At 39.2% G+C, this 72,089-nt stretch overlaps 1 protein-coding gene across 2 annotated transcripts; it reads left to right on the top strand.

Annotated features, from left to right (window-relative positions):
- Positions 1–17,194: 17,194 nt before the first annotated feature.
- CRISPLD1 (cysteine rich secretory protein LCCL domain containing 1) lies at positions 17,195–48,605 on the top strand. Of its 2 annotated transcripts, XM_044424385.1 has the most exons (15): positions 17,195–17,511; positions 19,008–19,329; positions 31,382–31,500; positions 31,630–31,762; positions 32,635–32,750; positions 34,856–34,956; positions 36,387–36,542; positions 36,633–36,693; positions 36,803–36,869; positions 38,076–38,206; positions 39,891–39,934; positions 40,025–40,097; positions 40,666–40,741; positions 44,747–44,877; positions 46,891–48,605. In XM_044424385.1, the coding sequence occupies exons 2-15, from the start codon at positions 19,072–19,074 to the stop codon at positions 46,940–46,942; spliced, it is 1,518 nt and encodes a 505-aa protein (XP_044280320.1). In that variant the 5' UTR covers positions 17,195–17,511; positions 19,008–19,071; the 3' UTR covers positions 46,943–48,605. The 2 variants fall into 2 exon arrangements, 1 of the variants encoding a protein (XP_044280320.1); XR_006414122.1 differs by lacking the exon at positions 40,666–40,741.
- Positions 48,606–72,089: the final 23,484 nt, after the last annotated feature.

Genomic DNA, 72,089 nt, shown 5'->3' with positions numbered 1-72,089 from the left:
TAGACCCAGACTTGAACCACCAGGCACACCCCTGAATATTCTGAGTCAAGGTCTTTCAACAGGAAGTGTCCACATCTAGATCAGAATTGAATTCCCCCATGCAGAGTTTCTAGTATCCAAAGCTTTCTACCTTGGAATCTTGATATCACATGACTACAGACACAGGAATATCCAAAGTCCGGAATTAGCCTCAAGCCAGCTGTGCTCTGGAGCACCAATGATGAAAACATATATCCATAGGAAACTACAAAGCATGCACAGTCTATGAAATATTACTTTTCATGGCAGGTTCTTAAAAATAAACGTCTAAAGAAAAAACTCAAAACTGGATACAGTCCATGTGCAAAGTGTCTCATTTGGTGCAGATAGTGCTAAATCCAAACTACAAAGATGCAGACAAAGAAGACAAAATGTTCCTCGCAAAGGCCTTAGAATCTATGAACTGATTTAAGATGTGTACTAACCCTCCTAAATCACTCTTTGACAAGGAAGGTAACCCATCCATTAGGCCCCTATCCCTTCTGGGTGTTTCCATAGAAAAACATGGGAAAAACATAGAAACAGAGTGAGTCAGAAGGGCATTCCCGGGCCATCTAGTCTGACCTCCAGCTCTGCTCATGACATGCCTACCATGTACCTTTTAGGGTGAAGCTTTAACCTGAGTGAAGCCTCTGCAAACCATCCCTCCCCAAAGAAAGCTGCCAGTTTGCCTCTCTGCAAAATCAATGCTGCAGCTTGATGGGGCAAACAGTTTAACTTCCTCCTACTTCCCACTCAGGCAGAGATCACCCCACACTGGTCAGGCTGACTAGGTTCCAAAGCTTTCCATGCTAGTGCTGACCAGATTCTAGCTATGGAATAGTAATGTAATTCTCACACTGAATCCCAACACATTGAATCCCTGTCTTCTCTACATAGGGTCAGGCAGTTATTACCTAGGGATGTGTGAGGAATCATTTTGGGGGTGGGAATCTATCAGATTTACTGGGCTTGGCTCCCTGGAATTACCAGTGATTTATTTATTTATTTAAAACTTTTCTATACCATTCCTTACCGTGGATAGAGCTTCATGCATCATCATTCCCTTTCTGTGCCAGTGTGGCAGCATTTTCTTTGTGCAGCTGCACCTGATGAGTAAGAAGGTTGTTTGCAGGGGCTTGTCCAGGAATGGAGCGCCATATGACCACTGCACAATCAACATCCCTCTGCTGCTGTATGTGCTGCAGCACTTGAAGAAGGTTGCTACTTGCATAACCTTCATTCTGTGAGTATTCATCATGGACTTCCTCTCAGCTGGACTTACTTTCTAAAACTTGGCCAAACAGAAAGGAAATCCATGAATGCTAGAGGGATGGATTCTATTCGGTTTAGTCCCAACCCTAAGCATCATCTTATCTTCTTAATCTTGCTCGCTCTTCACAACCATGTCTGCTCCAATGTCTAGTATACCTAAAAGATAGTTAGGATACAATATTTGAGTCATTAAGCAAACTGAGCTACCCCTCTTCAAAAATTTGATGTGGGACATTTGAGTTGGTCAGCTTTGGAGAATTTAAACTGCCTTTTGTCACCTGTGTTCATCTTAAATATCTGTAAATAAGCTCATAATAAGAACATGCAACCAGCCTTCAGTGAGTTTCATCCAGAGGAAACCTATTCATGATAAGCTCAGACCTTTATCTAGACTCTAGACATTCTTAATGACCAGGGCACATGAAGCCCTCTGGGCTAGGAAGAAACCAAGCTAAGTCACTGTTTAAAATGGCATTGGAATTCAGTTTACCAGGAAGTATCTTCCTAGCCCAGAGGGCATCATGTGCCCTGGTCATTCAAAATGTCTAGAGTCTAGATAAGGGTCTGAGCTTATCATGAATAGTTTCTCAGAGGCTTGAATTTACATGTCTGAGCAGACCTGGAGATGTGTTCAAGTTACTCAACTAAAGTGTCAATACACTGCAATTAGAAATACTGTAATCTCATTGTTACTGTATGATTGACTGACATTCCTTTATCTGTTCTGTATGTGATGACCTCAGAACCTTATTGTGATGTCTGCATTCTGTCATCAATTGCCCTGTACCTGTGACGTGACTGGGAGTGTATAAAAACTCTGTAGTTGTGTTGAAGCTTTGCAGCAGAGTTCACCTCTGCCTGCCCGGTAATGCATTATCGTGAGTACAGACCCGCAAGGAACCTGGGTAATACAATAAGCCTAGATGGTCTGGACACTTGATCTTTCCTACAAACCTGAGTTTTATTTCCTCTTCTCAAATTGAGATTCCGGGATTCTGACACCTAGGCCTCCTCTGACCCATTACAGCCTTAAGAATTTCATCCTCATCTGGGCTGAGGCCCTCACAGTGATGAATATTCTGTCTTAGGCCACCATCCCTTCTGGTCAGCAAACTTGGGTTAGCCTGCTTTGCAAGAGGGGGGCAATGTGAGATGAGGCAATGGCCTGATGTCCAGTTCAGTCATTGTCTTGCCCTTTTAGGCAATTCTTCGAGATTTCGTTGTCTAGGCTTCACTCAAGTTTCTTAGCTGTAGAACTTGCCTCTCACAGTTTGCCTGGTTAGTTCTTTCCTTGTGGATGATGCAATGGAGCAAGGCAGAACACAGGAATGGTTTCCCATCACAGTCACTGCAGTTCCTGGAGCCAGGGCATAGCATGGGACATGGAGGGCTTTTCCTTCCAAGGCTGTAGAGAAAAGGAGTCTTTTTTTCTTTACTGGGGTAGCAGCATGGGTGTTTGGTTCCTGGAAAGGTGCAGCTCAAAAAAAGGTTAATTAGGAGGAAAAAAAAGCTTTAACATTTCTTCACAGAAGCTGGTTGTAGGCAGTGGCAGAGAGATCCACATGAGTTTGGAGAGAAAGCTCAAGATGTAAAGTCTATGTCCTTTTTGAGTCTCTTTAGCACAGTCTCAAGAAGAAAATTCCAGCTAATGCCAAAATGCACACAAAAGAAATCCTTTGTTGAACTTGTGTTGCACAAACCTGTTGCTTGCCTAGGCTAAAGAGAAATGTGCTTTCTGCTGGACTTTGGACAATGAGAACAGTTTCACAATTTCTTATTACAGAGATGGTACTCTCCCACATAGATACAAAATGCACCAATCCATTGTTAACACAAACAAACCTTAACTAGCACACATTTCAACTAACAATCAATGCTTGCGCATTTAGATGAGTGCTTATGTTCATGGAAAGTTTTGAGAACTTGCCATTTTAGCTGCCCACATCCTTGGGCTGGCAAATGGGCTCAGTCCCCAACATACATTAGGCTACCGTAAGGAAAATTTTCTTTTAGCACCATCATTAACAACAGTAACAATCGTTCACTATCACTATCATTAATATTTGGCAACATTGCAAAAGGGAAAAAAGGAAACAAACTTTTTGTTGAACTCAAAATGGAAAAGTAGCCTCATAGATTTGCAAAGAAATTCTTCCCACTGCATGTGTGTGCACGCACACACATACACAGCCCCAGAGTTTCATCCATTCCCTTCCAATCATTCAGTTGTAACATAGCAATAACAAGATGGTATACTCAGAACTTACACACACACACACAAGACCAAGATCCATGTTGCATAGGAAAATGGAAGTTATTGGAAAGTGAAAACTCTTGATGGCTGACACAAATCATTGCTCACAACATTGCTTTGTGGAAGGATTCCCTTCCTTAAAAAAAAAAAAAAAAATCCCCTAGCTCCTCATTGAGAGTGCTTAAGGATCTTTGTTCTAACCCAAACCTTCCCAGGAAGAATTTTTCCTGAGGCAATATAAGCTTTGAACACTCAAAGAACCTCAAATGCCTTGCCTCAGTTACACAACTTTTTTATTATTATTTTTATTTTAAGACACCAAGATTTCTTTTGAAAGTTTTCTATATACTCAAAGACTTTCTTTTGAGAATTAGTGCAAGCCCACCTCCAATCTGTGGCTGGAAGCAGAGCCGCTCAAACTTCCCAAAGTACTTTGAACTCTGCACAGGCTTTGTATGTGCTGCTTCTGCAGTACTCACAAAGTTGTGGTACCTTCCTGCCAGAGCATCCCCCCTTTTCTTGACTCTGTGGAATAGCCAAGCCCACAGAGTCAAGAAATCCAAATTTTCCAGCACAAATTTCCCTGAATTCAGTTGGCCAGACCAAACCCAGAGAAAAGGCTGCAGTTACTGTCTCTTTAAATAATGGGAGTGCTCTTAGCAAGGTAGACTATTCCTCTTTTTTTTCATTTGTTTTTCTTTGTCTTTACTCCAAAAGTTACACATTTCTTCCATTTTTTTCCAGTAGAAAAAGTACCAAATCACCATTTACCAAAACTCTTAAAATTCTCTCTCACACCACATACCATGTACCCCTTGAATCAAGGAATTCCTGTCAAATACACTCTCATTCTCACATGGCATACACACAACTTCCAGAAAAATAAAAATCTGTTTGCCTTTTTCAAACCTCACATTCCAAACAGTTGCAAGTTCAACAGGGGGAGAAAAACAGCCAATTTCCACTATTTCTCCAAAAACCTCAACACATAAAAGAAAAACCCTTCCCTTCTGCATCTTTGCTTCACTTCTCCTTCCTTTTTTTTCTTCCTTCTTTCTCTTTGGGATGAGCAGGATTCCCCCCCACCCACCTTTTCTTTCATTTCCACAACCCATCTGCTCACTTGACTTTACTTTCCACTTATAACATGTACTACGAAATTCCAATCCAAACCATGAAATTACAACCACACCACAGTGCTTTCCTTTTGCACGTGTTTCCTTCTGAACAAATCCTCTTCCTTTCCTACCATGCCTTCCTTCACAAACATACTCCAAAGCACAACCCAAAAGCTATCCCAGAACTGTAAAATCCTCCCCAGGAACTTGCAAAGAAAGCATTTTTTTTCATCTTTCATCTGCCCATCAACATCCCCTCCTGGAATTTCAAATGCAATTATTTAATCTAACAAGAAAATCTTCCTACCTAGGAGGGCTGTAAGGCAGATGGAAGAGGCAGAAAAACTTGCATTAAAGACATTAAAACAGTGTTCCTGGTTTCTGACAAGGACCTGCATAAAAATGTTTCTATATAACTCCTCTTTCATACAGGGATTTCACACAGGATAAGCTTATTGAGGATGTCCAGAAAATTGGGTAGGACCTGTGTTTGCAAGTCCAATTCAAGGGCCACACATTTCCTTACTTCCCAGTTCTAGCTCCTATAGAAGGAATGGGGGAAGGAAAAAATCTCTCTCACACATGCCCTAATCATCACCTTTTGCCCAGCCGGATTCAGCCATGCTTGGGCTCAGGCAAATGACCTCATGAATCTGTATCTCAATCAAAGCCAGGTTCACACATTCTCATCTCAGGGGCAAGAACACCCATCCATACCCTTGCTTTCAACCATGCCCTGAAGAGGACAGATTGGTGCGGCTGCGTGGGGAGCTTCTATTTCCTGAGAAAACCCCAAAACCCACTCGGCTATGCCTACCTCATATTTTAAAGTAATATGAACAGACAAGACAGAAAACACAGACAGCAACAATGAACACAAGACTTTCAAAAACAGTGAACATAAAACTCTGCACAAACCCCAGTGCAAACATATACTCACACGTGTAGAGCTTTCCTGGTGCACCAATGCCATATTAGCTAGCTCTTTTTTTTTCTCTTCTCCTCCACCACCAATGCAACCTTATTCCATCTCCTTAGGATGTATTTCTGCCAAATGCTTTTTCAAGAGGTGTAGCCAATTCTAATCAAATGAGCCCACTGGGGCCAATTTAGATTGGAATCTCTGAGTTAGGTTTGACCATGCTGTTTTAAATCAAAATACCAAGCGCTTGCTTCTGCGACAACCCTGCAGGTGCCACCCATACCACCCTGCAGTTTGATGCAGAGGTGTCCATGGGGTAGTAAGCCTAGATTCTGAGACCCCCATGCTTCCTGGGTGTCCACAATCAAAGCCAACGTGCAATGAGGTTCAAAACCAGATCTAATTACATTGACCCACCTGCGAAATGGAAGAGATGGCCAGTATCTGTGCTCCCACAATGGAGAGAACTTCGGCTGTACTTACCACCTCTCCCGCCCAGGATAAAGGGCAAAAATCCCACGATCCCACCTTCGTCGCCAAATTGTCAGAATCCTGGAATCTCAATTTGAGAAGAGGAAATAAAACTTGTGTTCATGGGAAAGATCAAGCATCCAGACCATCTGTGGCTTTATTGCATTACCCAGGTTCCCCATGGGTCTGTATTCACGATAATGCATTACCGGGCAGGCAGAGGTAAACTCTGCTGTCAAGCTTCAACACAACTACAGAGTTTTTATACAGGGCAATTGATGACAGAATGCAGATTACAATAAAGTTCTGAGGTCATCACATACAGAACAGATAAAGGAATGTCAGTCAATCATACAGTAACAATGAGATTACAATATTTCTAATTGCAGTGTATTGACATTTTAGTTGAGTAACTTGAACCCATCTCCAGGTCTGCTCAGACATGTAAATTCAAGGTACTGAGAAACTATTCATGATAAGCTCAGACCCTTATCTAGACTCTAGACATTTTGAATGACCAGGGCACATGATGCCCTCTGGGCTAGGAAGATACTTCCTGGTAAACTGAATTCCAATGCCATTTTAAACAGTGACTTAGCTTGGTTTTGAGAAGGAGTACAGGATTTGATCCCACAATGCAAAAGTACACAGAAGTAATGCTTTTCAGACAGGATTCATCCAAATTTTCCCAACACAGGTCAGGCCAGAACTATGTGTGGACAGCAAAAGGATCTGCTGTTGGTCCTTACTGGCCACCTTACATTTTTGCCTTTAATAATTTTTCAGCTCTTTGCCCCTGCTCAGGCATACTGGAACTTGTTATGACAGATGGTTTAATCATCCTGGTTCTGATGACTCTATTACCTCTCACATTGTCCAGTGTCATAGGAATATTCAGAGACCCAGCTCCAAAAGCCTGTGATCTCAGAGATGGCACTCCAAAGCGGAGGCTCCAGCTCTCCTCTCTCACACCCAGCATGGAAAGAACCATGCCAGCTGTCTTCACTGATGTTACAATGTGCATTGTGTGGAGAAAAAGGATTGTCCCAGATGCAGGAAGAGGAAGAGGCTGAAGCACTTTTGCCAATTTCTTTTAAGTCCCAGCCTCCTCCAGTTCCTCTCTCTGGAACTTTATTTAGAACAGGCAAAATAGCTATCCAGATAAAATCAGGGTGCAAGGCATGGCAGCAGCAGTCATTATGACTGCCCACCTCCTTTGGTACATAGGATGTATGTCAGCCATAGAGTTTGGAGGCTCATGTGCATTCTCATGTGCATTGAGACTGGTGCAATAGGAGTGCTCCCTTAATTAATATTGCTTATATTATGCATGCCTATCGTGGCTCTTTGAAGTAAACATTGGAAAAATGCTTTTATGGAATTTTATAATGAAATGGGAAAATGATGAAACATCTGGAATTAATGCATTCTGTTGCATTTTACTAGACCCCCTCCACATATTTGGGAACAGAAAAAAATGTCAGATTCTTTCATTCAGATTGCTAAAATATATATTACATCCTGCTGACAGGGCATTTTTTGAGAGCGTTATCATCCTAGGGCAGCAGGTGGGTGGTCCCTTTAGGATTTGAAGAGAGAAAGCACACAGCATTCACGGATTTGTACAATATGAAGTGGGTTACCACATAGTTCCTGCGGGTATATGGCATGTTAGCTTTTACTGTATATGTAACATTTAATAATCCACTCAACTTGAGCTACATGGAGAAATCTGCAAGACATTAGTAATTCATCATCTGCTTTTCTCTGTTTTCATATGACACTTCTGTGTAGCTGGCAGCTTTATCACAGATGGCAGTAGTGGTCTGTTCGGCAGGATAAAATAGGAGCTTGTTGACTTATCCTGCAATTCAGACAGAAAACGTTGCAAGGAAAAGTCAATATGATTCCAAAAGTGTTGTAATGGACTACTATCATGGAAAAGGGGGAAAAGAAAGATCTTTTGGCCTGGAATAATTTAAATGAGGGAGAAAAAGTCCTTTTTTAAAAAAATTGTGAGAGAGGTTTATGGGGCAAATGAGGGGTAGGGTAGATCAAGAGATTTAAAACAGAGAGCTCAAAAGCAAGGTTTTTTTTTTTTTGCAGTCAGGAATGGGCAGGAATATTAGTGAAAAGAGAAGAAAAGAGAATGACTGGAGTATAGAACAACTACAAGAAAATATTTACATATTTAAGGAAAATATTTACATCTCTGTATCCACTTATTTTTGATGTGATAGGAAGCTCTTGAAAGAAAGAAGGAAGGAAGGAAGGAAGGAAGGAAGGAAATAGTTATGACCAGTGAAAGAATTCACTAGTTAGGGAGAACTAACCCTTACTGGTTTATTTCAGGTTAGTAATAAAAATAAATAAAGCATGTTAAAAGTTCATTGGGTGTCTGAAACTGATTTTTAGTATTGGCTGTTGAGAGAAGAAAAAGGCATTGTGGTATGGTGCTTAGAGTGTTGGATTGGAGATCCAGGAGATCTGGGTTCTAGTCCCCATTCCGCCATGAAGTTTGTTGGGTGACTATGGGCCAGTCACAGACTTTCAGCCCAATCTACGTCATACGGTTGTTGTGAAGATAACAATGAGAGGAGAATCATGTAAACTGCCTCAAATTCCTTGAAAGGGGGTAAAGTGAGATATAAATATTATAAACAAACAACTGTCCTTGTATGATATGAGGAAACAGGGGCAGGGAGAGTTGATTAATCTTTTTCCATTAATATCTAAAACAGATCTAACAAGATGGGTTAGTGTTTGTCAATTGCCTTACAGAAGATCCTTGTGGGTTTCAGTGTCCTACAGCTTTAAAAGGCATTGACTACTAATCTGAAAGGTTAAAAATTAGCATAAAATATTTCATAGTGGGAACTTCTGTGAGCAAGATCTGAAATTTGCAGGTGTAATAGAATTAAGCCAATAAGGGCACAATTCTTAGCAAGAACATTGTTTGCAGAAAGTTTGTCTCACTTTACATATGCAACACAGGATTGCCCTAATGGAACTAGTTATTTTGTTTTTCTGCAAGACAAGAGGAAGGAAGCCAGTGCTCTTCCAGGTTCAGGTGCCTTCTTCTCTCAAAAGCAGAATATACAGTATCCTATAATTGTATGCTCCTCAGGCACCTTGGTTATTATCTCTTAGGTGTCCAACAAAGTCTTTCCTTTTGGCTTTCTGCTCACCAGCACTCCTGTCAGCCTACCAAGCATTTCTTGGATGAGCTGAAAAGGAATGTATTTGTGCTGGGGAGCAGGGCTGGCCCTGCAATTAGTCTGAGTTAGGAGTTGCATCAGGTTGCAGTTCTTCACAGAAAGGGAATGGCAGCAGATGGTTGGAAGTGCCTGTCCCCAGACCATGAAAATATTCAGACTAGTGGTTTGGACTGGCATCTTTTATTTACAACAAACTGTGGATACAAGATGCTTAATGCTAAGCAGATACAAATCCTGCTGATTTCAGTGGGGAGATTTAAGCACCTTTTTATAACTGCTTATTTTTGGTTGAAACTTGCACATTAATAGCAATACTGCACTGAATTTACTAATTTACTAATTACTTTCTCCTAAGCATGGTACTTGATTGAATTGTGCCAGTTAGCCTTTGATCTACTGTGGGCTAGTTTGGTACAATATTGAGTTTGGATCAGATTTGATTTGTTCGTCTTCCACAAGGTTTTACCTAGATGGCCATATCTTACATTTGTTTTACCTAGATGGCCATATCATTTGGGGAATGATTGTGCTGTTTCAGACTTGAGTTATCATTTAGATAAAGTTTGCCTAGTACCATTGAATGAGGAGCTCAACCCTGTTTCAATACAAGTCCTAGTTCATTGCCTAGTTCGGTGCACCCTATTCATGACTTGTGTCGTCAGCACTGGAAATTACCAAAAATCCATCTTGTTGAACCCAGTGTAAGAAGGCAGGACCATCCATTTCCTAGTTCACCACAGATCCAAAGCCATATGTGGACAGCAAGTATCTTGCAAAGTAAATGCATTTTTGCTGCTGGTGCTAGATGTAACTCAATACTTGCTTTAATATTAATGTAATTACTCATTAAGGCATCTTTAAAAAAAACAAAATGAGCCACACAAATGCACACAGCCCTGGTCTGACATGTATAAAGCAATTTGCCCAGTACAAGGAAGCACTGTTTAGCCAGGCTAATGCTCCAGCCCATAAGCTGAATTGTAAATGACTAGCAAATAAGCTATTAATTAAAATGGAAATTGAATCCATCTTATGGGATTTACAGGAGAATTCTGGTTTTCATGAGGTCTCTTTTGAGTGCTCCTTGAGTATAGCTGTAAGCAGCACTTTAATTTTTGTATAATCCAAGTCAATAATATATATATATATATATATATATATATATATATATATATATATATATATAATTTTAAAATATTAATAGAATCTGAACAAGTCTAGCCAAACTACTACTGGGTAATACTAAAAAGCTGTTAATTATCTTTTCTTTGGGTGGGTGTGGGGAGATGCATTTTTAGTTCAATGTCAATTGCACTTCTAAAATTCAGAAAGATTCACATTACTGAAATTAACGATAATCAGACAATTAATGGTCAAAGGCATTTTCTCTTGTTTTCTTATATGTAATCTATTAGGCATGGCAATTTAAGTCAGACTCTTGTGGTCAGTCAAATCTTATGCAAATAGGTATGGGTCTGTTTGCCTCCCCAAAGGGTAAAATAAGAAACTGCTTAGGGCACAAAAATCCCAGGGCTGCTGATTAATAAAATGGAAACACAGTCTCCTTGGGGAAACAATGCATGACTACTATCTTTACAGCATTCTGTACTAGTGAATGAAGGACAGAATTATCTCCCCCCTTTCATCATTTTTATAAGACAATGAAAAGAGGATTCAATAAAAAGGGGAAACCACTGAGAACCTCATTCCACCCCATGTTTTATATTATCCTTAGCTGCAAAATAAGTGGCATCAGTAATGGTCCTAGATATAGACCGCTGTCTTGTGTCATGATAGGCTGCCATCAAGTTACTGTATGTCTGCTTAATGACTTGGAGCTTTAAAAAAGAGCTGTAATAGCCTGTTCTCTGGTTGGATCAAGGATCTGGCTTCTGCAAGTGAAAGCGATCTTTCATGAACAAACAGCCCTGTTTTTCAACTGTCTTGCCACCTGAATTATGTGGATCTCCTCTCCTCACTCCACAGTTCACTTCATTCAGTTAGATCTCCTGATTCTGTGTAGCATTTTCTTTTTCAGATAGAGAGAGGGTCTGCCATGGGGAGGAGGCAGGGAATGCCACTTCTTTCAGCACAGTTGATCTTGTGTAAATCTTGATCTAACTCCATTATTTGAATATTTCATTATTTACAGTTTTGCAGATTGTCACATGCATCAATAGTTTGTTTTTCTCAATTCTGGAAGAATCTGTATAACCTGTAGACTGTCTTCTCTCTCAGAAGCTGGAGTGTGACCCATATAGTGCTAGCACAAACTGTATTGGCCTCAACACATGTTGTACAAATAATATTTGTTCAGCTGTTAACATATACGTGTTCTCCTTCTTTGTAAGAACTAATATACAATTCAAAAGTATCAGTACAAAATCTAGTAGTGTAACTTATCTGAAGATTCTAGTTCATAGTTTGATGATCTTACTCATTTTTCTTTTGCATACATACATGTGCATAACATGTAAACAAGAGTGCCCATTTTCTTTTTTTCATCTCTAGTAGGTTTTTAAAAAAATTATTGCACCAATTAATCTGGACTCAATACATGTTCATTCCTGGGGCCAGTGCTCGTGAACACTACTATTAATGATTTGGATGAAGAGGTGTAGAGAATGGTCATCAAACTTGGTGGGATATGGGAGACAGAAACAAGATCAAAGTGATCTCGATAGGTTGGGGACACTGGACTGAAAACAACACAGTGAAATTTAAAAGAGACAAATGCCAAGTCCTGCTTCTAGGGAAAAATATGAAATGTGTAGTTATGAAATGGGTCTCAACAATACTACAAGCAAGAAGAATCTTAGAATTGTTGTAGTCTACAAGCTGTATATGAACCAACCATGTGATGTACCTGCAAAAAACAGGCAAATTATATTTTGGGCTGCATTTATAGAAGTATCATTTCCAAAGTGATAGTTCCCCTCTACTCAGCATTGTTTGGGGCTCATCTTGAATACTGTGTTCAGTTCTGGGCACCACCTTGAAGAAAGAAGCAGACAAACTGAAAAAGGGAGGGCAACAAATGATCTGGATCCTGGAAACAAAGCCTTGTGAAGAAAGAATGAATGAACTGGATGTTTACCTAAGAGAAGAGAAGAGAAGAGAAGAGAAGAGAAGAGAAGAGAAGAGAAGAGAAGAGGCATTGTGGTATCCAATGCAGAATACAAGTCCACAAGTGTTTGCTGAAGAAGATGTAAGCTGAGGTCCACTGGTACTTCAGATATAGATTTCAAAGAAGCAATCAATGGCATCCCAAGTCTCTATTCCATTCTTCCATTGGATCTGATGTACAAGAAAAAAGGTCCATAGTATTGGTATATGTGTATGTGTATCACTTATGATAGTCTAGAACAGAACACACTATTGTTATTAAAAATAATTATGTATGTACTTTGACAAAGGGAATTAAAACATTCATATATGTATCCATTTGCAGATCATGCCTAAAGGTCACCTGTTCAAAAACTGGAAGTTTCATTACATTCACCCATTGCATTATTACAGGTGGCCATTTATTCATCTAATGTTGTAATAGTAGCCTTTTAGTTCTCAACAGGATAGGAAAAATCCATTTATGTTGACCTTGCATTAGATTCCAAGAAATGGGCAGGAAATTCAAACGAATATATGGCTATGATTTATCTAAATTATTATCTTCTCCCAAAAGAAAGCTGTAATTAGGCATTGGCAAAACATATGGAGAAGAAAGCATTAAATCTCCAATAATTTGCCAATTAAATGAACCCTTAGTATAGAGTTGTTGTGGTGCACAGTATACTCAAAACATCAGTTTTTGATGAATTAAACATAACCTGAGATCCGTACTCCCTGATGAAATGCATAATATTGAAGCACTCCATTGGCTGGACAACATCAGTGTTCTGGTACATCATTGCAGTTATGCTTTATACCCTGTATATCGCATTTATTAATCCATATTAAGAATCTATAAACATAAATTGTAGGCCAGTGTAGTTTTTCAATCACAATCAACACTTCCATAACACAGGCAATTCTGTAGCTGTAAAAACCAAGAGGCAGAATCAAACCTAGATACTAACAAATGTTTCAGCTAAATGTATCCACCTGCAACTGTAGCTCACAATTTATATTTAGCCTGCAAAGCAGAAAATGGCAAAACATAATCAGGACTGGCAAGCTAATCCAAGTAAAAATTAGCTTGTCCATCCACCAAATATATTATTGCTAATTTTAAAATTTGGTTTTCCCCATCAAGTTAATTTTGTATGTGAAACTATGTTAAATTTTACTTAATGTAAAAGTATATTCTACAGCTGTCTAGCTGCCACAGCAGGAGGTGACACATTATGTACTTTGGTATGGCAAGAGTCCAATGCAATCTACCTGGGAAGGACATCAAAAAATGTAGATTACAAAATGGACCAGGGAAAGAAATCTAATATAAGTGGAAAAAATCACAATATAGTACAAATCAACAAATACCCTGATAATATAAAGACAAGAGTCTAATTTCACCTTCTATGATCAATCCTTTTCTATGACATTCATGGTTTGGCAGAGCACCATAAAAAGATATGAAACAAAACATTAAACTTCTGAAAACACTGGACATAAATAAAGTAATGCCACATAAAACAAACATTTTGAACTATTATATTCATTTTAAGTGTATTTACCTTACCCTATAAGCTTGATTTTACTGATACACATCTGCCAATTTCCCTTGAGATCCCATTAACCAACTTATTCCAAATGAACTTAATCATTTGTGATATGCCTCCTGGGACAAGAATTCCCAGATAAGTGTTTAATTGAGTACAGAGTCTAAATGACCCATTAGATAACACATTATGGGGTGCAATATATCCAGTAGGCATGCATTTTGATTTTGACAAGTTAAAAAAATAAACAGATAAAGGTCCAAAATCATTAATCATTTCCATATGTGTCACAGATAAATTTCCAATAAATGTTATCAAAGTCCTTCTCTGCATCTATCCTGTGTCTGTTCTGCCTTATTGAACCAAATTGGATTAACAACCAATCTAAGGTTATCAACCTCTTGACTATATTTAATTAACTCACCTGGTCCACTTGGTCAAACCTTGTAGTTTCTTTTCTTTTTTTCTCATTGCTTCTGTTCTTATGATATGGTTTGGTTGATTTTGTGTGTGTGAATCTATCTATCTATAGAGAAAGAGAGATAATGTATCACATTTATTCACTAATTGGCATTTATAGACATGTATCAGGGTCAATCTAGCAGATCAGCCTCAATAAGAAGAAAATAAAACTTTAGCAAATGTTTAGATCACAAGTAAATAATATTTTGTTTTGTTTTTTTACTGATTTTAAGTCTGGAGTTTATTGTAAGCCTCTTACAATAAACTTGAGCCTCTTCTGCAAATGGCTCAACCTGTAATTGAGGGAATACTAATGGTAGGAGGAATCCTAACAGTTTTAATATGCAAGGAGCATCTAGGGAGCCATAGGATTGCTTGGTTTCTCACTTCTGAATTCAGAAACTTGATCCAGCCTTGGGGATGGGAACCTGTGCCTGAATCTGCTCCCTACCTTACCCCAGCAGCCAACTCAGAAAGAACTGCACTGGTTGCTTCTCTGAGCTACCTTGGAGGAGGAATTCAGTGCAAGTTCTAGGGGTGGGGAGAAGACTGGTGTCACAAAGGTATAATATATCCTGGCAGCATCTCAGTCTCCTTCCTGTGCTTCCAAAATGGCATGGTTAGATAGATGAAATTTAATACACTTGTTTCTGGAAAGCCCCAAAATTTGTTGGAGAGGATATCTAAACAAACAACATCATGAAGACCAAGGACCTGTCAAAACAATTCCAGGATAAAATTGTACAGAAGGCTATATGAACACCCTCCAGAACATGTTAAATCCATTATTACAAAATGGAAAGAATATGATTCAACTGTGACTCTGCCTAGGGAAGGTCATCCAGCAAAACTCAATGAGCAGGTAAGAAGGGCATTAGTATGACAAGCAACCAAGGGGCCAGGGCTAACTCTGAAGGGATGATTTTCCTCAGCAGGAACTGGAATTTGGTCAGGACTGAAGACAAGATGGGTGAAGCCAAATGCAGGATAATTCTAGATGAAACATTGTTACAGGCTGCCCTGGAGCTGGAACTGGGGCTGAGGTTCACTGTCTAGCAGGAGAATGACCGTAAACCATGGGTCCTCAAACTGCAGCCCGCGGGCCGGATTCGGCCTGCCCTGCCCTTTTATCTGGCCTGCCATAGAGGTTTTGGACTAGCTGCACATGAGTGGCGAGGCACCAGCTTGCTTACAAGGAGATCGTTTCGGACTCACTTGGAGAAAATGATCTCTGCGCATGCCCACCCGTCTCATTGCCTGTGCGTGCCCTCCGCCCGCACCGCCTTGGTGACCCACACCATCGCCGGCACCTTTCAACTGGCCTTCTGTTCAAAAAGTTTGAGGACCCCTGTCCTAAACATACAGCCAAAGTAACACTCAAGTGGTTTCAAACAGGAACCTCTATGTCTTTGAATGCCCCAGTCAAAGCCCAGACCTGAGTCTGATTGTGAATCTGTGACAAGACTTGAAAGTAGCTCTTCTCCAGTGGTCTCCATTCAACCTGATAGAGTTGGAGCATTTTCACCCTGAGAAATACATAATCCAGATTCCCAAAACTGATAAAGACTTACCCAAGAAGACTCACAACTATAGTTACTGCCAAAGGTGCTTCTATCAAGTGTTGACCTGGGGGTGGGGTGGGGTGGGGTGGGGTGGGGTGGGGGCTAATACTTATGCTATTTCCAGGCTGTAACACAACAAAATGTGAAAAAATAAAAGGTGATGAGGGAGTGAATACTTTTGCAACCTGTATGTTTCATACTAAACCTGAGAATGATTTCAGAAATAGATGAGTATTGGACTTGGAGTCAAGAGATCCTGGTTCTATAAACCTTTATCAGCCGTAAAGCTCACTTGGTAACTAGGCCATTCACTGTCTCCCAACCTAACCTACCAAAAAGGATTAAGGATAAAATGGAGAGGAGGACCATGTCAGCTGGCTTGGGTTCTTCATAAGACAGAAGAAAGTGAAATACTGCTTTAGGTAGTTTTTTAAATTAATAATATATAATTGTAATATGTTACTGTATTCCATACCTTTGCATTGCTGCTAGATTTTATGTGGGTTTTACTTCTTTTCTACACTGTAGTTTTAAACTTTTAAAGCATATCTTAGGTTATGGTTTTAATTGTAGCAAACTACTCAGGAAGTTTTGTCTGTTGGGTGGTACAGAAATCTAATAAATAAATCTAAGGAGGTAAGAAGAATAACAAGAAGCATGGCAAGAGTCCTGTGCTTTTAATAGTTGCCATACAGGTAAACTTCACCCTCACTGGGCCACTTCACCCTCACTGCGTCTCCATGCCAGAAGGTTTCTGGCTGATACCCGTTGAATGCCTGCCTGTCTTTCGCTCAGGGTGTGCCATGGCACCAAACGAGCGAGCCAAAGCATCCCCCTTCCGCGACCGGCTGAGAGGGCCGGCCGGGGACCGGCCGCCCGCCAGGTAAATCCAGATTTCCCTTCTTTCCCACACCAGCCGGAGTAATTGCCCACTGACCCTCCCTGGCGCAGGGCTCCGAGTGACATCACGGCCGGCGTCTCGCCCGCGCCCCTGACGTGGGCTGCTGCGGCAGCCGGTCACCCAGGCGGGTCAGGGGGCGGGCGGGCCGGCCGGTGGGCGGGCCGGCGGGGAGGGGAGGGCAGCCCGGGTGCGTCACGGCCGGGTGTGGGCACCCTCCGCGGCCCGGATAAAGGGCCGGTGGCAAAGGGGGCAAAAGGAGAACCGTTCAGCAGCTCCTCGGGCTAGCAGCCGGCGGCCACTTGGAGGCGGGAGGCACCGTCGGTAGCAGCGGAGGGCGAGCGAAGGCTCATCCACGGAGCCCGGCGCGGGAAAGCGACTGTGCTGAGCGGGGCTGCCGCAGGGACTCAGACTGGGAGGCGCAAAAGTTTGCAACAGCGCCTTTTGCCTCCTCGACGGGCCGGAGCAGCCTTTCCTTTCCCAGCGAGGCGGCTGCAAACTTCCTTTGCTGGGAGAACTTTGGCAGGAGGCGCGCTGGGTTTCTTTCTGCAGAGTTGAGCGCGTGTAGCTCGCTCGCTCGCTCGCTCGCACTCGCACACACACGTGTACGCACGCACGCACGCACCCCGCGATTTGCTCCCAAAAGAGGCCCGAGGTAAGAGTTTCTCTTCGCCTTGGAAACCGGTTGCTCTTGGGCTCTCTGCTTATCCCGGCAGTCCTTCTCTCCCAGTTTGGCGTCCCTGGCTAGCAGGAAAAGAAAAGAAGCTCGTTTGAACCGCAGGACTTGCGAAGCTCGCCTGACGGACGCCTTCGGGGACCTGCCAGCCTGCGGCTCTCTCATTTCAAGAGCATCCTTCTCCATCGAGGGAGCTTTGAGGGCCAAACGTGGAACTGATTCAGTCCACGAAGAGTTGAATATTTGAGAAATAAAGAACAAAACAGTTGTGCATATCTTGCAATATATGGAGCTCTGATGTTTTTAGAATAAGGGAAAACGCTCTTTACATTTTATATCTGATATTCCTTCAAAATAGAAAGATGGCAGGAATCAGGCGAGCAGTTTTAAGCATACGAAGGGCCGAAAATCTCAATCCATTGAAATACTAGCAATGGGATGATCGGTAGCCATGTGCAGATGACCCTGAAGTTTTCTTCAATCATATTCTTTATCTGCCTGTCTCCAAATAACTTGGGCCATAGTTTTACCATGTAATTCTTGAAAACAGAGATATACTTGTGACTGCTTTGCAAACTAAGCATTTGTGTGTTAATAGCAATGATATGCATGCAAGTTTCATTGAGTTATCTCTGCACCTAAGCTCAGACTAACTATTCAGGATATGTATTGAAGTCATTTTTGAGATGCCCCTTACCATTTGAGTTATGCATTTAAAATACCCTGAAGTAACTTGTTATTTGTAAGGTACCATGAACTTAATTTGTGGATTGAGAGGTTTCAATAGGAAATTAATTTCAGTGGGAAAATTAAGCATATGCTTAAATCTGTTCCAGTTGAGATCAGCAAGATATGCAGCATGGTCTGATGGAGGTTTCTTCACAAGTTCAGCTGTGTTTAATGAGATTTACTTCTTAGAAATGGTGTTTAGGATTGCAGCCTTAAGGTGTTCACATTTGGCTACTTTAAGGCTGCAGTCCTAAAAATTCTCATGGAAATATCATAGCTCATCCTCTTGGATGTTTTCTTATTCCTTCTTTTAAGTTCACTGTGTATCTTCATGTTAAAAAAAAACATTTACAAAATCTTGATTCTAAGAGGACAGAATTAATCAGTTAATTATATGACTGCCATTTTTAGATACCTTCATGAGAAGAATGATTTTCATTCTTAGGTGTACATTCAGATAGTTTTGTACAGCATACCTCTTCAGCCTTCAGTTCATGAAATCTTCAGTATCTTCCTTGGTTTGCTATTAGTTCATCTGCCTTAAAAACACATGCTTCCATAGTCCTCTTTCAAGTAAAGATTTACTTTTGTTATTCAATAAATTAAGGCATAAAAGTTTGCTTTATGGTAAGACTGTCCCAAGACCATCTGGTAGTGGATAGTATACAAAAATTCTAAATAAATAATATAATAAATAAATACATTTCTTAACCTCAGAATCTCTTTGCCCCTTTTTACTGTTTCAGCCAATAGACCTAGAAGAAGGCTTTGCCTTGGGGTTAACACAGAAGAGTTTTGTGATCCTTCATCATGAAGAGTGTAGCAGAAGAATGGTTCAGAGTAACTGCTTTGCTATTTATAGTTCAAGCAGTTGCTGCTATGGTACTTCCCAATGCAACATTGTTTGAAGAGCTGCTGGACAAATACATGGATGAAGATGGTGAATGGTGGGTCGCCAAGCAAAGAGGAAAAAGAGCTATCACTGACAGTGATATGCAAAGCATCTTGGATCTTCATAATAAATTACGGGGTCAGGTGTATCCACAAGCATCCAATATGGAATATATGGTAAGGATGAACTACTTGTAGTTTCTACAAATGGGAAAAAGAACAGCTGAACAACATAGAAGTATTACCTACTTGACATCTGTCTATTTTAGATCAGTTATTTCCTGTTTCTCTTTTCATAAAGTCATGATTTCAACTAAGTACTATGTCTTTTTGTAGCGGGGGGAGGTAGTGTTCAACAGTTCATTCCAGAAGTACTGAAAAGTTCTATCAATTCCATATTTTAATGATGATGATGATGATGATGATGATGATGATGATGTAATGGTAAGGACACGTACATCATTAAGCAAAATGCTGTAATGATTATCAAAGCTTGGTGTGACCAGAACTTAAATTCTTAACTTATATTGTCTGGAAATGACTATAGCATGTATTTAGTTTTCTTCCTGAAAACTTGTGAACTTAAAACTGCTTAATTTTGGCAGCATTATTGTATAGTATAATGGTATGTTGGACGGTTTCTAAAAATAACTGTATGAACTAAGTTTATAATCTCCAAGATCAATTTGCAACATCAGTGCAGGAAATTGCAAACCTTTACTTTCCAGAATGGTCATACACTTAAGAGTAAGTATCATTGTGTTCAATGGGGCTTATCTATGCTGGATTGCAGCCCTAGGCTACTTGATGGACAAGCTTTCCTCTGCAGCTTCATAATGACCTTACTTCTTTCTGAAAAAGCTTAACCACACATTTATTCTTACCAGTCATCTGCCAAGGAAACTTACTCTTGCAGAGTGCAGAGAATTAGTGGCTGAGAAACAGAGCATAATGGTGTACATAGGAGTTGTTTTCCATGTGCCTCCCCATCTTATACATGATACTGGGAGCCCTATAAAACTGCAGTTACCTTGCACTCATCAAGAGATGCTGCTGCTGACCATACTCAAAAAAGTCTAATCCGTAAGGATATTGCCCAGTCATCTTCCTTCTCTTGCTTTGCTAGTTTGCTGGGGCGCATTAAACACATTATGAACTGTGCCTGAACTTTGAAGCATTTGGACTTAGCTCATAATGGGGCATATACTTTTTGTAGTACATATTCAAAGTCCACAAGTCAAAATTTGCTGTCACATTCTCTGGAAATACTTGAAGGTGAGAGAAGGGACAGTTCTGGGTGCTTCAAACTTCCCTAGCCTTTTGCTACAGTGTTCCCATAATTTATGTAGTTTATAATGCCTAATATTTATATAGCACTTCAAACACTGAAAACAAATGCTTACAACAGTCATGTACTATTAATTTTGAGGAGTTTGAAATGCCTTGACTTGTGTACGGCCATCAAATAAGACCCTGGCTCAGGTTAAACTGAAACTATGGATTTACTGGCTCTGAAAATGAAGCCTTAGTTGTTCCAGCAGACTAAATCTGAATTATTTAGAATAATATGCAATGTTTCATGGGAAGCAGATTTACACATTACTCTTTAGGAGTAGATTATGCATTGCTTTCTGCTGAAACCAGTTTTCACAAGCCATCTTGTCATTTGAAATCTATTTAACACATTGGTGGTGAATTTCCTTTATGGCTCCAGATCCCTATTGAGCTATTTTTATCCCACCAAGCTAACATTAGGGAAAGGCACTGGGAAAGATGGTGGATCTACCTGAGAATGCAGGAGATTAATCTCTTTGTAACATATTTAACAAAAGTTCTTACTCTGAGAACACACCAACAGTTTTTTTTTAATGAGGCATGGCCCATACTCATGATAAAATAACACTTGTAAACATAACCCCTATTAAATAACAATTATGATCTCTCCATGTGTATCTATTTAAATACATGAGAGTGCATGTGCATGTGTGCGTGCACACACACACACACACACACACACAGTCTATGCAGAAAGTCATTTGCATAGGGAAAATGTTCTGATGCCCTAGAATAGTGGTAACAAATGTTTTGGCCTGCAGCTCTTATCAGTCTTCACCATTGGCAGAACTAGTTTAAAGCTGATAAAACCATAGACCAGAACATCCAGAGGGCCATAAGTTGCCTACCACTGCCCTTGAGAGATCTAATTTAGTATTTTTATTTCACTTGTATTAGGTAAGCAACAAAGCTAAAAAGAAAGAAAAATAACCCATGCTTTTTTGTTTTGTTTTTGTTTTTTTTACTAATATACTACTAGTATATGACCTGAAATACTCAAGGAAAATTTTAAAACAAACTTAGTGGGATATAAGGTACAATCCTATGCAAGTTTTGACAGGAAGTTATCCTACAGCTCCAGTATTAGCCAGCCAGCTATGCTTTCTGTCTAAACATGCAAAAAAATTTATTCTTAGATATTATATTAGTTTCAACAGTATTGCAATATTCTAAACTTTTAAGGACAATAAGATGTACTTCTTAGTCCCTAGACAGCATTTGAGGCGCCATATGATAGTCTGTATTCCCCAATCTGAGGCTGGTGACAGCACCTGGACACCAACCTTGAATTGGAGAATTACCTTGAAGGGGAGAACTCTCCCTCACCTTCTTGTTGCTGGTTCAGAAGGAAATGTGCCTTCTGGCCTCCAAAATCAAGAGGGTCAAAGGGAATGTGGTGGGCAGGGATGGGAGAAGACTGGAGAGATCAGGATACAAGCTATGCAAAAGCCTTTCCAGTCTTTCCTTCCCCATCAGGCTAAAAAAATGCAGGGTATGAAGATGGGAAGCCACTTAACCATCCGCTTCTTCTCCCAGTCTTCATAGGATTGCATTCTAAATTGAGCAGCCTGAAGAACTGTTCCTTGATAGGCTGATAACCACTTATCCAAGTCAACTTTCTTCGACTAACATTGTTTGTGCACCTTCCATTTCACTCTGAGACATTTTCAGTGACATGCAGTATAAGTATGCTAAAGATGATCACCTGAGAATAATCAATTACATATTTGAACCTGCAGGATTGCTTAGTACGTGTGTAGTTGCCATGCATTAAGTTTTATTAATGAACTTACAAAATCATTTTTTCTATAGAAAAATAAAGCACTGGAAGTTTTCCACCTCACATCATGCCCTATGCATGTGGTTTGGTTGAACAGAACATAGTGAGCAGCTTTTATTTAGCCCAGTTTTGTCTAGTTTGATTGACAGGAAAGGGCTCTCTAACATTTTTTTTTAACTTTACTTTTTTTTGATGAGCTGCCCAGAGAACCCTCGGCCTATGGAGTAGCATAAAAAAACAATAAACAAACAAATAAATAAACATCTTGGCAGAGGCCTTCCAAATCACCTTGTACTTGATCCTTTCTAACTTGACCAGTCAGGGATCAAACCTGGGAATTTATGCAAGTAAACTATCAGCCTACTGCTATCCCAACAATAGCAATTTTGAATTTTTCCATGACAACTTACCTTTCCACTGCAGGATCTTCTATCAGTTCTTGTTTCTCCAGCATTGTGAGAATTACATTTTAGGGATAGTAAATGTACTGATGTAGGAATACCTTGACTAAAGTTAAGGAAGAGGCGGCTGTTGCTGTTCGTCCAGTTATTGTTGTGGTTGTTGTGATGTGCCATCCACTTGTCTCTGGCTTATGGTTGACCCTATGGATAAGTGCCCCCCAAATGATCATGTCCTTGACAGGCCTGTGCAGCTCCTATAAACTCAGGCCTGTAGCTTAATTTATGAAATCTATCCATCTTGTAGCTGGTCTCCCTCTTCTTCTGTCTTCAACTCACCTAGCATTATTGGCTTCTCCAGTGACTCTTGCTTTTGCATAATGTACCTGAAGAATGACAGTTTCAGTTTCATCATTTTTTGCTGCACATATTTCACATGCATCAACTTTCTTCACTGTCCAACTTTCAAACCCATACTTAATGACAGGAATACAATAGTGTGGATGATCTTGGTCTTGAAAGCAATATTGCCTGTTATTGTTGAGTTAGAGACTGTGACCATGAGAGCTATCCCTTGAATAAATAAATATAGTGGTAAATGTACTATTGCTGCATCAAATAAACAGCAGGAGCATGTTAAATTGAAGAAGACAGTGCTTCCAGACTGAGTTTCTTTTCTCCAGTGATCCTAGTGCTTTGGCAGGTGAATAGAATACTGATATACTAGCTTGCTGTGTACTCTTAATCTATATGTCAAAAGTGCCCCAAGACATGCTGTTCATCGCTGTTCCAAATATAATAGCAGACACCATGGAAAACAGCAATTGCCATGCAAAATTGTGTCACCTCTGTGAGGTACTTCCTGCTTTGTTTCTTTGTGACTACCATCACTGAGAGGGCTGACACCTGAGGATGCTGTTGTATTCAAGCAAGGATAGTTACATCTGCCCCACTTGTTAATAGTTAATTGGGATTTCTATCATGATGTTAAAGGTAGGGATCATAAAAAACAAGCCCCCTGTTTAATTACTTGTAAAGAAGAGTAGGTTAAATGGACAGAAGAATGAGGAAGACTTCTAGCTTCCTAGGAAAGCTTTCTTTCCTGCAGCAGAGAGCACATCTCTCCTTCTCTGTAGTGGGAAATTAACACTATTCATATCAGTATATGCTGATAGAGGCTACAATGGTGGCCACTGATAGAAATAGCATCAATATGCAGCCAGGAATGTGTAGTCTCAGTGCACTCTTCTGTAGGAAAGGAGACTGCTAGAGAGTTCTGCTGCCCCTTCCTGAGATTCCAGGTAAGCTGGGATAAGAATACTTTGGATTCCTTGGATTATTTGCAAAGATCATGCCTCTCTGACATAAATGTAGGGACACTGTTTCTGTCATCATTTCAGGATTATCTGGACTACAAAAGTCTGCCCAAGATGTTTGGATGAATAAGAAAATAATTGCTACTCATTGCAACTGAAGCGCTCCTGCAGTGATAATTTGTTAGCTTTAAGAACAACAGCCCTACATATGTAAACAGACTCACACATACAACTTGATTGTTACAAGATATGGCAGGAAAATGCTCTGCTTCCTAACTGATTGTTTTAATACAATCACAACTAGGTGTAGTGTCATTGCTCTATACAGAAAACCTCTTGAAGTTCTGTATTTGCCTTTTGTTGTTGATTGTACACAAACTTAATTTGATAAATTGTTGCTGAGCCTTGTTGCTGATAAATTGTTGCTGAGTCTTTCTAAGTTTGCTCTTTCCAGGGAAGTGGGTGGAGCATGGAGTTGTTACAATGGAGAGGCTTTACAGCACTGAACTTATGAACTTTTCTCTAAGCTTGTTCCTTTCATGCATTTTCCAATTTGCAGCAAGCAGACATATTTCCAAAGAATAAACAGAACAAGTAGATTAATTACTATTTCTTCAAGACCCTTATTTCATTTATTTGCCACAGTTGTATTTGTACTAAGTTTGTTGGTCTAAATGCTTACTTGATACAACTTGGAAATTTCCTGGCATCCAGCCATGTGCTACTGGATATACTGTTTCACAATTACTATAACCAGTTATTGTAACTTAATCAGTAATTAGTTTTCTTTCCTCCAAATTTTCTCTTAATTCCTGAAACAAATCCCCCAAAGGTCCTTCATTTCAGCTTTAAATGGACTGGAAAAATGGGAGCAGACACTGGCAACCCATATTCTATACTGTTGTTATGTGCCATCAAGTCATCTCTGACTTATGGCAACTGTCCAAATGTCCTGTCCAAGAAAGTTCTCAGCTTTTTAAGGCTGTCACTTCCCTTATGGAGTCAACCTATTTCATATTTGCATATTCTATACAATTCTCTTGTAACTTGTTATACATACCTATTTTTATTTCTTTTGAAGAAATTCAGTTTGATGTCTTCTCTGCTGCCTGTCACTTGGGTAATGGCCCACTCAGTTTTTATATATGGGAAAAACTTTAAAAGCAAAGGATACTTTAGCGTCCATTCAATCATGTTTAGCTATTCAATAATTTATTCCAAGTGCCTTCAAATATTAAGTTTATGTAACTTTGGCTACCATAGTTTATGTAATCCATTGGTACACAATGCTGTTCCACTAATAACAGGTAAGAAATTCATTTTAATGCAGATAGCAAGTCCTTATGGTTATTTAGATCTGACATACCTTCTGTTCATGCTTCAAGGTAAGCATATGTACCAAAAGATAGACTTTTGCTTTACTTTGATATTCTTTAGAAAACTCTTTCTCATAAATTATAGGATTAGGGTTAGAGGGAAGAGGCCCAGAGATAATAAGTTTAAGAAACAGCAATTGGTAGATTAAAAAACCCCAGAGAAAGAAGGAACAAGTAGCTAATCAACGAAAGCATGAAAATTGGGGTGTGACCAGTTGTGAAGCTAGCAGAAAAAGGAGAAGACAGGGAAAGAATGTCTTGGAAGCTACAAAGTCCTAAAGAGTCATATGTAACTGTGGACAGAGATAAGGGAGCTAGGACTTAAGAACGGAATACTTGGAAAGCAGGGGCCATGGGAAACTGGGAGCAAGTACAAGGAAGTGTATCTTTCTGTACCTATTCATATTATTTGAAGGCTATAATTAAGATTTATAGCTAAATGGAACTGAAAAGAAGAGAGGAAGTTCAAATGCCTTCCCACTGATTCAAAATCCTTGCTCTGCATATTTTTTCTGATCCGCTTTCTTTTCTCCCTATCCACTACTTGCCAGTGGTTTTCAAGGACACCTAATGAACACAATTCCCATTTTTAAGTACAGAGTATTATGGCCTGTGGGATGTTTTAAGTGGTTGTTTTTCATAAGTGGAACACTTAACCAAGAACTGAGCTCAAGTTTTCAAAGTGAAAATGCTTCCTCTCTGGCTTTCCACTTTCCTGCTCTACTTCAAAGCTCAGTGGAAGTGCTCCAGATTCCATGCCTGTGCCCAGAGGCATTTATTTCCATTAAATTAACTTTAGCAGTAAAAATTAGGACTGCAAGCTTTAATCAGTACATTAACCAATATTAGAGATGAATTAAGGTTCCAAAGTGTGATTGATGGTACTGAACTCTTTTTTCTTAGGTATTAGCAATGATATATTTGATAGCATGTGGATGATGCCTGGTGAAGCTCAAGATGCTCGAAGCAGCTAAGAAAGATTGGTAGTAGCCAAGGTTGGAGCATTAGTCTCTTTCATAATCATTGGTTTTCTTCATGATCAGCAGAATAAACTATGGAACACAGGCAAGAAGATATATGGGTCCCTAATATGTATAATTTATGCAGGTTTCATAATTAGGCTTTCCTTGGAACAGAATTTTATGTATGTATGCATGTACGTATGCATTTATTTATTCACATATTTATAGGCTGCCTATAACTGCCAAAAGGTCTTCCTAGGAGGCTTGCTTAGTTCAGAGAACACTCATATCCAGAATAATAAAGCAGATATGATTAAGAATATGTGAAGTTTTCTCAGTGGCAAGGAACAGTATTTGTACTGCCTCTCAAGGAAAAGCAAATATTTGCTTTCTGCTGTTTCCAAACAAGCTGAAGTTTCTGGGTATGTTCAATGATAAATGAACAGTCTAATTTTCTTTGCAAATTATTTATTATACCTCTTTTAGTGCCACTTAATTTGCAGCACTCCAGCAAAATATCAGTTGTTATCTTTTCGAGAAAGTAAGCCTATAAATTGAAGAGAGTTGACCCTCAAAGTCAGTGATACAACTCAGTGTTTATGTGCATCTTCGCTAGCTGGCTGGCCACTCCTTACTAAATGATGCACACTGGATTTAAACCAATGGTTCCAGATCCAGCAAGTAATATTCATGGAAACCTGTTTCTGTTCACAGCTTTGTATAACTGGATCTGAGGTCTAATTAAAATTAGCTACTTCTGTATGGTATTTCTTACCCAGTTTTTATTCTTTTTTCTTTACTCACTTAGCTTGTCTTACATAATATACTGGGTGTTATTAAAACAGTAAATAAGTACCATACTGTACTGTGATATTTACTTTGCCAGTCTATTCCTTATATTTAGAATGAATACAGCATTGAGGCTTTATATCATGCCACAGTAAATGTTTACTTTCATTGGTGCCAACTGTATGCATTACTTTCTTTACTAAGTCTGAATCTTAGCTCTTTTTATTTTACTTTGCAAAGCTTTTACCTCCTTGAAAGGGTTCTCTTTCTGTTCTGTAGGTTAGTTCATAGTTTTGTGTGACTCTGCCTGAAATATGTTGAATGGCGATTAAAAATGACTGATACTAGAATCTCACAACAAAATTAGGATATGGAAATGTTTATTACTGTTAAATAAATAACTTTACTGGTGTCACAGACTGCATGACTGTATACAATCAATATTACTAGTATGCAAATAACTTTATTATAAAACTTATTGCTGATATGAAATGATTGTTCACAAATTGTTTGAAGAGTATTTTATAAGGAAGTTGCATACTTTCCATTTGTCCCAGGAGTTGGTATAAGGCAAGTGGGGATAACCTATTTTCTTATTTTAATTAATATTTTGTATGTCTCTTCTTATGTGTCTGTGCCTTATTGTTTTGTTTTTTGTAAAACAGAAGTCACATTTTGGATTGAAAATTAACACAACTCACAAAATGATGGAATTGATTACATTGTTACTTTCAACCTTTGAAGATAACTTGATGTTCTAGTGTGTTGCAATTATTTGTTGACAGTAATTAGAATACAGTAGGTGATATAGTTTTATGTTTTCTTCTATGATAGAGAATATTATTTACATTTTCAGAATAAGAGTGTGTCCCTTTAAGTCATGTGTTGTTTTGACTTTGATAGATGAGCATTGGGTATTTCTTCCCCAGAATATTTTATCTTGCAGAAATGAAATACAAATATAATGTGAAGCATTGCACTGAATCAGAGGAGCTTTTACGCTTTGGAGCTTTGTGCTGTATCAAAAGAGTTTTACTAGCTGACTAAGTAAATGTTAGTAATATGTAACAGTGCTGGGATGAGAGGAATGTGGATTGTCAAATAAGTCCAACATTGCACACTTGAGAACTTGTGATGGGTGCCATATTGAAATGGACTTTTGAAAAGATATAATATCCTTTTGATGTTTGTTTCTTGTTCCTATGTCAAAACCAGATGTGACTGTGTATCTTCTGATTTCCAGCAAGCCTACAGTTAGGGGTTTTCTTCAACAAGTCAAACTAGAGGAACTTTGCGGATAGTTAGGCAGGCAATGAACTTATTTATTTATTTATTTATTTATTTATTTATGACACTAAGTCAGGGATCTCTGGGCTGCTCACAAAGACAATAGCATACAAACAATTTTTAAAAGCAATATCAAACATCTTAAAATGATAATTAACATTGGAAAAGGAGGAAATGCACATTACAAAATAAAAGCAAGCAGTAAGAAAATCACACAAAACCATAATTATACTAAAAACAGGTATGAAATAAAAGCAGGTATGTCTTCACCTGGCATCAGAAGCTAAAGGCTGCCAAATGTACCTCCTTAGGAAGCACGTTCCAAAGGCAAGGTGCACTAACAGAAAAAGCCTTTCCTTGTTGTTTCCCCCTTTACTTCCTTTGAGAGGGCCTCACACAGAAGCACATCTAAGTTTTTTGTTGAGGTTTACTGCTATGTGCAATATCCTATAAAACAGCTGTGCTCATGCTGTTTCTTTGTGCCAGCAGGAGTGCCTGCTTGTGCAATGGGGATTTTGCATTTTTGAAAGTAACCCATGAAAGAATGAACATTCTCATTCCTAGATTGGCGACAGTTCAGCAAACTCCATTGACTTTCCTCACCACAGAAATGAGCATTTTTGGCTGCTGAAAGTAGGGGGATAAAACAACAGCATTTGGAACTGCTTTGGAGTAAGAAAAGGTCAATATCAGCTTGCACTGAGAGACCCTGGATTACATCTAAGTCTAACTCTGAGTCTAACTCTTTGAGACAAGGCAGTTTACATGAGTTTGTATCAGCTATACTTTCCTTTTCCTCCTCCTCCTCCTCCTCCTCCTTTTTTATTTTAGGGTAAGCACAAACTGTCTGATCTGGATTAGAACTATGGGGTGTCATGGGAAGGGGGCTTTTCCTGTGCCTATTCAAAACTAAAAACAAGAATAACACAACCTGTTTCCTGGACACACATTTGAAATTGAGCTTATTTTGGCCTTACATGCTGCAAGATCTGTCAAAAATTTGTTGAGAGCTCTAGAACACCTTTTGCAAACAAGTAGCTGCATTGGCTAAATCCAGCTTCTCCTGGAGCCAATGTTAGGGTCTCCTGCCTTCACTTCCATGTAGGATAAAATGGCTGCATATCAATTTTTGATCTTTGTTCAATTTAGCCTGGAGTTTTGTGGCAAGATAGGAGACCTAGATGTGTTTACACAAACTATATTTTAGATGGCAGAGGAAACTTTTAAATAATACTTTATTCCAAGAGCTGACCCAAGCAAACTTAATGACTAAGACAGTTTTAAAATTCTTAATCTCTTGTGCCAATTGGAGTGTGATAGCTTAGGTTTTTGGTTAGGTGTTAGTCTGTTTTCCTGAAATAATGGGCTTGTTGTAGGATAGTGGTAAAGCAATTTCTCTTGACAACAGAAAATCCAGATCCAGCACAATTTATCTGGGGACCTATGGAGATAAAGGGAATGCTCCTGCCAAATGTGCCAGATGCATTAGCATATCTCTGCCCCCTGATCACCCTTTCAAGGCCTCAACCACTGGGCATGCTAAAGAATCCCCCTAGGAAGTGAAAGGCCCTGGGTGAATGTTTAAGAACTTCCCCCAAAGTGACCCTCAACTAGTCTCCCTGGCAAATGTCACCTATTTGCCAGAGGCATCTCAACGCATACTGAAACTGGCCAACTGCGCTTAGTTGGCTAGAGCAGGTCACACTGGATTTGGTCTTCATTTTCCTCCTCTGTTACAGCCCACCAGCCAGGGAAAAATACCTGAGAAGAGCAAAGGAACCTGGCTCATGGTTTTCTGAGGCAGTGCAGGACTGGGTGAGAGGACTGACAGCTAGCATGTGCCAGTACTAACGATATGCAAAGTGGTTGTCCTGGGTAGAGGAGCAGCAGTGGATCGGTGGCCTGGTCCTGATCTGCTGCCCCACCTGTTCCACTACCTGAGGATTACAAGTAGAGGTCCAATAATAGTCTAAAACTTCCTTTTCTTTTATTTGAGCCCACCTGAATATACATTGTACTGAGGAGTTAACTAGAAGAAATACAGAGTGCTTGGATACAGATCAATACTTGGAGGGTAAATGGCTTCTTTGCACCAAGTTCATTTGTTTTGCATAGTTTTCAATCATAGCAATGACATTTGTCAGAATGTTAAAGAACAAGCACATTCTTGTGTTTGTATTTAAAGATTAAATAAGGAGGATATTTTGTAACATTGACACTGTAGAAAATAGAATATTTTCTTATGACTTTTGGTGTCATCTTTTTTTATGTAGTTTGAAAAATGTAAACCCTTCAGAAACTTCTTAAATATGCTATCCAGCTGCACAGTTCCTAGGAGTGTATGTGCTCATCTGTCATGAGTGGTCACAATAAATGAAATGTTTCATCAAATACAGTTTTTGCAGGGCTTTTGACAGCTACATTTCATCATTCTGTGCAGAAAATGGTTTTCTGTTAAAAAAGATCACTTGATCAAAAATGTCTTGTTTGCTGTAGATACTACTGACAGATGGACTAGATTAAGACTGTTCTATGCCCTGTTGAACTAATTAGTGAGTAGATTTGCATAGGATTGCATAGGCTGTGAACCTAGATATTCCTATGTAGGAAAAAGTCCTGTGGAACTAAATGGAGCCTACCTCTGAGTAGACATGTATAGAATTGTGCTGTAGATCTATCGTTAGGGTATCATTAGCATTTTTGTTTTCGCCCCTTTTGCCTTTGGCTTCACTTACTATTGCAATGGAACTTTGCCCTTGGCTGAATCTGCATCCCTAATTTTATCTCCATCCCTGATTTTTTCTTTTATGATTTTAAAGCCATGATTCTTAGTGATTTTTCTAAACATACTATAGTTTCCAACAGGAAATGGTTTCAGGAAAGGAACAATTTAGATATTATTCTTTATGCATTAAAATATATCAAAATAGGAGCAATTATTTCTCTTAATTAGTTTCTGCTTCTCTCTATCCTCATTTGAATACAGACATGGGATGTAGAGCTGGAGCGATCTGCACAGTCCTGGGCTGAGACATGCCTTTGGGAACATGGGCCTTCAAGTCTTCTACCATCTATTGGGCAGAACTTGGGAGCACATTGGGGAAGGTATAAAGAGAATATTTGTTACATATATTATCAAATGGTGTAAGAACAATTTCTGGGGAAGGGATAAATATGATTGAAATTGTCCCTGTTGTCTGAATGATCTTGTAATTTCATTGGTTTCTTTTTTAGATATAGACCTTTAACATTCCATGTCCAATCATGGTATGATGAAGTGAGAGATTTTACCTATCCTTACCCACAAGAATGTGACCCTTATTGCCCCTACAAATGTTCTGGGCCTGTGTGCACTCATTATACACAGGTGGGTATGAATTTTAAACTTCTCAATATTAAGCTTATGCTTATCAATTTGATGTATATTTTGCAGAGCTAGAAAGTTGATAGGAAGTATAAAAATCATTCATTGATTGTCAATTTCTTCTTACTGTAGAGAAAAGCTTATTTTTCTTCATTGTGCAATGAATTCTGTGCCAAAGGAAGAGAAATTATGTTATATTAAATTCAGGTTTCCTTTTCTACAAAGTTCTTTAAAAATAAAAAGGAATGTTTAAAATATTATTTAAATTGAAATATTAAAATATTAAAAAGATGAGAGGAATCCAGTAAAGATTTTATACTGATGGAATGTGGAGTTATAATTCCTTGTCTACCCCACAAGCCCAAAATTTGCTCCATTATGGTTTTAAGAGTAAAATACAGTGGGTTCAATCCATACTTAATCATATTAAGGGCACTTGCTTAGGAATGCTGGAAGTTGTAGGGCATTTTTGTGTTTCAATGGTTGTAGTATTATGCCTTTTTAGCATAATATCAGTAAAATTTAAGTTACTATACTCTAAGTATGGATAAGTTGGATATGATGCCAACTCAAGCATCAGACTATTTTCTTTCAGTGAGATTGACCAAAGGAATCCTTTCAGAATCTTGTTGTGTTAACCACATACCTGCTGTCTTATATTTCCCCTACAGTAGTCAAAGTATAGTCATATTTGTGAATATTCATTGAGACCCTTATATTAAATTTCTACTCTCTGTGTAAAGTACACCTATAAACATTTTTTTGGTAAGGAAAAAATGAAACTGTTACTTTTTGCCTTTTTGAGATTTCATTATTAGGCATGTTTGTTTTAGTCTGAATGTGGTGTTTAACCACTCTGTCTTTTTATCCTGTAGGTGGTATGGGCTACAAGTAACAGAATAGGCTGTGCTGTTAACTTGTGCCATAACATGAATGTCTGGGGACAGATATGGCCAAAAGCCATTTATTTGGTGTGCAATTATTCTCCAAAGTAAGTACGCTTATGATAGCTAAATGGGCTATTTAGAGAGATGTATTTTAAAAAGTACACACTATTTTTGCTGTTTAAGAAAAGGAAAGCTACAGGAGGTGGGGGGTCGATCAATTTGGATCAGAGAGAATGAGGAAATGCTTTATTCTCTCTCTGCATATTACTTCTCCACTCCAAATTCGCCCCTCTCCCAAGCTGCAACTCCCTGTAAGGCTCTGAACACGAGTATGTGAAGATAGTGGTCTCTGCCCATTATCATTTGCTTACGTTCTCCTGTTCCCAACTTCCTCTTATGGGTTTTGGTCACAGAAAAACTGTTCTCACATGCCCATAACAGGTACCCTAACACCAACACCAGCATTTATTTGGTAAAGTACAAAGCAACATATAATCCCCTAATTAATGTTGGAGGGGGAAAAAAAGGCTAAATTTTCTGTTTCAGGTTTCTGTAACAATGTCTTGCATTGTTTCTAGTGGAGATTTTATACCATGCAATGCTAACATATTTTGAATTTGGAAAGCGCCAACCTAAATCTGTTATATTCCAAAGTCACAACATTCCAAGCATTCTCTAAAATCTGCCAGCTCTGTTTATGAACATAATCTGTTCATTTTGTAACTGATGATTAGAAGAGATCTGATTGTCAGCAGCTTAGCTGAATTACAGTGATCTTCCATAGTGTTAAATAAGGTTGTGCTCAGCTTCATTATCCCAGTGTGGGCACAATATGATAGCATTATGCCAGTGGAATGACCAGTGTATCCTGTACTTACAGGCAGGGATAAAAGACACAATCAGAAAATCTCCAAAATTTAGAAATCCCTCTCACCGATCCATGGAAACTTGCCCTAAGTGATACATGTGTACTAGAAGAGTGGATTGAATTGTTTTTTTTTTAAATTAGCTCTTTTATTTAATGATTTTAATTTCATTTCCAAGATAATAACTTAAGTATCAAAGTTTAGAAATCTTAAGAAGGCATAAAACAGAGAAAGTCTTCTGCACATAACATGGGCATTTTCTCCAGACAGTCTAATGAAAGCATATGTCAGTTTATTCTATTACTGTACAACATTAACAATATTGACTATGGTCCCTGAAGGTTCCTTCACCTAGACAACTTAACTTAACTTAGACTTAACTGCACATATAGAAAACTAAGGAATAAAGAATAACTTAGGCTCTTTCTTTTCTGTACAGTACAGGCCTAGCAATTCTCTTAAGGGAACAGGTTGAATCTCTTTCAGCTTTACAGACTAATTCCATTTTGGAGAACCTATGAGAATGGCATATTTCAGTGCTGGGTGGGTGGGGCCAAAGGAAAAAAGGCAGGATCAAGCATGCAAGGAAGGTACCTCAACTACTTTGTAAAACCCAGCGCTCTGGACTGGGATCAGGTATGCCAGCTTTCATTCCTGGGCTCTGCATTCCTTTCCAAGCCCAATGTCTACTCTCATTAAGAAAAATATTGATGCCTTTCAGTTTTGCCCATTCTCCACCTCGAGTTTTGCCCATTTATGTGTTCCTTCAATGTTTCTGCCTTCACTACTGATCAAGATTAGTTACAAATATTGTAACCATAGATCTTCTTCTCCTCTTTACTAAAGGCATTTATTGTGCCTGCTGATCAATAAAATCATGCTTCAAAAGTCCACAACAGCCTAACTGCATCTATCTTTGTCCTCTACCAAAAGCTTTTCCCTTTAGTAGTTAATCTACAGTGCACAGTATACATTGCAAATTATAGTTGGCCAGGTCGACTCAAATTATATTGTTTTTATATTGTGTTTATTTATTATTGTGAGCCGCCCCGAGGCTTCAGCGAATGGGGCGGCATAGAAGCCTCCTAAATAATTTAAATGAATAAATAAATAAATAAAATAGTTTCTGCTAATGTTCTTAAGACAGCAGACAATAAGGATGACTGGTGTGCCCCCCTAAAATAGTCCATGTGAAACAAATAGCCACCCTCAGTGAGTGAAAATTACATTCTTAACCACAGGTGCTAGATTGTTCTTATTAGGTTAGTGGTGGTCTTTTTTAACTATGAAAGGTAGAATATTTTCATAAGTGTGTTTCACTAAATAGTCTTTTCTCCTCCTAGGGGCAACTGGTGGGGACATGCTCCATACAAACATGGTCGCTCATGTTCTGCATGTCCACCTAGTTTTGGAGGAGGCTGCAGAGAAAATCTATGTTATAAAGGTATGTATTCAGCAAATTAAAATATGTCTCTACTGCTGATCCCACACTTTTCATGGTGTCCCAGGCTGCTGGAAAGAAGGTTACAATTTCATGGGGAGTCCTGTGTATTGGCAAAGACAACTTCATATTTAACTATGCAAAGGCACTAGTGATGAGCATAAAAACATAACTGATAGTGGGTTTTCTAACCTGATAGGCTATCCTTTCTCCCTGTTTGTTGAACTGAAATGAGCTATATTCTCAGCTTCTGAATTGAAGAAATGGAAATAACTGTGTGAAAACTAAGCTGGTTGGCTCAAATTAAGCACATCTTGATTTTTAAAAGTCAGAAGACCTAATTTAAGCAATTGCTCTTGTTGCCATCATAACTTACTGGACCACTTTTACATTCTGTCTTAAACTTCTTTGGCTTTAGCAATTCATACTTAAAAGGATTTTGTAACTAAAACATGAAAATAGATATATTATTCCATCTTTTGAGGAAACTAAAATTCATGCAATTAATTCATTTAGAAGTATCTTCAGCAGGCATTTAGGTGGGATAATGCGACATATTCTTCATCTCCTGATCTACATGTATTGATTAGGATGTTGGCAGAGAACCCCAGTACATAGAGGTGCAGAGAAATCTCAGTGTGAGATCCAGAACTCTGCTTTGGAGCATTACGGAGTGTGTAAAGAAAATCTTTTTCATTGTTCTGTACATAATGTACCACATATTGAAGAAGGAGGCTACTGCTGTGATCCTGCTAACATATCATATCTTTATTATTCCCTGTTTGTTGACTTGAGAAGGACTTGATAATCTCTCATTGCTTTAGGAATTTTTCCTTTGGTTATTGTTACATTGGCTTTTGACTGTGACACTCAATTACTGCCATGATTACAATATAAGACAGCATTTGATAGTAAAGATAACAATAACCAGCTGATATTAAATATTTTAAAGTCCCATTGCTTTCTCATGGGAGGATTTACTCACAATGGGATCTAGAAGAGTTTAAAGATTGTAATCCTGTAAGTGAGATCCTACAAATAGGTTCCTTTGACCTCAGAACTTACTTCCAAGAAAATACATGTAATTTTGTTTTCACAATAGCTAGGAAACACACATCTGATACTTACACTATTTTCAATTTGCATTCCTTGTTCTTTTCACACATGACAATCCATTGTTGGCTAAAGCATGCATTGTCAGGCACAAGTGTTAGTATGCTGCTTTTGGCATTTTTCTCACTTCTACTTTCAACTACCCCATAGGTTAATTGTAAGTTGTAGAAGTGAGAACCCCTCCAAGTAGCAATGGGCTCATTTGTTCCTCTCACTGCTGGCAATTTCTGGGTTAAATAATTGCCAGATTGGTGCTAAGTGCTCACTGAATACATCTGTTGGGAAAAAATAGTAACTACTTAATATGTTTCTTACAACAGAAGGTTCTGAAAGGATTTACTCTCCTGAGATGGAGACCAATGAGATTGAACGGCAGCAAATGCATGTCCAGGATGCATCACAAAATCAGTTAAGCCTGTATGCAACTGCCCATGACGAGGCTGAAAGAAATGAAGTCATAAGCAAACAACAAATGTGTAAGGAAAGTTCCTTTATAACATGTATTTTTTAATTGAATACCAAAGCACCTTGAAACACATCAATCACACTGGCTGCTTTTTCCTCAGCTCAAATAGTTTCCTGTGAAGTACGGTTAAGGGACCAGTGCAAAGGAACAACATGTAATAGGTAGGATGCACTTCACACTTCCATCAGAATCTCCAAAACCATATGTGTTTATCTAACAATTTATTTCTTGTCAGTCCTTCTTAAATGAATTTCTGTTTTAATTTTCTAGATACGAATGCCCTGCTGGCTGCTTGGAAAGCAATGCCAAAGTTGTTGGAAGTGTACATTTTGACATGGTAAAAAAATGTAATTCATATTCAGGGTAGCACTGTTGATAGCTAGGAAGGTTAGCTAACATGTATTATTTCTGACAAAATATTTGGTAAACAATACTTTCTCAGAAATCCACATCAAATCCACATCCAGAGACGCATAGTGATTGGACAGGTTATAAATATCCCAAACAAACAAAAAAACAAACAAATAAATAAACTTCACCCACTAAGAGAGTAATCCCAGAGCTCCCTTGACAGTGTCTAGAGAGCCAGAGTGTGACTTGGATTCCAAAGTTGGAAACAGAGCTTTGACCTCAGATTTGGGAATCTGTGCTTGGATTGCCCTCCCCACTTTGTATCTGGTATTTGGCTGCTTCTCTGAGGTCAGAAAAGTGGGTATTTCAGAATGAAAGGGATGGGTAAAGACTGGGACTGCCAGTATCCTGATGGTAGGTCACTCTTCTTCCTTTTTTTACCAAGCACTGTAGCTAGATGGCCAAAATTGGTCAACCAGCTGAAATGCAGAGTAGTTGAGGGATGCAGAGATCACCTCTAGATCTTCCCATACTCTTCACTGGAGGTTCATAAGCCTCCAAGTTCAGGGATTGTGCCCTAACTTATTCTGAGGTTAAGATCTGTTTAACTGGCAATGTATATGCAAGGTAATCCACACGTTTAATCAGGATGTCATTTCTGACATTACCTGCCAACTCAGCACTGACAGCATCCAGAAGAGCAAGTTTATCAAAATGCATTTTCATAGAACTGAAGTTTTCCTGCATTTAGAAATTTAAACAAGACAGGGCAATACTTGTGGCAACAAGATAGCTTGATTGCTAGCAACAAGGAAAATGCCTTTTCCATGGTGGCACCCCTCTTATGGAAAGAACTCCCCCCAGAGGCTTGCCCACCAACCTTAATATTTTTTCAGTGGCAGGCTAAGAGTGCTCTCTACATTTGATTAGTTTACCATGGCATTGTAAGTCATTTAAACAGGTTTAATCAGGTTCACTGTTTTACCATGGAATGTTATATGTGTTTTAAAGGTGGTTTTACATGTTGTATGACAATCCCCCCGCTCCACATGTTTCTATAATGTTATGTATTTTAGATTGTATTTTAATAGATTTTTGTAAACCATCCAGATAGCTTAGGCAATAAGGAAGTTAAATAAATAAGGAAGGAAGTCTAACAAACAAATCATATTTCTGTGATTTTCTTTCCTAGCAATCAAGCATTTGCAGAGCTGCAATACATTATGGCATCCTAGACAATGAGGGTGGCTGGGTTGATGTTACCCGGCAGGGAAGAAGACATTATTTCATAAAGTCCTATAGAAATGGAGTTCAGTCCATTGGGTGAGGGAAAAAAATCATTCTTTCACAAATAAAGTGCATAGTTATAAGATTTTAAATATAATGCATTGTTTGTTAATACAAATTAAATAATTAATTTATTCAAAGCATGTAAAATTAATTTATTTTTTATCATATAATACTAGTCAGTTTTTACTGTTGTGTTACTTGACAGACTAAAGCTATGAAGCTTGAGAATCAATTAAAATTTACATCTGTCAAGTTTTTCAGAATTTGGTTTCCCATACATTCGCATTCTCTGTTTAATAATTTCTGCTAATTCTTGTACAATATGTAAGACATTGTGTTGTTGAATGGAAATTAAATACCCTCCAATGATTTTAAATCAATCATCATTGTTTGGAATATTCTTACATGCTTACCCCTTGGATACAAGCTTTTACATTTTCTGAATCAATGGAGATGCAGGGCCCTGACAAAAGGTGGGCTGAGAGACTGGTAAGAGCTGGCAAGGGAACAGGAAAGATGGACTGATTTGTGTTCTATTTTTCCTCCTCAAAATCAGCTCAGCAGGTCACTGAGCCAGTTTGACTAGGTGGTTGAGCAACAGAGAGAACAAGATACTGCAGATCCTGGCTTCTTATCTTTTCCCCACCCAATGGAACACACACCCCTTTTGACCTTTATGAGGTTATCCAAGTCACTGTTGAAACTTCAGAAGGAAATCACTGTGATGTTGCCCATGGCAGCTGCAAGGCTGATAGAGTAAAGATTCAATATCAGATTCACCCTCTGAAAGTTCTAGGCATGTCTGTGATTGAAAGGGAAAATCCAAAGTATCCATGTGGCATAAATGTATTGTTGGTCTATGATCTTTTCCCATTTTTTGTTTAATTATATAAATCAAAAGATCTCAGTTTTACAGGCAGTACCAACAAAGATGCACACCCTATTCTCATAACTGGGTGGAAGCCCCAGCTTCATTTCTTGCTTACAAATTTGATATGTTTGATCATATTTTTTTCAGGCAGTCTACTCATCCTTCCCTCACAGGGTAGATTGATAACAAAAAGGCTTCCCAATTTATAGACTTGTTCAAACAGTACAAGTCTATAAATATTGCTGCTATCTGATCTAATCAAAGCTTTACATGATAGAAAGAATTGTAACTTTCTAATTGTAGCTAAGGATTTTTTCATTAAAAATCTGGGCCTCTAGCACAAAGTAATAAACAATAAATAAACTAAAGAATGAGAACTTTTCATTTAATTATCATTTGCTAAAAATCCCATTTGTTTTAAAGATAAAAACAAATTTAGCAGTATCCAAAGTGGGCTGCTTCACTTTGCTTGTTCTGTTGCAGTGACAGGACCCACTACTTTACCAATAAATGAACAAAAGCACTTGTCTGCAGACTGAGATGGGTAATTCCATAAACAAGCACATTAATCCATTTTGGTTGAGTTTTAGAGTGCTGAAGTTCTGTTGTATGAGATGCAGATCTGTAAGTGCAAGGGCAAAATATTATACTAGCATTAATTTTTTTATTCATTCAGCTTCTTTTCAAACAATTAACACAGTTCATTTATGTCTGAAAGTGATCCATGCTGGTTGGCATGTATTTTATTCCAGAAAGCTACATCTATGCCATTCTTTTCAATTACGTTATTATTTGTACTGTTATATGCTTTGTTGTGCATTATGTAACATTAATTTTCTATTGTAGCAAATACCAGTCTGCAAATTCCTTCACAGTCTCTAAAGTACCAGGTAATTTAAATATAACATTTATAGCTTATTAGTTTACAGGCCATGTAATTGCATATATTTAATATAATTGTGCATGAATTTTTTTTTCAGTGCAAGCGATTACTTGTGAAACAACTGTGGAACAATTATGCCCATTTCACAAGCCAGTCACACATTGTCCAAGGTAAGCATGTTAATTTTTCCTTCATTGGCATCTCTTTCAGTCGAAAGAAGCCTATAGCTGAGCATGCAGTGTGAATTTTCAGTTTTAGCCACTAGATTCTTGTGTGTTTTTCAGCTTTAGACTGTTGAAATTTTCCTGAAATTTGTGAATGTGAGATGATACTTTATTGATGCATTTATTTATATTATAAAATATGAAAGAAAATATGTAATGATAATACATTAGGCTTTCTCACCCTCATTCCTGAAATGAACTTTGCAATTCATACAAGAAGCTCTCTGTGTATATCTGTGTATATCAGAGCATGGACAGGGGTATGAGTTGGTGACAAAACTGGAATTGTTCAAAAATCTCCAAGCAATTTACTGTATTATTTTGAAGCTCCTGTGAAATAGTGAAAAAGAAATAAAACATAACAAAGAAATGCATTGTTTCTTTATCAATTGCCTTATCAATTTACTTTTTTCTTTAATTAAACCAAAGGATAGAATAATTGTCTTTTTAATGTTAATATAACATTCACAGCTGAAATAGTTCTTTCTCTCTGTTTTTTCTTACTTATTTTAAGGGTATATTGTCCTCACAATTGCATGCAGGCAAATTCACACTATGCTCGAGTAATTGGAACACGAACATATTATGATGTAAGTAGGATGACACTTTAAAATCTGAAATAATATCATTTATACAAATATTAACAGTTTCATGAAATTATTTTAACAGTGAAGTTTTTTCACTCTCCAGTTTAATTCTAGTGTAGGCATTCGCTTTAAAAAAGGGACATGACCTCAGGCATGGGACCAAATCTGTTCCCCTGGAGTCCCAGTGTGGCTCTCCCAGGTCCTTCAGATGTCTATGCTCCTTTCTCTGGCTCCAGCCTCCTATGCCTTGCCAATGGGTGATTTCTAGCTTTTGTGCAGTTTTTCCCCCATTCTGAAAGGTTGAAATGCCACTTGGAAGACTTTGTTACTGGGCACCTGAAGTTAAACTACAATATGCTGCTATTTTTGGAATTTTGGCCCTATCCTTCTTGCTTTTGTCTTCCCCTTTTGGCATTCATCCCACCTATCCTGGAATGTGTCTCCCAAGAGCTTTTTTGAAGTGAAACATGTCTTCTAAACTGAAAGTAATTTAAAACCTCTACTTGCAAATTGGTTCAGCCACTTGGAAACAATTTTGAACCAGTCCTAATGGGAAAAACATATCTTGCTGCTAAATAACATAAAACACTGAAAAAATTGCATAACACTATATTCCCCAACAAATATGTCTGTTTTGAGGATATTGGTAAAAATATAGTTGTGAAGATCCTTTGGTGGGAATTGTTTTCCCCCTTTCTAGGGCCTGAATATGAGTCTTTGAGGAAAGACATGGCACCATGTAGGGAATCTATGGAGGCCCCAGCCAGTGTTAAGTGTGAGGAGTGTAGCCTAGACAGTTAATGGTGGTTTTCCTAACAGCTCCAGATGCTGCTTTGGAATGCCAGATGGGTCCAGAACAGGACCACTTTTACCCATGATGTAATAGTGAATGGAGTAGCTAATCTGATATGCATTACTGAGACCTAAGTGGGTGAACAGGAGGGATTAATTTTGTGCCCAGCATGTACTTGATTCAGTATCAGGGATAACCTGAAGGCTGGGGATAGGGTGCTGCTGAGGTCTACAGGAATGCTTTCTCTCTCCAAGCTCCCTGTCCATCTGAATACTAGTCTATATCTTGTGCAGAATCAGTGCAACAGATTAAGGACTCTGTTGATAAACTGCCCTCCCTGCTGGTCAACAAAGTCACCATCTAAGTTGACAATGCTTGTATTGCTGGGGTCTCCCAGATTGCTAGTCTTGGGAGAAGTTGACATCTATGCCTAGGGAATTTTATCTGGGGCAACTTGGGATTTCATGGACTTCATGACAACTATGGGAGTATCCCAAGATGTCATTGGCCAAACATATACAGCAGGGCACACTCTAGAGATTTTTTTTTACCCCCACCTGAACTTGAAGGTAGTGATCTGAAAGCAGGGAAAATTGAATCGGTCCCTTTGTTGTTTTTCCCCTCTGCAAGCAAGCAGGACTTATTGTGATTGTCAGTTCCTGGATGCTAATGGATCCAGATGGTTTCCAGAGTACCCTTGGTGGGTTTCTGTTTGATAAAGCTGGTGGTCCTGTTGAATCTCTTCTAGCCTCTGCAGGAAAGCTTGGTTAGTGGTGAAAAGAAAAAGGGTCTTCTCAGTGGTCCTACCCCCACACCTCAGTCCATATGTCCTGCCAGTCCCTCTAGTGTACAGGGACCACTGATGAGGATACTACACGCTCCTGTGGTTTGTCTCAGGAGCACCTGCAGTAGCATTTCATGTTGAAGTGTCAACCCGCTGGAATGTTTTACCAGTTGAAAGCCTCGCACCATTCTGATGTTTAGACATCTTTTCGAACTTGATGTCAAAAAGATCAAGTTTTCTGTGAAGAGCTTTAGTTTGTACCACATGGTAGGGCATGCAGTTTTACTGCTGATTAATTTTGTGTTGTGGTATTTTATAGTTATATTTATTGCTCCTTTAATGCTATTCTATTTTACACTCTCTGATTTGATACCTCTGTAGTAAGTGGTATATAAATCTGAGTAATAACTAAGAATTCAACCAGGCTACTGATTTATGCCAACACTCCTGTTTGAATTCTCATGATGTCTCTAAACTGTGTGCTGTAATAAAATGCTGCACAAAGACAATATTGATGTCTTTGTATCTAATTGTATTATTCATTCATTTATTTTATTTACAGTGTTTATATATGACTCCATATTTAAACAGATTCTGAAATGGTGAACAATAAAATATAAACAGATAAAAAGAATAAAACAGCATGTTGAATATTTTGTTTTTAAAAATCTGGTATTGAAAAACAAAACTAGGTTGGTCAATCAAAAAAGGCATCTTGAATAAAGATATTTTAAGGTGGGAGAGGGGTGGGTAGGATCAGAAAAGCCACAATGTTGGTGCCTGCCTGATTGCCACAAGGAGAGAGTTTCATGAACAGGGAGCCTGATAAACTCTGTGTTAGCTGATTGCTGTGTCTCTTAGTAAGATTCAAGTTTTCTGCCTTCTGCCTTGCAATGAAATAAGCACAAATTACACAAAATTAGCCAAAAAGGAATACTTATTTCAACAGCAGTAACTGGCATTTTCAGAGCAGACTAGAAATTATTGTTTGGGAAAGAACACAGTCCAAGCTTATTGTTGTTTCACAATTGTCTTTTGGTGCTTGACAAAGGAAAGGTTCAAAGCCATATACTTCAGAGTTGCAAGACAGAATGGCGCACAGGTAGCACTTAAAACAAGAAAGGTGTGGTGTTATGAATGCGTCCGTGGCTCATTTTCAAGGCTTTCATCAACACTCACTTGTTAAATCTGGGAATATTTATTTAATCAGAAATGTGTGCAAATGATCAGACTCCATGCCCTTTAAAAATAGCTGTATGCTGATAATTGCAGTTGTATACAAGAACTAGGCTGAGAACAACTATGCTGCTACATGAGCTGAATATCATGTTGCATTTGGGTTGTATGTAAACATCTCTCTGTTGGAAGTAACAGCTGTCATTAATAGCATTGGGAACAAATACTATCTGTGGACATAAATGCTTAAAAGAGCCTTTAAAAAGCGGCTAACATGCTTCTGCAAGCTAATGCTATGCTGCTGTAGATACCTGGTATTTTGCTGAGTCGCAAAAGAAGACAAATGATTAAGCAGCTTGGTATTCAAGCTCTGTGACCTGTTAAATGCTGATGAATTCCAAAGAGTTCATAGCTCAGTAATAAAGGAAGGCCTTGTAATACTGTATGAAATGTTTCTGCTAACTTTGAAAATGCATTGAGTTACCTTATGTATGGTTGGGGTTGTATTACATCTCAGTAAACTCATTAGCCCAAAAGCTTGAAAAAAAGCTGCTCTTTCAAGTCTGATGGCAAATGTTTTGCTGAATAAGCAATGTTTAAATGCAGAATATGACTACATTTTAGGGCTAGTAAGGTATTCTCATTTGGGGTTTATTAGAGATACCATATTCCAAAATAAAATGATCATATGAATACTCAGTTTCTGAGAGCTATAAGAGAGCTACAAGCCCTGGTTATCTTTGAATCAGTTACTAAGGTCATGCCCAGGAAATACTCATTAACAAAAATAAGGAAACTCCAAAGTAGCTTGGGGTACAGACCTATAGCCTTCCAACATTGTCAGAGTGGGAACAGGATAGCTCAGAGTTTGAGCTGTGACCTCAGAAGTGCCTGCCAAGTCAGAGTAGGAACTGAGACCTTGGTACCTGGCACAGTTATTTCCACACTGCCTGGGCTCCAGCTACAAAAGGTAGGGACTTTCAGGAGAGTGGAGAAATAAGTGAGGCAGTGCTATCCTCTTAGGAAATCCTGGCAGTGCTTGAGCTTCTCCCCACAAGGAGGGGGAAGACATCTGAATTATCAACATTGGCTAAGTTATTGGAAGGCAAGGAGACCCCATCCTAGCTTGTTCATTCCTCCCTCCCTGAACTAGATTGTAACCTTCCAAGTTTGGAGGATACAAGGAGCCACATTGGATGGACAATTAATCTGCAGTCTACTCCATTTTTAATCCTTCTATTTTAATGTTTCTTAGGTATCTAGTATTTGCCGAGCAGCTCTCCATGCTGGAGTAATTCGCAATGAAGGAGGCTTTGTTGACATTATGCCAGTTGATAAAAGAAGAATGTACAATGCTTCATTTCAAAATGGCATTTCTTCAGAAAGGTATGAACCACAACTTTAAAGTACTTTGGTTACTGTCCACATACATGCGTAGCCTGCCATGCTTTGCAATCCTACATTACATGTTGCAGTAGTTATACTAAATGCTAATTAAGTCAACTGAGTTGTTTAACAACGGCAATGCTAGAAGAAGCAGTGGTACAAGTGTTTTCAGTTTCCCTTAAGCTAAAAGCATAAGTCTAAAAGCTGCTTATGAATAAAAATAACCTACTTGTATATTGATCCTGTTACAGTGTTGTAATAGCACATTTTCATTGGAATTCTTAAGCTTTAGCTTTGCATTGAAGTAAACTAGGAAGGTTATGTACATGTATGATTTATATCCATACCTATGGACACAAATCCACAAGCAATAAGAAATAGGTATCTCATTGATTGAAACAGTAGGAGGTAAACTTCCTAACATTTAAATTTAGAAATTCTTCACTTTAACTGGGTTATAGTCTCATTGTTTTCAAAAAATGGGCAAATCAGCTTTTATACACGTTAATCCTTTTTGGGTGACATTGCCATTTATATAGACAACAGAAAGATAAATACTAAAATTAATCAGCTGCATTAGATTTAACCCATGTTTTAAAACTCAAACTATGCACTCAAATGATATATTGCATGCTACAGAATCTACAGTGGTAAAATAACTGTTTGTCCCCCTGACTTTCTTTTGATAATTACAGTCTTGGTATAATTTGGCACTTCTTTGTCCATAATATCCTTGACACGAAGTTGGACTTGGTGGAGCTGCAGTGTTAACATTTTGCCCTTTTCCTTCAAAAGTACTATTGTGGACTCCTGCTCAAGCAGTAGAACTTTTGTTTCCCCTCTTCCATTTGCTTCTTGAAGAAACTACTCATCAGCAGAACAAGGATAGCATGTGAAATTTTCTTTCCTCACCTCTTCCAAAATCTGTTCTAGAGTGCGCAGCTTTAGGGGAAGGGTGCATAACTCTCAACATTAATCTGACAGGAACTTTCTGCCGGCTGAGCAACACAGGTTGAATTGTTCCCTAGGCACTTGTGAGTAGAGCCAGGAATTTATCACAGCCCATTGCTATACTGAGCGTTTAACCCAACTACTTGTATGCATATGTGCTTGTGAAGCCAAAAAATGAAAGGACTGACTTGCCATCTCTGTTGCTTTCCTTCCATCACCGCCTTACTCCCCTTGTTTGTACCAGCTGGCTCACCCTCAGACCCTCAGAATGCGTGTCCTTCTGGAAGGGCATGGATGCTTCTGAGGAACTGTGAATTTGACAGTTCCATATGCATGCATGAGAGTCTAAATCCAACATTTTAAAAAAAAGCTTCTTAGTACGAGGGGCAGGGGGAATACAGTGATCCATTCAATTAATTTAGGCTTCCTCTCCCAATGAAGTGAATACCAGCACTGTAGGGATGGCTTTTATTTTTATCAATGAAACAAGTGGAATAATCATAATCAAACAAACAATTGGCCTGCTATCTGCTTCACTGCACTCACAGCTACAGGTGTGAATTGTACAGCAGTCTGTTTGAGCCAATTTGATACTAACATATAAAATCTATAATAAGTGTTTTGTTTAATTTAATCTGGAACTTAAAAACTGTAAGATTTTTTAAATCATGATTAGCAAAGTAATCAGCATCAAAACATGTAACAATAAAAGCAATATAATCAATAAGTGTTCATTAAGTGAACAATAAACTATACAGTAGGGAAAATACAAGATAAAAAAGCTCCACAGTGAGTGCATCATAAATCAGTTTACCACAAAAAACCTCTTAAAACTGTTTCCAGTTCCCATCAACAGGTTGAGATTAGATTAAGGCAACTCTAGGACGGAATTCCATAGCCTTGGTACCACTTCTGAGAAGCCGCTGCTCCACATAACCATGCATCTTGTCCTCAGTCATGGGTAGTGTCATTGTAGATCACAATATAGTTAGTACCATTCATAATGTGGAAGCTTACATACTGATCTGTGAAATGCATTACTTCTTTATTTTCCCTTTGCAGTTTACAAAATCCTCCAGGAGGCAAGGCATTCAGGGTGTTTGCTGTGGTTTGAAGACAGCAAGAAAACAGTACAAATAATATCAAAACACAGTGCTTGGAAGATGAGAAAGAAAATGCCATTCATCTACTTCTTGAAATTTGTACAAAGGTGTAATGTTGCTGAACGGAAGATATTTACTGTTTTCTGATTGGAAAAGTGTTTAACTGCATATAAATCTAACTGGGGGAAAATCTGTAAACATGGGAAAATTCATATAAGAAGCTATGATCATAAATAACTTGTTTTGAATCCTGTGTTAAATATTGCTATATTTTCTTAGCATGTATTCCGATGCAGTTCATTCAAAGCTCATAAATGTTCCAGTTTAAAAATCCAAATACATGATGTTTATGTATGCCACTAAGGTTAAGTATATCTATGATAGATCCTTTATCCTTGTACATAGAATCATTCATTGCTTATAAGTGGCAGGTGGTGGGGAAAGGGGAAGAACTGAAGCCCTGAAGCAAACAATGAACACATATTGCTACAGAAATGTACAATAATCAGCATGGAAACTTGTGCAAGTTTCATGCCAGTTTTCCTCTGACTTTTTATAAAATGCCAAGTACAACATATCCTGGCATATCCTGGGACACAGACTAGGTATATAGTTTTTGTATTGTGTTTGTACACATCCTTTTTTAAAAAATGAAAAATATAAACAAGTACTACTAACTGCACAGTCATTTACATAATTTGGTGCAATGTATGGCTAAAAATTAAGGATTTTTATTTGCCACCTTATCAGGTATCATTGGGACTTACATTTCAGGAAAACTTTAGAATTGAGTTTAAATCCAGACTAAGTTCCTTTTTGTTCCAATTCTAAGTAACGCCAGTAAGCACAGGTTTGTTGATAGGACTGACACCCCACACAACATACTTTGGCCTATACAGTATATGGTTTTGATCGATGGAGAAGCTTCGCTGTAAAGCAATGTATCGCATAAGCCCTAAATTTATTCAGACCTGTGCAGAGATTCACTGGCTAACATGTAGGGCTAAGCTGGCTGTGTTGTAACCCATTCCCCCTATATCCATGTGTGCCTCACTGCTAATTAGACCTTTGTGTATTGAATGCAAAAATCTGAAATGCTCTTTGCAAGCACGTTCAGTTGAACACACTTAGAGAGAGCCCTTGTTAGGAAGCTCTAATAAGTGCTGGACAAACCTGCTCAAAATGTGAAGGTCTACCCAGCAATCTGGTGCAAGGGTACACTGGGGTGAGGGGAATACATGTGCATCCGTGTCCTTCACCCTTTTTTATCATTACATGTGGCAATGCATCTGGCATTTATTCCTGCAGGGCAGGACACGGTGCCAAAGATTGCTATCCCATCATTTTTCAACATTTTATCAAAATAGCCCTATGCATTAAATCTACCATATTGTGGTATATTAGGAATCAATATATAAGGATAACAATATCACATTTTCTATGAAAAGTGTCTAGTATAACACTGTAAAATGGAAAAATGGTGGTTTTAGGGGTTTTTTGTAATGTTGAAATTGAACTTTAAAGTTTCTTTCAAAATATCATTGGTACTGATATTCTTCATATATGCATCACAGTATTATTTTGTTTCGCTACATGTACTACCTCATGTAGTTAGGCAACTATTTTTAGCTTTTTTAAAAAATTCTTTTTAAATAAAAGTCAATTAAATGACAATACATTTTAAGGTATTTTTTTACTCCTACAGAAATGAATAATTAGTCTCTCTCTCTCTGTTTTCCTCATGTACAAACACCCCATCCACAAAGGCTGTGAAAAATGCTTTTATAAACCAAAGCTGTGTTTAGAAAGTGCCAGGAGAAGGAGTAAATCATTGGCATTGTCTCCTTCTGTTGGTTCTTATTATGGAGGGGACAAAGAGCACATGGCACTGTTAAGATCTCAAAAAGGCATCACTTTAAAAGTGTAATAATTATACCTTTTCCTACACTTTTACTATAGAGCAGATAGCAGGTCTACCTGATCTGGACTGGGACCCTGGCATGGGAAATGTGGGTTTCTAAAATCAGATTGGCCACCTTGGGGTTACTAGTAATGGAGTACAAGTAATAAAAGACTAGGTGCTAAGAGGCATTTATAATAAGGTCCCTGTTTTGATCTTTAAGCAGCTCTCTAGGCAGTGCCACATAAGCCTGGCCCATTGCTGATTCCCCTTTCTGTAACTGTGTGTAAAACTCACTGGCAATCAAACTTTTCCCATCTGAATAGCTCCAAAAAGGGATGTGAAGATCAGCCCAGAAGCCAGTTGTTTTGCACTTACCAGAGTTATTTACTGTACTTGATCTTGGGGAGGAAGTGAGCCAAGCTGAGAACAAGTCCACAAATGCTCAGGAATGCTAGTGACTTCTCTGCGCAAAGTACACAAAGAGAGTAATTCTTTGTGCAAAGTATGCAAAGCCTACAAATCACCTATGCAAAAGCAGGACCTCCACCTGCACAGAGTGATGGACTCACTTAGACTTGCATCCTGCTGCACATCCATGTGAACACTCCGTGCAAGATGACCTTAGGGCAGAGATGACGCGAGTTGGAGTCTGAGGAACCTAATGGAGGAAATCTGATGGACTCTTACTGCCAAATCAGATTTCTCACAGAATGCTGTCATATCTCCCCTAAGGCTTCTCAAAGTAAAACATGTCCAATTCTTCCTGCAAAGGACCTTGTTTCCAGTCCCCACGATTATTTTGTCTGCTGTTTCCAGTTTGTCTGCATCTTGATCTGTGGTGGCCAGAATTGCATGCAGTACTCTAAATATGGCCTAACCAGTAATAAGTAAAGGGGAGCTATTACTTCGCATGATTTGGATACTTTTTAAAATGGCACATCACATTGTTGACTTATCTTCAGTTTGTGATCTACAAAAATTCCAATAACCTTCTCACTTGTGGTATTGTTGAGTCAACTGTCTCCCATCTCATAACTGTGCAAGTGGTTTTCCCCCCTCTAGGTTCAGAACTTGGCATTTGTTCGTATTAAATTTCATTTATTTGATTTCAGTCCAGAACTGCCAACCTATCAACATCATTTTGAATTTTGTTTCTATTTTCCAGGGTATTAGCTATCTCACTCAATTTTATTTCATTGCAAATTTGGTAAATGTTCTCTACACCTCCTTGTCTAAATCATTAATAAAAACATTGAAAAGTGCTGGTCCAGGACTGAACTTTTCCAGTTTGAAAAGATGCTATTGATAAGAACTCTTAGGATGATCCTGTAGTCAACTCAGATCCACCTGTTAATTTTTCTATATTGATCACATTTAGCTAGTTTGTTAATCAGGATATATTGGGACTCTTTATCAAAAACTTTGCTAAAGTCAATATATATCATATCTGCTGAATGATCCACAAGAGTTACTCAATTAAAAACAGATCAGATTAATCTATCAGGATTTGTTCTTGAAAAATCTATGTTGTCTTCTAATAATTGCTGCATTGTTTCCAAGGTGTTTGCAGAATAACTGCTTTAAAATTTGCTTCAGAATTTTCCTAGGGACTGACTGGTAATTCCCAGGTTCCTCCTTTATTTGCTTTTTAAACATAGGGACAACATTAGCTCTCCTCTAGTCATTGGGCACCTCATCCACTCTCTGTGATTTCTCAAAGATAATAAATAGTGATTCTGATTGCTCTTTGCCAGTTCCTTTATTACTCTAGGAAACAGTGCTTCCGGCTCTGGAGATTTGAACTTTGAAAAGTAATCAGGTGTTCTTTAACTATTTGCCTATTTTCTTTGCCTCTTCAGCTTGTACTTCACCTTTGCCAGGAAGGTCATAGAGACTTTTGGGAGAAGACTGAGTCAAATTAGGAATTGCACAGTTCTGCATTTTCTTTGTCATCTGCTATCACTGCTATCTGTTATTCTTACTGAGTAGTTGAAACACCATTTCTTTCCTCTGTCTTTGCCTATGAACATAACTGAAGCTGGGTTTTTTTCTTTCAGTGTTCTTTTAGTGTCTTTTACTAAATCCAGCATTTTCAGCTGCACCCTTCCTAACTCCATCCCTGCATCTTATGCTACCTGTCTGTATTCTTACTTTGTAGCCTGTCCTTTTTTCACTTTCTATATGTGTCTTCATTTTCACATGACTGGGCAGCCAGAGAATAATTTTCTCTTTGAAGGTAACTTATATCTGAAGGGTTATCCCATCCAAGTCCTGTTTAAAGGTATAGAAACTTAAGAAGATTGGAAAACAGGGGCCTTGCAATTGTCCATCAGCAGCTCATACTTGACCAGCAGACCGAGCAGGGAGAAGCACACATCACCTGGTCACAGGCTTCTGCACCATTATGAGCAATATTGTATTCCCATTTAAGTTACAGGAATTCTTTTTGAATTTGAATCTCTTTATATGCCAGTTTCGTGCAGACTGAGCTCTGTGTGTTTGTGCTGCATGTTCTCTTTTTCCCAAACGTGTAATTGGCCTTCCTAAATGTGACCTAATGCTGAGAAGTGGCTTTTATATAGAATGATGCTGAAGATAAATCTTATAAAGTGGTTCAAGAGTAAGCAAGTGCTTTGATTTCTGGTTCACCTAATCCTATTCTAAAATATGACTTGCTTTCCTATTATTTTCTGCAATGTAATCATTATATCATGTATCAAAAATCAAGCAATTAGAAAATAAGAATTGTTAGTTTCAGTATATAAAACTTGCAGAATGTGTTCCTTTGTTCATTTGTTAAAAATAATCTGTTTTTGTTTTATTTTTATGTATTTTGGACACATTTGCCTTCTGAATAAGCAATTCTATTAGAGTTTCAGAGTAGATCCAAAACCTTTTGGGCAGCAGGCAGCATAAAGCAGAAAAACAGAGACATTATTATTATTATTTGTATTCAGCAAGCTTAGTTTCCAATTCTGGATTTAATCCATTTCAGTGCACAAAGGATTGCATTGTGAGAACCAATTTAATACTCGGGGTGATATGCCTACCCTGGCACAGCTATAACTGATCCAAGAGCTAAGAAATGGTTTAGTGAAATATTCTAATCCTCTCTCATTCATCTAGAATGAATTACAGGCTGCATTAGACAGCTCTGTGTGGGTGTGTTTTAATGGCTAGGTGATTGAGCAGAGGTGAAAACAGCATTGAGTCTTTCAGCATTGGGTTCAAGGTTAAGTAATATAACATTGGAAGCTGCCCTAAATTAGGTCAGACTATCAGTTCATCAAATACCATCTTCTGCCCAGGATTCAAACAAAAGTAGTTATGCTTCAGTTGAAGGGAGTAATTTGACCCATTCCTTCATCTGATCTCCACTATGGATTCTACTTGTGATACTTTATGGCACTGAACTAGGAGAGCAGCCTCTGTCCCATCCTCTGTCCCATCCTAGATGTTTGGATTCAGGGGATTCAGGTGTTTCCCTACTTGGATGACTGATAGTTGTCTGCTGTGTCCTGAGATGAACTCTTGGTGTGAGTCACATGCAGTCTCCTAGAGCTTCTGGGTCTGTGTATTAACAGTGCAAAATCTGTCTTTTATCCTTTCCAGTCCTATGCTATACATCAGAGAGAGGCTCAATGTGATGATAGCACAGGTGTACCTACCAGCATCCCCCTGGGACCATCAGCATAATGGAAGTTGCCTTCTGCAGGAGGACTGAAGGAACCCATGAATGTCCTAACACAGCTCTTCCAGATCTGGGGTACCTCATCTATGGACTTTTCACCCAGCCAACCAACTGGTGTGCAATGCCTTCTGCTCCTGAGTTGGGGTTACCCAGGGCTCAATAGGCGATGCATTCCTTCTCTGCTGGGAAAGGACACAGTTTCTGCTGATCACAAGATTGCTGGCAAAGATCCAGAGGAAAGGCACCTCCTGCATTGTCATCATGCCATGGTGGCTGTGACAGACATGGTTCACCTACTTTCTCCATCTGTCCAAGCACAACTTCATATGGTTCCCTTTGAGACCAGATATCATCTCTTGGGACTGAGGGATGTTTGCACCTGGACGTTGGCATAATCCATCTCACAGCATGGAAGATTGGCTGGTACACTGAGATATTCTCTTTCTTCCTGAGGTAAAGGTAATCTTGGATGTGGCCCTGCAACCAAACATGATTACCTACACAGTTCCTACACAGTGAGATGGGATATTTTTTCAGCCTTCACTTGGGAGGAAGCCTTAGGGTTCTTTTCTGCATTGATCCATCAATCCTCATTTTCCACAGAGACTAGGAAGTTCTTCAGCCCAACCAGACATTGTTCCCAAAGGTTACATCACAATTTCACCTTCATCAGGACATTATTTTGCCAGCATTCTTTCCAATGCTCTTCAGCCCAATGCAGTTGGCCTGCATTCCCTGGATGTGTGCATAGCGTTGGCATGGTCCTGTGCTGAATCCTTCTGCAGGTCCCAGAGACTCTGTCACTTATGGCAATCAGTCCAGAAGTATCAGCCCTCAGTGACCTGCATACTTGGTTATCGAAACCATCAAGCTGGCCTACCAGGTGTCTGGACTACAACTTCCTGAGGGATCGAGGGAACACTCTATAGGAATCATGGCAATGCCTATAGTACTACACACTTGTATCCTGCTGCACTATCCCTGCAGAGTGTGATATGGTCCACTCCATCAACCTTTATCTGGCACTGCCAGCTCTATGTCCATGCCAAGTAAGATAGCTTCTTCAGCCAAGTAGTTCTTTCTGCAGTCCTCTGCTGGTGACATCTGCCCACCTCTGTCTCAAGATGAGCTTGCTAGTCACCCATATGTGTCATGCACAGAAACCATAAAGAAGAAAGTAAGGTTGCTTCCCTATAACTGATGTTATTCATGTGGTCATCACTGCATTCATACAACACTCCCACCAACCCCAATTCAGTGTCAACAGCTTTGGTACTATAGTTTTTCCTTCAGACCAGTACTGGGATGGTATGGGTTGGACATTCACCAGCCTCCCCACATCCCAGTTCCAAGGCCACTACACTGGTTTCAAGAGAACTGGGGGAAATGGCAGGAGCTCCTCCTAGATATACTAAGAGTGGGAAGGGTTCCCTCTGGAAGGAGTCCAGCTTGGAAAATCACTTGACAACAGGCCCAGTGCAGGCACAAAGCCCATATGTATGAATGCACAGATGACCAGTCGAAGAATGTCAGTTGCAGGTAAGCAACTTTACTTTTTCCAGCATCAAGAGTCAGAATAATAAAGGTTTGTAGAACTTGTCAGGATTTGTGATACAACACAGGAAGAATTGCTAGAGGATGATGGAAGTATTCAGAGGCCTGCAACAAGCAAACTCACCTACAGATTTGTAGAAAAGTTGCTCATGCAGGCCAATGCAATGTACATGATTATTATATCACTGACCCCTCACAGGTCAGAACTCCTTGAAGAAAGATAACTACTATGTTCATACACTAATGCATTTGCCAGCCTATGAGTTATTCTAATCTTAAAGAGTTCTCTGTAACACACAAGATGATTTTTTTGTTATCAGAAGGTATATATTTTATGCTAAGCTCTCTAGACAGCATACTAAAAAGCAGAGATATCACCCTGCCAACAAAAGTGTGTATAGTCAAGGCTATGGTTTTCCCAGTTGCAATGTATGGCTGTGAAAGTTGGACCATAAGGAAGGCTGAGTGCCAAAGAATTGAGGCATTTGAATCATGGTTCTGGAGCAGACTCCTGTGAGTCCCTTGGACCGCAAAGCGATCAAACCGGTCAGTCCTAAAGGAGATCAACCCTGACTGCTCTTTAGAAGGCCAGATAGTGAAGATGAAACTCAATACTTTGGCCACCTAATGAGAAGGAAGGACTCCCTGGAGAAGAGTCTAATGCTGGGAACAATAGATGGCAAAAGAAGAAGGGGATGGCAGAGGATGAGGTGGCTAGATGGAGTCACTGAGGCAGTTGGTGTGAGCTTAGGTGGACTCTGGGGGACGGTGGAGGACAGGAAGGCCTGGAGGAATGTTGGCCATGTGGTCTCAATGGGTCGGGCACGACTTCGTGACTAACAACTAAGCTTTTCTTCACATGGCTGGCTAGTTCAAATTAGGGTTCTTACTAATTCCAGTCACTGTGCTGTAGCAATAGCAGATTAGACATCACATAACAAAAAGCAATGTGGTCCCAGTTTTCTGAGAACTTTTAGTCAAGACAGGCCTAGTGGGTCCTCTCCTTCAGTGGCTCTACCTTTTCTTCACTGTTGTTATCATCTGCATCCTTTCTCTCATTGTTGTTGCCACTTGCTTGCTAGACAGGTACAAAGTCTGTGAACAGCTAGGTAGTTACCTCTGCTATTCTACAGGTCTTCTGTCTGATCCAGAGTGAAAGTCAAATAAGGAAACAGGATGCAATGGTGAAGAGAAGGAACAACTCCAGATGTTCTTGTTAGTAATGTTAGTGGTTGTGGTGAGGATCATCAGCATGTGCCAACCATGCCTTTCCTTGAGGGCTGTTGAAAGGTACTGTGAGTTTTCTTGAGAGTTCCTTCATTATCCCATCTTTCATCCAGTCCCTTTCTCTTCTTTTCTTTTCCTTCAGTGTCCTCCTTTTTCCTCCTAGTCATTCCTTAAATACCCTATCTTTCTCCCTCCTTCTGGGGCTTCCTGTCTCAGCTTCCTTATCTGCAGGTTCTTTCCACCAAATTATTTCTGTGTTTATGGCCTATATGGGAATCTTAATTCCAAGGTAATGTTCCCATTCCTGACATAAATGGAAAACTTTTTTAAAGACTTAGTGTCAAAGGCTTCATTGCTACAAATAAGACCAAACTGGCCTTCCCAGCAGGTACATGCTGTTTTGCAGAAAGTTATTGAAATAGAGATGGAGCTCTTAAAGAGAGGTTAGCATATTGCAGAAAAGGAGAAGTCAGCTCTTTGCAGAAATATATCCCATAAGCAGTACATTTTGTCTGGGAGAGTATCTCAGGAAAGTGGGACTGGAGGTATCTTATGCAAAGTGGTATCTTATGAGGTGGTATCATATGCTGCATAAAAAATTAAAAATAAATGAATGAAAAAGATGTCTGTGATCACTATCTTTTTGCCACATGGTAATTGTTTTGGAGAGCTAGCACTTTTATGTCATTTAGTGATCAGCTGGGGTATTCAGAGATAAGGATATGAAAAAGGGAGTAATGAAAAAGACTGAAGGGTAAAGAATAGCATTGTATGAAAATGCATCAGAACATCAGTAAAAGGAAGGCTATAGAAAAATGAGACATGCCAAATAAGCATCTCCTTATGGAGAAAGGGAACCTCTTAGGATGATGGCAGAGGAATTCTGTATTGCTCTAAAATGGAGAAATTCCTCCTCATGCATTTTACTTGTAAAACGCTCTAAATTTAGTCTCTGCCATCACTTGTCAGAAGTCAAAAGAAACAAGAAACAAAATACGTATCAGTGGCCCCACTTGTACAAATAAATAAATCCATCAGGATACAGACAATATTTTCATAAGTATTCAGAAACAAAATATTGCTTCTGTTAAAAAAAAACAAATAAAAGTACCCTGCTGAGAAAAGAAAGAAGAGAAGTTTCTGGGGTAGGGGTCATTGTTTTTTATGGAAAGGTCTCCACAAGCTCTTGACCAAAAAGGCTTTCATTCTCTTGGAAACAGTTACATAAGTCTTGAATGCTGGCATACTAAATTCTCTTAGTCTAAGAACTGGCTGGAATTGTCTCCCTTTTTCTTTCTATTCCTGAAGGCTCTGCTTCCTAAAAAAAAAGGGGGGGGTAACCTGTAAACAATCTAATTTACCTTCAATACTGGTTCTTTGGCAATCTTGGGAAAAATATCATCTAACTACACACGCTGTGCAAACAGCAAAAAATAGCCTTCTTAATGTGCATAGTAAAAGTAAATAAGTATCTTCCAACATAAGCAAACCAATTTTCCAGCAAAGCCAGATAACTCCCTAATAAGGTTTCTTGAGGGCAAAAGAAGGTTTGCCTTTATAATAAACTGTATAAAAGCTGAAGTCTTTTGCAGAATGTAAAAATAAGTCTGATGTTACAGTAAAAACAGTATGGCTTGTTAGAATTAAAATGCCTTATGCAAGCAAAAGGACCCAAAGTGTCCTGACTTTACTCCTTATTAGAGTGAAAAATGTTAGCACATTAATAGTAAGTTTATATATTTTTAAAAAACAATGTATTGTATTTTCATAAATGAATGGATTACTATATTTGAGACAAATAGTATTAAAATAGGATTGATTTCAAAAGTATATAGCCAATGATCCGAGAATGAAAAAAGAGAGAAATAAGAAAATAAGAACAGGCTATTCATCCCTGTATGCTATAAATGTTTTCAGCTCCCATAACCCCTGACCATTGTCCTCAATCTTGCCTCAGTATTAGAGCCACTTCATTTCTTCTGAGCTTGTCATTTCCATGGTGTGTTTGACTGATGGGACATGTCCTATTACAGTCCTCTTTAGTTTGCTCATACCAAGAATGTGATGTTCATTCTTTCCATTTCTTGCTTTATGATTTCCAGTTTGCCTTGATTCATGCTTCCCATGTTGCATGTGCCTGTTGCACGTGCTGTGCAACATTGGACCTTCCTTTCTCATCTGTGCATGTTGGCCACTAGACTTTCAGGCTTGATCTAGTAGCATCATTAGCAACACTGCTACTTGCTTCAAGCTAATCATACGTAATTTGAGCATCTCTGCCATTGTCTGCAAATGTCAACTACTACTGCTGCCCAGTAGCTGCCTTTCGGAAGTTTCTCCACTCCCATCATCAATAATAAGATCCATTGGCTTTTTGCTGATGTCACCATAACTGCCGAAGAGGTGGCATCCACCCCCCATTATGGAATACACTCCCCAGAAAAGTTTGCCTGGTGCTGACACTTTATTCTTTTCAGTGCCAGCCAAAAAGGTTTTTATTTTCTCATTATTTTAAGGTTTATATTATCATTTTAATTGGAGTTCGCTTTGCTTTACTTTCTTTTACTGTAAGACTGTCCTGAAACTCTTGGTGAGAGGACAGTATAGAAAAGCTTTAAATAAATACAAGAGGGTGGATGCATCTTAGTCTGGTGTCCCTGCCTTGATCATTCTGCCTTGGGGGATCCTGCTAGAAGACCAGCCTAATGAGACTACTCCTGATGGAATAGTTCTTGGCTTCTTTGACACTCAAAAATGCCCTGACCCCATTGAGATGTGCATCTAAGAGGGACAAGTCCTTTCTGCCATGGAGAAATGTGGGTTAGTGCAGGGCAAAAAACCAACCATGTCAATGTAACAGCAAGGGGATGTTAAACTGGGTGCTGATACAAGGAGAAGCTAACGGTTACTTAAAATGAGTTGAAACATTTGTTCTAGACTAGGGCAGGTTGATAGAACTCAGAGAGGGAAGTTCCATTGACCAGTCTAATTCCAGAAAAAAACACTTTTGCTCATTTCTGGGGTTGATTTAGGAAGCACTAGCTTCTTTTTGTGCCAGCAGTAAGTCCCATGAATGCAACAGATGAGCAGCAGTGCACAGGCAGCATTGCTAGCATGAGAATGTGCTGACATTCTCACTTCTAGGTTTTTGTTTTTGATGTGTACAGAGTCCATCCTCCTCCCTGTGTGTGTGTTAATGGAGTATCATTAAACTTGGAACTGGGAGCATATAGTCCCAGTTTACATGATATGCCCAGTTAGGCCAAATTGGAACTGTTAGCTCCTACCTTTAAAGCCTATTCTTGGCCAAAATCCTGATTATCTGAGAAAGTATTTTGTCTGCCTCCCTGCCAAGCAACAAGATTATCATCAGCATAATAGAGCCTTCTTAGTGATGGCTCTGGACTAGAGAAATGCACTTTCCCATGAAATTCTCCAGATGCAGGAATGTCACAGTTTACATATGATGTCAATACAGTATCTGTCTGTGTGGACTTTTAACCTCAAGCAGGGTTCACCAGTCTGGTGGTGCTATTTTAATTCTTCTGTGAGATTAATTCTTTTTCCTCATATTATGTTCTTATCTTTTTGTACCAGTTTGTTTTTCTCTTCTTCAAGAATCATTTAGTGAAAAGCAGAAGAGAGATTTTCAGATCAATATTTTTTCAGATCAATATTTTTCAGATAAATATACCATATGATATTTCCAAATGGCTTCTTTCACCATCTAGTTTTAAGGCATTTATCTAGCATGCAGAGAAGTCAATAGGAGATCATGTGAGCTCAAGTTCCATCACTGGAGTGGCATTTTAAAGCAGCATCAATCTGCACAGTAGTTAATTTTTTCTCTTACTAATTTATAGAACAATCTCTGAACTTGCAGAGATTCCATCCAGCCTGTTATTAAAAAGATGAAGTAATAATCAATAAGCTTTTGTGCTGTTGCAGTCTATAACTTTCAGCAGGATTAGTATATTGAGCTTTTCTGTATTTCTGGATGCACTTTGGAAATGATCCAGCTTTATTTTCCAGCTGGTGACATGGTGCCTGGTCTCTGACCTGTACAGAAATGTGATCAAGGTGCCGGCATGCTGATTTGTTTACATACCAATGAGAGTGGAAGGGCCCAGACTGAGACAGCACTAACTCTCTCTAAGTATGTTTTAATAATGGTTTATTTCATATTAATTCTGGTCATTTACCTCAACAGTGGGAAATATAGTGTAATTCACTGTTTTCATTCAAGAAAAAGGAAAGGAAAGAAATAATGACATCTGATTTAACCTCAGTTTAGAGCAGCCTTTTTCAACCTGGTACCCACAAAATATGCTGGATTAGAATACTCTTTAGGACATATTATTTTGGCCTTCCACAATATGTGTGCAACCTTCCTATAGTTCCTTTATATGATATAATGTGGACCTCCAGATGTTCTGGTCCACAACTCCCATTGCTCTTGCCAGCATGCCAGTAGTGAAAGATGATGGGACTTGTGAGTCAAAACTTTAGAGGCCCAAAAGTTTCCTATCCTGCTATAAACCATGCAGATGATCTTCCTCTCTTTCTCCTTCCCAACTCTTTCTCTCTCTCTCAATGTCCTGCTCTGTGTTTGAGATGGATTTTATTTATTTAGAAGATTTGTACCTTGCTTTTAATTAAACGTTTCTCCAGGCAGCTTGGAAGAAAGAAAGAAGCAATAAAGCAAACACACGCAAACAAAAACAAACAAATATTCTATCTCACTCACAATCCAGCTATATCTCTCTAGCTGGATAGCCAGCATAGCCTTCACTTCTGTTTCTCAGACCCAGTACAACTAGCAGTTAGGGCAGGGTGTTCTTTCTTGGAGAAAAGTCAGAAGAAAACTCCCTGCAGTTCCTTATATTTAAATGCTCCTTCTATTATTGCTATGTAGCATATTTTTAGGTGAACCTGATTGGTTCAGAATTGCTGCTTCTTCGTCTGGTTTTGCTGGTAGAATGAAGAAACCCATGATGAAACATATTTACACAAAGCCTGATATGGTAAAAACATAACAATAATTTGGGTCCTAATTGTTCAATAAAAGCCAAGTCCTACAAACTTAGTGAATATTTAGATTTAAAATTTCCATAGTATAGTGTGGATTCATACAATTATGACTGGAAAGAAAGCTCTTTAAAAAAATCCTGGCTCCTCAGACGTCAAAATCCAACATTCTGCTTAAAGTCTGGAAAATAAATAGTTACATGGAAAGTGGCTTGCAAAGTTGGGAAAATCTAGAAATATCATCAAAGCCACCAGAATCCAGTGCCAGCAGTTCAAATATAAGGAAAAGGTAAGCATCTGTGCTTCATTCACAGCAATATTGCCGTGCTGAGTTGAGGAATGTTGGGCAAATTTGCAGACTTCAGAGGACTTCAATGAATTAGACCCATGGATTCTGCAAAAGAACAAGGTTTTTTTTTTTTTTTATCATGTGCATTCTGTGAACTTGTGGCCTTTTCTTAACTTTCCAGAATTGTGTATTATTTTAAGCATAAAAAATGAACAATAGGAATATTAAAAAAAAACAGTCTAAAGTATAAAAGTACAGATCTACCTGTTTGCACAAATGTGCAGTTTTGGCAATGTACATTTGTAAAAATGTGAACTTTCCCTCAAGAATCAAATTTGTTTAATTGAAAAAAATCCAGAAACGGTTAATATTTTGCAACAGACATATGTAATTCATTTAACAAAACCTGTGCATCCCTAAATGAGACCTAATCACTCAATAACATGTTGCATTGCTTTGCTCATATACAGGCTACATGTGCTCTACTGTGTAAACTGAAAACAAGTTACCATTCAAAACTTGCAGCCCAGATTTGGCAGAGGCAGTTTGGGTGAAACTTAGGGGTCTTGACAGGGAAAGACACCTGACAGTGGGGGTATGTTATTGCCCTCAAGGTCAATTTGAGACCCTGGATGATGGCCTGACAGACCAGATTCTAAGGATATCTCAGGGAAGAGACACAGTAATTATGGGAGATTTCAAATTCAGGATATTAGTTGGGAGACTCACTCGCCGGTGACAGCCGGGTCGCGTCACTTCGTAGAAGCTATAGAGGGAGGGTTTTTCACACACAGGGTCTGAGAGACAATGAGGGGGGCAAACATCCTTGACTTGGTTTTGATCGACAGAGAGGAGCTGATAGATGAAGTACAGATTAGAGGAGCTCTGGATTCGAGTGATCACTCCATCCTTTGCTTTGAGATCAGGGGACTGGGGGCGTGCAGCAGGCCTAGCACTAGAAGCTGGGACTTCAAGAGGGCCAACTTTGGACAACTGGAGGCCAGACTGGGGAAAGTCACCTGGGAGAGGTTACTGAAAGGCAGTGCTTTTTTTGTAAAAAAACAACAACAACAAAGTGCCGGAACTCACGTTGCCGCCAGCAGTAAGCACTCAGAGCGCAACCACACACACCAATCCCAAGCGGAGCAGCTTCCCAAGCAGGGTGGCGTGGACACAAAAGCAGCCCGCAGGCACTATGTTAATGATTTTTGCTGCTGACCTGCTATGCCGACAGGTGATTCAAAATCACTTCATAAAATCCATTGGAAAAAAGGTGCTGGAAAGCCGTTCCAGTGCATTCTATGACAAAATAAGCCCTGCTGAAAGGTAAGCAAGTTGAGGAGGGGTGGATGGCACTCAAAAGGGAGGTTTTGGAGGCACAAGCCTTGACGATACCTCTAGTTAGTAAAGTGGGGAGGCGGAGGAGAGTGCCGCCATGGATGCGAAAGGAGGTGGTTAGAGGGATTAGACGAAAGAGGAACTTCCATAAGAAATGGGTACTGGGGCAAATAGACAAAAGGCTATACCGGGAGGAGGAGGCCCATTGCAGAAGGATTCTTCACAAGGCTAAAGCTGATTACGAGCTGAGACTTGTCAAGAATATCCAGAGCAACAAAAAGGGCTTCTTTCAGCATGTAAATAGGAAGAGAAAGGGGAGAGAAGTAGTGGGACCACTAAATAAGGAGGAAGGAGATCCAGTGACTGATACGAGAGAACAGGCACAGATGCTAAATGACTATTTTGCCTCTGTGTTCTCCCCAAAGCAGGACGGGGGAGATCTGCATAAGAGATTAGATGAGGCTGGGGACAGATTAGAGTCATCCCCCTAGAAGTTGAGGGGCTCCTCAGGTCATTGGACATTACAAAGGCGCCAGGCCCTGACGGGTTACACCCGAGAGTACTTAGAGAGTTGGCAGGGGTTCTCTCATGCCCGCTGGCCTCCATTTTTGAGGCCTCGTGGAGAACAGGTGAAGTTCCAGAGGACTGGAGGGTGGCATCAGTGGTCCCCATTTTCAAAAAGGGTAGCAGAAGGGACATGGGGAATTACAGACCAGTTAGCTTTATGTTCATTGTAGGAAAAACAATGAAAAGGCTCATAAGAGAGAGAGAGATCTAGTGATGCTAGATAGGAAAGGGAGGCTGGCAGCCACCCAACACGGCTTCCATAAAAACAGGTCCTGCCAGACAAACCTTGTGGAATTCTACAACAAGGTTTCAAGATGGCTAGATGGAGGGCATGCAGTGGATGTGGTTTCCCTGGATTTCAGCAAGGCCTTTGACAAAGTGCCCCATGATATCCTGGTTGAGAAACTGAGGAGTTTTGGGATACACCAAAGCACTGTCCGATGGATTAGGGCATGGTTGACTGAACAAAAGCAGAGGGTAACCATTTGGGAGAATCATCGGGATGGTGGCCAGTGACAAGTGGGGTCCCCCAGGGCTCTGTCCTGGGGCCAATTCTGTTTAATCTTTTCATAAATGACATGGAAGAAGGGGTGAACAGTCTGCTGATCAAATTTGCAGACGACACTAAAACTGGAGCAGTGGCCACAACTGAGGAGTAGGTACTCCAGATCCAAAAGGATCTGGACAGACTATGGAACTGGGCAGGAGATAACAGGATGGCATTCAATGTGGATAAGTGCAAGGTCATGCACTTGGGGCATAGGAATAGATGTCATAAGTACAGGTTAGGGGACAAGTGGCTGGAGAGCAGCACTTGTGCAAGGAACTGCTGACTGCTGGCTAAACATGAGTCAGCAGTGTGATGCGGTGGTCAAGAGGGCGGACACCACCCTTGGTTGCATAGCCAAAAGTGTGGCTTCTAGATCGAGAGAGGTATTACTACCACTCTATATGACTCTGGTGCGCCTGCAACTGGAGTACTGTGCTCAGTTTTGGGCCCCTCATTACAGGAAGGATATAGCCAGGTTGGAGTCAGTGCAGCATAGGGCCACAAGGTTGGTGGCTGGTTTGCAGGGGATGTCATATGAGTCAAGACTGAGGGAACTGGGTCTCTTCAGCCTGGAGAAGAGGAGACTCAGAGGGGATATGCTGGCGACATACAGGTATGTGAGGGGATGTCACATGGAGATGGGTAGAGACCTGTTCTCCCCTGCAGAGGAAGGCAGGACATGCTCCAATGGAGCAAAGCTTGGGGAACCAAGGTACCATTTGTATGCCAGGAAGCACTTCCTGACAGTTAGGACCCCGAGGGTGTGGAATGGGCTTCCACGATAGGTTGTTGAGGCCCCATCGGTGAGGGTGTTCAAGGATAGGCTGGACGTCCACATTGTGGGCATGTTGTGCGCGGAGCTGGCTGGTGCCAGGGGTCAGACTAGATGACCTGGGAGACCCCTTCTAACTTGCTCTGTTTCTATGTTTATTTTTCTATCCTTTATTTTGTTAAGTTTCCACATATCTTGGGACTGATTTATTTTTAAGAAAGCCAGCATGAAAGCCCTGGGGGTCTACTGAAGTGGTTTATAAGCTCATTAAATAAATAAATAAATAATAAATAAATTCATATGCATTCTTCTATAAACATTAATGAACTCTATGCACTTTTGTGTGCACTACTGCCTTACATATTTTTCACAAGTGGTTTTGCCTTTTATAAGATTTTTTTATAAGGTATATGTCTTTATAAGGTATATGTCTTATAATGAACAAAGTTTTATGTGTCCTTTCTCTGAATATACACTTTTTGTATGGATTCTGGGGTTTCTGGTTCACATATTGATTTGGTAAGTACAGATTTGGTAAGTTCATATCGAAATTCTGCCCCATTGCTACTATTTTATTTCCCACCGTCTGGGAAATAAAATACCCTTTCCTTGTCCTTATTGGTTTGCAGCATTGGAAATGATATCCATTTTTCTTAGAAGTTCATAAGAGACACAGAAAATATCAGCCTAGCAATGATTTTTGTTCTGAAATTGATCTTTCAAGAGCAAGCATCCATATTAACTTTCTACTGAATTATGAAAAGATTCAAAAAGAATCTTTGGACATACCAAGTCTACCAAATTATCTCTCCAGATTCTCAGAATCAGAAATTTCACAGCCAGGTGACTTGAAATCCTTTCAGCTGGAAACTGACCACAGGCTGAACCCAGGAATTGCATGCAATTTTGTGTTGAGCTATTGGACATGCCTTGCTTATGTGCCTACACAAAGAGTCATCTATCACCGTAAGTGACCTCTTTGATGGACATAAATGGGAAGGTCATTCACCACATGTTGCATCACTGTGGCACATAGAAACTATTGTGCTGTTCAAGTATCTGAAATGTGTGATTAAAGCGATATTTGTCTTTCAAATGTGAAAGATTTTCTACCCACATAAAAATGTTAGACCAAGTAAGAAACTTGCCATTCATTTGCAAGACGTCACAATTCCAATAGTATGCCATTGCATGCTGTTACATCTGTCTTAAATTTTCCATGATATAGGGGAAGTGGAAGAGAGACAGAAAGTATTAATAAAATATTTAAAATATTTGTTAAAGTCCCCTCCCCCCTGCCAAATAGAGCTATTTCTAAGGGCATAGAAACAAAGAAACAGAGCTAGTCAGAAGATGCCTTCTGGGGCATCTAGTGTGTTCCAGGGCATGAAAATAGTGCTTGTAAATCAATCGCAGAGTTTAATTCTGGTTTATCAGGATCAGCCCAATACATTTTGCTGCCTGAGGGAAAGGCAATATTGGTACCAATTTCACATGAAATACCACCTGGACTGACAGCTGACACTTTGAAGGAGCAGCATCCTCCCCTATCTCAGAAGGCTTCCTTATGGGATGCAGGGCAATTCTTGCTTCCGTCATCTGAATGCTGCTCCCCAGAATCTTGTGGTTCAGCTTGTTTTTACAATTTTGATAGGAAATAAAAAATCTTTGGATAAGGAACAACTTGACATATCTCTGCAGAGTCTCAAAATGCCCACTAATTTCATGCTGGTTAAGAACCTCCAAATATCTAAAGAAGGTTGCTTATATTGGTTGTTACATTGGATAGAAGTTAAAGGAAAAATACAATACAGATCCAAGGTAGAAAAATTATGCTGGAAAAGACCTAGTGTGGAAATCATAAAATTGGAGAAAAGAGGTAGTTTTCACAGGTAAAGTGGGATACAAACTTTCGTACCTTCTAGGGCCAAAAGAAAGTCTTTTGTTCCTTGAAAATATCACACCCATCCTTCCTTGTGGCCTTGTATGCCTGGACCTGCCTCTTGTCAACTTTCTTTGTTCCTAGCCCTATCAAGGCAAATCTTATTCTTGAAGTTCCTTCCAAAGAACTCAACTCTATTTTTACAGGATTCCCAATGCACTGACTCTAGAAATCTGACACCTGTGGGAAAGGGAGAAGCAGGAGAAAAATGCTCATGATAGCTTGGGGTCCAAGTGAAGGAATGAAATAACAAGCTACTAGCCACAATGAACCCCTTACCTTATCTTGAAATTAAGTTAATTAAGATATTGGGTCTCCTGTTATTCTCATTTCTTCCCCCTCATGGCAGCTTCTGGTATCTTCTAGAATTCAAGGAGACATCCAGGAACATTCTTAGGCTGCCACTATGCCCCTTGGCTTCATAGTTAGAACAAGGAATATATATGTATCTCAGCAAGGAACAATGTGCATCATGTTAGGGAGCCTTGTAAATGATGGGACATCTGTAAGCTGTTTCTTTGCATTTTATTGATAATCTGAATTCTTTTCCAACCCTGTACTTAATAAACTGTATGTTACCATTCAGTATGTTACCATTCATGCAAGTGGCTTTACTTCTTCCTTGTATCTGAAATGAGGTGACTTAGCTGGACCAAGCCCCTGGGGTAGTATACCAGTTGCTGACGTGCTTGTGCAGGGAGAACTCTTGTACTTATCTTGCTTGAGGGATCTTGTGGACAGCTGATTGGCCACCATGTGAGCAGACTGCTGGACTGGGTGGACCATTGGTCTGATTCAGCATGGCCTTGCTTACATTTGTAAATTCTTTCCTCTACTTTGCCTGGGGTGTGGTTTTCAAGAAGAAGTGTGGAGATACCAAGAAACAAAGTTGATTGATGCATTTTGCTGCATGATACTGTTAAGGTTTTTGATGGATTAAAGGGAGGATAGAAGGGAGAGCTGGAATTCAGTAAAGGAGATCCTTTGGCAGAGAACTATTGGTTTTTACTTTAGTATGGCTGTGAGTCCTTCATTTATGTTCTCCATATCAGCTTTACCCAATCTGGTGCCTTTCAGATTTTTGGATTACAGTTCCCAGCATTCCTACCCATTAGTTACAGCTGCTGAAATTGAAAACCAAAACATCTGGAATATTACTTGTAGGGCAAGGATGCTGAACATAGTGCCAGAATGGTATAATTTATGGCCCAGCACAATAGAATTAAATTGGAATGGCTGGGGAACAGAACATTAGATGTAAGAAGTATGAAAAAAATTCAAAAAGTGAAAGGAACACCAAAAGTTATCAAACCACCACCACCACCACAGGAAAGTAGAAAATAAAGAGAAATTAGTCTGCTCCTCGTCCAACATTACATCTACTAGGCCATAGTTGGTAACATTGACTAATAATCATTCTTCAACCCATATTACACTTGCCACCAAAATGAGCTTTATACATGTATTAATTCATTCGTGAACTATTCTCTATTCCCATTTGTGTGCCCACTATCTCAGAAAACAGCAGTGATATAATCCATGCAGTGGGGTGTGCATGTCTGCCCTAGTAAAATGTATTCCTGCATGGGCATGAAAAGCATCAAGATTCTGCACACATTGAATGTTATCATGGGCATGGCTATCTTTGACAGATCTAGGACTACTCATGTACCACCAACAGCTGATGGAAAGCACTCTTTGTCCCAGCTGTCATCTGTGCTTTCACAGAGAATTCTGAATCCCTACTTGGAATCAAGGATTTTGTTCATTGTCCTTTAGAAGTAAGAATGGAATGAAAATCCAAAGAATTCTAGTCAAAAACATCTGGACATGTATTAGAAGTAAATAATAAAAGTAGTGCAAGTGTTGCCTTTTAACTTTCCTTCTAAAAATAAGTACATTTATGTCTTTCATAAATTCTTTTTGTAAAACTGATTTTCCATAGATTTTTTCTTTGTCTTTAATGAGATATTAAATTGCCTAGTCAAAGTGTAAAGCATACCACGAAAGCACGTTTCCACTGTGCTTTCTTAATGCCACAAAGCTTTTTAATTTCTTTTCATTCACTTTGACATTCCAAAAATGCACTTGGGACAGATGCCAACAGAGAAAAATGTGTGCCGAAATCTAATTTTCTGTTAAGAGAGTGACCGCTGTTTGTTTTATAAATATAGAAACATATATTTATTGAACAAAAATTATAGCCTATAACCTATCCATACACCTTTTCTGTACATTACTGTGAAGTAAAATGATTACATAGTCATACTCTGTTCTACAAGATACAGGTTTTTTTTGGAACAAGAGAAATGCACACAAAATTGGGGGTGGGTGAGAGAAATCCAGGGTCAAAGAACTCTTCTGAGACAGTGTGCTATGTAACACATAAACTTCCCAAAGGATGGATTGGGAATACATCATAATATTCCTCTATCCTAGATTATTTGCAGAGTGGCTTTAAATATATCCTCCTTAAGTGCTATTTGTTTTGGTGACTAATATAAGGTAGGTATAAAAAGAAGATAATTTGAAATCCTGTTTCATACTTATTGAAAGGCGTGTGTGTGATGTATATACTGTATTTCTTTGGAATTTGGACACTGGTGAACACTATTTCACTGGAGGAATTTAATGTGAGGCTAGATGGCCATCTGTAAGGGATGCATTAGGCATGGATTAAATGATGTCCATTGTCCTTGCATTCAGGATGGCCATGTATCCTACTTTACAGAGAGCATTCCTCTGTTTGAAGGACTGTTTGAAGATAAAGAACCATTAAGAAGGGAGACCTTGAACTGTAAGAAAGGAACCTTGAAATTGCCTATCAGCTATTAGCATCCTGATAGCAGGCTGTCCCACTCGCTCCCATTATGGCAATGCAGAAATGAATACCCTATTTCCAACTCTATGGTTCTATATTTATACTGCACCTACTAAATAAAGTTCTTCGGGTGGTTTAGTATAGATCTATAATAAAGAGTAAGCCCATCTATCTGTTTGTTTATGTATCTGTGAGCACCGTAGTACCAAGACAATGCAACCTAAACACCTCAAACTTTGCATGAATACTAAGGGTATCCTAGAGATCTATGCCGCAGGCTTATTTTGTTTTTAAAATGTACTGCTAAAGTGAATGAATTTGAATGTGTTCAAGTGGTTGAAGCTTGAAATAACATCTTCAGCAACCAGGAACAGACTTCTCTAACCAGCACATGGCTTTTTCCCAGTCTATATACTTCAGTCTAGGCCAAGGAAGATTCGGAGCCCTTTAATTTATACATACTGTATGCATTTCCTTTATGTTACTGTGAAGTAAAATAACTGCACAGTTGTCTTCTGTACTACAAGACATAGTTCCAGACATAGTTATATACTTGCTTCTCTCTGCTGATGTGGAGCAGCCCTCTCTCAGGGAAGCAGAAAGGAAAGACCTCTTCCACAGGGTCCAATAGGGTAGCGCCATGACAGGGCATGGTAGACTTAACTTTAATAACTGTACAAGTTTGCTTGATGGCTTTGCTATATCAGACTAAGAGCTCTTCTGAGCCATGCAAAGCTAGATCTATTGACTAGTTTCCTACCCTGTCCCATCCTTGCCGTATCACCTGGGCATCCCACAGACATGCATTGGCTACATGAAAAAACCCTGCTTCCATGTAGGCTGTGATGCAAATAGCCATATCTGTCATAAAGAACCAGTCAGCTGGGAAATACATAAATGACATCATCTCAGGTTTGGCCGCATAACTGGCTGGAGCTGTGAGACCAGGCAGACGCAATGTGTTGCAGTGGTTAGATGAATGCAGGGACTTCATCTGTTTTCAAGCAGCTTGTGGATTGCCTTTAGTTACTTTTGCTCAGCTTTGCCCATGGTTGTATTTGCCCAACTCAGGTAGCTGAACCAGTAGTATCCACTTCTTGACAAAGCAGGTCCAGCTTAGTTGCATCATGTTTTGATGTCCACTGTACTCTCTGTGTGGTGCTGTCCTTGAAATCTGGCTATAAACTTCAGCCATAAGGACCACAAGATTCCTTTATTGCAACAATATATTGGCTTTCTGTGTACTCCACAGTTGAAAATGCTGGATATGACATTTAATGCCGTATATGGTTTTGGACTGTTTTACCCCAATAAGCCTGACTAAGCCTTGAGATATATTTATGGGACTGAATCCAATTAATGACTCAGTTACATTTGGCTGGGATATAGGAATGGGTCTTCATTGTGGCCTCAATGTGAAACTTTCTTGCAGTTCAGAACTGACTTTCCCCCTCTGATGATTTTCTATTGTTGGACATTTCTTTTCTGACAGGCATGAAAAGTTGCTAATGCCAAGATGCTAATTTTGTTGCCATGATTCCTGAATTAGAGACTTTTATTGCTTTTTTCCTCCTTTTAATTGTGTTGTTGGATTGACTACTTCGATCAGACAAACTTAAAATGGTTACTAGGTGAAAAAGTGGGATAAAACCATTTCTGAAGGAATAAATAAATAAATGAGACCAGAAAACGTGACACTGTGTGCCATACTGTTGTTTTATTATACCAGATATATTTTGAAAATGCAGCAATGAAGGCTGCCAACTCTACCACTGAGATTTCCTGTTATTTGTGGGTGTTGGGGGGAGGGGGCAGTCATTGGAATTTTCCACTCAAGTGAAGGGTAGCTTACATTGTACAGTGATCCTTAGTGGATTAGAACATCTTGTAATACAGTGTATGAACACACCCCATTCATTTAAATACTGTCTCAATGTAGGGCAAGTAAATATAGAGTGTGAATAGCATCTAAATTGTGGTGCTTGCTGCCAGTGACTCTTGGGGTGGTAATATACATAATATACTGTATAACCGTTCAATTCCAAATGATTTTTATCAACAATGCTTGAAAAGGAAGAAAAGGTTGACCAGAAATTAGTTCAGATGGATATAATTTGGTGTCTCTAGTTTAATGGGGTGAAAATATACCTTAAAATTAAAGCCTAGTTCTTGGTTTATTCTTGCTGTTTGGGAAGCTGTCAACCAACTGCCAACAACATCATCCCTCTAGTAAGCCTCCAATGTCAGCTGCCTCTGAGGCCAACTTTAATCTACTGTGAATGGGTTTCTTTTAGTTTTCCTAATCCTCCCTGTACAGTAGGCTGACTATCCAGGAACCATATTTTATTTTCAGCTTCCTTTCCACTGCAAACAAAAACAAAAACTGATTCATATCCCAAGGTTTCCACTGTTCTCAATCTTTATAGACACACACACACACACACACACACACACAGAGAGAGAGAGAGAGAGAGAGAGAGAGAGAGAGAGAGAGAGAGAGAGAGCTGTTCCATAACTTTGGAATCATTTTGCTAATATTCAGTGAAGGGCCAGTTTACCCACTAGGAAGCCCTGGGGGCAGATACTGGGCTGTGGGGACGGTTGTAGGGTGTGTCAGTGAGCAGAGCAGTGGAGGAGACAGCTGTTGGTGCCTTATGCACAGGCTGCCTTGCATGCCCTAGGCTAGCCTGCTCTCTTCAGGTTCTGGGGAGGATGCTTTCCTGTGCCCAGGGCTAAAGTAAAATTCAGCCCCAGTCCCATCAGCTAAGGTGTGCAGAATGGAGCAGGCAAATTTTGTCCTTTGCTTCAGGCAGTGAAATATCTTGATCCAGTTTTGCTTCAGTATATTTTCCTGGTGAATCCCATTAAAAACATAGACCCCACCCCAGCTTTTTGAAGCAAATATTTCTTGCTAAAATTCAAATTAAAAATGAAATGCCTTTCCCAGAGAAGGCACTGATTTAGGCACCAAGTCAAAATCTAACCTTTTCATGAAACATTTGACTTTTGTTATGCTGTACTCCTGTGTGACTGCTACTTGTACTTTGCTCTTGGTGGAAATTGTAGTTGCATTGTGTTTCTGTTTTTTGTAGTTCACTTTAAAAGAAAATGTGTATCAATTGTTTCTTGTTTTATTGCTCTTATTTTGTGAAGTGCTTTGGGTTTATTATTTTTATAAATAGAAGCAGGCTATTTCAAACAAAACAAAACACAGAACATTGGAGAGAGAAATTTGGGAGGCAAATAATATTCTTGAATCTTATTTTATAGCCTAGATTGCTGTGTTCCATGAAAATGAAGACTAAGAGGAAAGAATCATGCAAGTGTTAGGATGTTATTTAGTTATTATATTTCATGGTTATTCTTATTACCTTTATATGGCACCTTTTTTCTTCCTGCAAGGAATTTAAGGCATCCGTCTTCCTTTCCATTTTACCCTCACAATAGCCCTGTGAGTTAGATTGCCCAAAAGTCAG

Source organism: Varanus komodoensis, unplaced genomic scaffold, assembly GCF_004798865.1.
Source record: "Varanus komodoensis strain SLA01 unplaced genomic scaffold, ASM479886v1 scaffold14_1, whole genome shotgun sequence".
NCBI classification, from domain to species: domain Eukaryota; kingdom Metazoa; phylum Chordata; class Lepidosauria; order Squamata; family Varanidae; genus Varanus; species Varanus komodoensis.
Note: the sequence above shows the minus strand (reverse complement) of the source record. Positions and strands in the feature narration are given on the sequence as shown.

Coding starts and splice junctions, on each gene's coding strand:
- CRISPLD1 (XM_044424385.1), top strand. CDS start 19,072: ATGAAGAGTGTAGCAGAAGAATGGTTCAGAGTAACTGCTTTGCTATTT. Junction 36,870..38,075: donor GAAGTGTACATTTTGACATG/GTAAAAAAATGT, acceptor TTTCTTTCCTAG/CAATCAAGCATTTGCAGAGC. Junction 39,935..40,024: donor CACAGTCTCTAAAGTACCAG/GTAATTTAAATA, acceptor TTTTTTTTTCAG/TGCAAGCGATTACTTGTGAA.